The 60,284-nt window shown below is 36.6% G+C and overlaps 1 protein-coding gene across 3 annotated transcripts; it reads right to left on the reverse strand.

The window, feature by feature from the left end:
* Positions 1 to 3,131: 3,131 nt before the first annotated feature.
* On the reverse strand, positions 3,132 to 40,952 carry LOC149840906 (ATPase family AAA domain-containing protein At1g05910-like). Of its 3 annotated transcripts, XM_090004582.1 has the most exons (12): positions 40,875 to 40,952; positions 39,641 to 39,977; positions 39,200 to 39,289; positions 19,712 to 19,810; positions 17,751 to 19,580; positions 17,466 to 17,654; positions 17,207 to 17,349; positions 5,509 to 5,754; positions 4,660 to 4,846; positions 4,521 to 4,586; positions 4,174 to 4,426; positions 3,132 to 3,689 (listed from the first exon to the last, which is right to left on the reverse strand). In XM_090004582.1, exons 2-12 carry the CDS (start codon positions 39,932 to 39,934, stop codon positions 3,247 to 3,249), a joined length of 3,840 nt encoding a protein of 1,279 aa, XP_089860708.1. In that variant the 5' UTR covers positions 39,935 to 39,977; positions 40,875 to 40,952; the 3' UTR covers positions 3,132 to 3,246. The 3 variants fall into 3 exon arrangements, with proteins under 3 accessions (XP_089860708.1, XP_089860709.1, XP_089860710.1); XM_090004583.1 differs by lacking the exon at positions 39,200 to 39,289 and having other exon boundaries at positions 40,875 to 40,950; XM_090004584.1 differs by lacking the exons at positions 39,200 to 39,289; positions 39,641 to 39,977; positions 40,875 to 40,952 and adding an exon at positions 22,171 to 22,237.
* Between the last annotated feature and the right edge of the window lie 19,332 nt (positions 40,953 to 60,284).

Raw genomic sequence — 60,284 nt, forward strand, 5'->3', positions numbered from 1 at the left:
TTATTTTTGGCAAATATTCATAGGAGGCACTTCATCAGTGTTGAATCATCGACAACATGTTTTTTTCGATAAGCACAGTGTTCCCTTTTGTTTAACGGCTAAATCAAACATTTTTTCATTTTGTTTAACGACTAAATCACACAATATTTCCTTTTGTTTAACGGTTGAATCAAACAATGTTTTCTTTTTTTTAATAAATTATTTTTTAAATATTTTCGATAAGCACAATGTTTCCTTTTTTAAATGCTTGTTGAAATACAAATAGTTTGTTTGTTTTTGCAATGCTTGTTCAATATTCCTTGTCTTGTTATTGTAGAAAATTTTGAATCTGTTTATTAATCTAATATGACCAATAAGAAGAAGACAATGAAGGGGACAATACAAACATCATCTTCTATTGTTGTAGCACAATAATAAAAGCCAATGAAAAACTATGAATTGGGTCATCATGGTAATTTGGAAGTACGACTTAGTTTGCAAAAGTGGGTAGAGAGGGAGACACATCCAAAGACAAAAATGTGGGTGTCCAATGTTTTTCATAAAAAATGCAACCTCAATAATCACATACAGTTGTGCTCAAATAGTGTGTTGAAAGAAAATCCTGAATTGTCTTACAATGAACAACTACAAATTTCAAAGTGGCTTGTATCTAAGGCTGCATGTGCAGAAAAAGTTGAGCAGTTTGTAGGCACAATCTTGTCCGGTGGTTGTTGCTAGCACCTTTGTTGTAGGCGCAAATTTTCAAAGTGGCTCGAATATGCTGGCTAGTATTGAGGTTGTTGCTAACCTCAATGCCCGGATAAATGAAGCTGGAGATACGACCACCTATAGTGGCAGGTGAGAGGGGCAGAGGAGGTACCTGACCAAGGGGTTGAGGTTAATATGGACCCTCTTCAATAAGTAGATATAAGTGAGGATCATGTGGTTGGATCAAATGCAAACAACATTCAGGAGTTTGATGTTAAATCTTCATGCGGAGAAGAAAGTGCAAGCTCCGATAAAGAGGTTGCAGCGCGAAAGAAGGTACAGTGCTCGTGGATAGGTATTGCTACTATCCATGAATGCAATTAAAATTAAAATTAAAATTAAAATTAAAATTAAAATTAAAATTAAAATTAAAATTAAAATTAAAATTCCTACTATACATATATACATTCAATAATTGATTAGTTTAATGTTGCTACTATCCATAAATGCAATTGATTAGTTTGTTATATATGTGTGAAACATGTAGAAATTCATTAAAATTGATTGATTTCATTGGTTATATATATATATATATATATATATATATATATATATATATATATATATATATTACTACTACTATCCATGAATGCAATTAATTAGTTTGTCATGTATGCATAAGATATGTAAAAATTCATTGAAATTGACTGATTTCATTGATTAAATTGAGATATATATTACTACTATCCATTAATATAATTGAAATTGAAATTGCTACTATACATATATACATTCAATCATTGATTTGTTTAATATTGCTACAAGCCACCCTATTTAACAAATTTTTATAACATGCCACGAAGAATTACTCCACGGTATTCCTTTCTGAACTTTAAGACTGGTGTGAGGGTGGCGAAGACATCAGCTTGTCCTCTTTGACACATGTCACCAATGATGATTTTGTAGTCGCCTAGCAAGTTGCATATTCTTCAATGAAAAAGTGGGTCTTTAAGGAGGAGAAAAAAGTTGGAGAAAAGCAAAAAAAAACCATATGTGGATCGAAAGGAGAGTTGGCTCTTGCACTTGAAGAAATCTGCATGCCAAAGAATATGATACGTACTCAAGTTGACCTTCTGGAGAACGCAAATATGATCATCGAAGGGCTACGATCGCGACAATCACAGTATCCTCAATTATAGAAATTCATTTGATTATTTTTTATTTTTTTTTATGTATTCGAAGATCAACATTGTAACTTATTGGTTTGTATATAATGTCATTTGAAAGACAATCACAACATCCTGAATTATAGAAATTCATTTTATTATTATTATTATTATTTTGTATATATTCAAAGATCAATATTATAACTCATTGATTTATATATAATGTCATTTACAGATTTATATTAATGATTTTTTATGTAAAGTCATTTGAATGTCATTAATTTGTATATAATGTCATTTGAATGTTTTTATGAATGAGTTTTTATGTAAAGTCATTTGAATGTCATTAAATTATTTAAATATTTACATTAAAAATATTGTTAAATGATTTGAATGTTTAAACTAAAAACATTGTTGAATGATTTGTATATAATGTCATTATTTTTACATTTTCAAATCATTTGAATGTTTAAATATTTTGAATGTCTATTTGTTTATTGACTGTTATTTAGGTTGTTATATGTGAAACTCCACTTAAAAAACTGAAACCGCTAAAATCACAAATACTTCATGAATTCACTTAAACATATGACAACTTAAATTGAAACCTCTGAAATTACATCTATCATACTTTTTCGCATATAATTCACAAATTCACATAAATATATTTGCCAATCCAACTATTTCGCAAAAATTCTATTGTTTCACATCATCTCTAAAACAACTAAAATTACAAATACCCAATTCATTTTTGAAAGAAATTTTTTTGTGAACCAGTAGGATTATCGCAAATATATTTATGCAAAATAGTGAATTATGTCAAAAAACATATGATATGCAATTTTAGTGGTTTTAGTTTAAGTAGAGTTTCGTAAATATATTTTACAAAATATTAAAGTATATGTGAAAGCGAACATTAAAGTATATGCAAAAACATAGAATATTTACGATTTTAGTGGTTTCAGTTTCACCAAAAATTCATAAATAAATTTATGCAAATTCATAGGATCCACATAAAGAAAACTTACAATTATGAATTTAAATGAGTAGCATTTTATCGCAATAAGGTCTCAATTCGCAGTTGTGAAAGGTAAAGGTCCTAACAATGCCAGATATTTGTGATTTTGATCAAGAGAATATCAAAATTATAGGGTTTTTAGGGAATAAAGTCAAATTATCCATTTAATACGATCATTTTTTTATTTAAATATGTTAAAAACACGTAGAAAAGAAATGAAAGCCCTCCTAGTCGTCCACAATCAGTCTACAATCAGCGAGAGGAAAACTGACCAATAAATAGGCCAAAAAATAATTAGAAAGAAAATCACATGGAAAATCAAATTTAAAACTAAAAAGGGAAGGGCAAGGAGTAGAAACATGCATTCAACAAGCTTCAGAAGTTCCCCTCGTCCTCAACAAAATCCAACAAAAATCTCAAGATGGAGTGCTTGTCTAGACCTTGGCACCCTTTGGTTGCTATGGCACCTTGCATGATTCGTGTATAAAGCCTCTCGAGTTGTGGCACACCGTACTCCTGCGTTCGTTCAACCAGCCATTGCTTGATGACTTCAACCTGATTGCTCATTTCCTTCTCCACTGGAGTTCTTCCAGGTTCACAAACATTGTTTTCTGTTGCATGTGGAGCATCACTGCATGTTGCAGCACTTTCCTCTGCTTCAGATGGCTTGTCTGCATCTGGACAACCATCCAAAGCTTTTACAACACCATTTTCTTCAGCTTCTTGCAGCACAATCGCTTGCGTTGAAGCATTGGCCTTTGTAGTTGCAGCCTCTGTTGTTTGAAGCCTATCTTCAGGCACCGCCGTAGGTTGAGCACCTGCAGAATAGACAAAATCATGTAGAGTTAACACAGATTTTGTGATAAAAGAGGATGACTCAAATCAGATCCAGTTCAAGCTTATATTAAGTAGAATGTGTATCATGGATCATCACCAGGCCTCATGCCTGCATACAATCATGATCATCACCAAGCCTCACGGCACAAGTCACACGCACATCCACAAATGTGCACACACAAAAAAAGAGAAAAACTACATCAGATGTAAAACCAATTGACTGGTCACGAACTGTGCACCATGAATTTATGGTCTGAATGATTTTGGTGGACACGGGGAAGGAGAACAATTTCACTACTGGAGAATAGATACACCTATCATTTTCAATAATCATTAAGCCACAACATGCTTGTTGGCAATTATTAGCATCAGAAAAAGTAGGGCGCATGAGATTAAAATGATAGAATAGCTAAGAAAACAAAACTACAAAGAGCCATGGAGCACCTCAGTAGATACTAAGACTACCTGATTGCTCAGTATCATTGTGCTTCTTGGACCTTTTCAGTGCTTCATAACTTTGACACAGATTAACCTCTGGTTGGACATGACGCAGGCGTGCACTTGTTCTCGTTGCATTTGCCAATTGTACAACAGGAGTTGCAGGTAAAGTAGGGCCAGTACACAGCTCCTCTGGTATGAGAGTGGGGCCCCCTTGTGCGGCTATTTTGTCACAAAATGAAACAAGTGCAGGGTCCATCTGTGACAGCATTCCATGCACCTGTAAAAAAATAATGGGTTAAGAAAAACACGTTCATCAAGTTCTCGGGATTTCATCAACCTTCTGCAACAGAAAAGTATGATCAAAAGCATACAGCATCTCGAAGCTCATATGCTTTGCTCACAATCCTAGCTCCATTGTAGTCATCACCATTATAAGCCTGCATGTGAGAAGGAACAAATTAAGATGGCGAAATATGGAGTATGCTACCAACATAATGATTGAACCCATACTTTTGCGTTTGCTACAACAAGGTCGATGTCTAGAAGGAACGATGAACGTGTAAGATATTGCCCACAATCAACACGTTGCAACATCGTAGCCATGTCCATAGGATGTTGGATGATACTGCGGTAGTTGGGTGCATCTTCATCCATCACTGGATAATGAAATGCACTGAACCTTTTATCGTAGAGAATCCTACATCATACATTGAAAGACGGTAGAAAAAACCACCAAATCAGCCATAGTTTGTGCAAGTCCTGGTGAAGAAAATCCTACGTATCTTTCAAAAAGTTTATAGGCTTTACATTCATGAACCCTAAAAATTTCTTTAACATAAAATATGCATCAGTACTGCACAATGATAATATATGCATCTTGCAGTTATCCTGAATACTAGAAGAAAATAGCGTGCCTGTTTTAGGAAGGTTGAATAAAATCAATTGAATTTAATGGACCAAAGTAAGACTGGATTAGCTGCAAGAACCCCCCCATATTCATACTTAAATGACAGCCTTCATTCTAAGACTGCCATGATTTTGATGCAGAAATCTTCAACGTTAAGCATTTTGACAGATCAGCCTCGAGAACTTTCTTCAGCCAAAACACTAGCAAATCAATCACAGGAAGCAAATCTTATTTCTGCAATGTTTTTAAGCATTCATAGTACACATTCAACTTTCCAAAGAAAACTCTTTATTTTGAAGAAGTGATCTGGAGAACTATGAGCAACAAAACCAAGTTTAAAAGCAACTGAAAATATGACAATTTACTTTTCAAATAACCAATTGGGCAAAGTTCAGTCTGCTTAATGACAAGATCAGAAGAAAAATTACTGGCAAAGAGATCCTTCAGCATACCGATTACAAACATCTCGAAGACACATCCGAAGGCGACGAAGAGCATGCTCCTCAGCTTCTGCCTTGGCCTTTAATTCAGAAGCCTTTGGACAACTGACTGTCTTGGGAACCTTAGCAAGCTTTGGAATGGAGTTTGATTCTTGGGAACGAGCCCTTGTTTCTTCAGAAGGGATAGAGAAAACTGCTTCAATTAATTGTCCGAAAAACATAGATCTGTCCTCTGAAGTTGGCTTTTCAACTTGATAACTGGTAGAGAAATCAAAGAAATAATCATGACACTGGAAGAAGCTCAGAGAAAAGGCAGAACATGTGCATTTCCTCAATTTTGTCAACTAGATAAAAAAATTTGAATGGGTAAAGAACAATGCTGTATAACTTGATCAATTAAAACTTACACCCACATGGGAACTGATGTTTAATGGAATCATCCATAATTAATACAATCCTAACAAGTTTTCAAAATCCAACCTGTATCACCTCATCTAGAACAGATATTTTTGGCACCACTGCACCTATATATAGAAGAAGAAATTAAGATTGAACCTGTTGGCATTCTTTGTCGAGCAACCCCAAAACATAAATCAATTTGAAGTTGAGATGAAAGTCAAACACCATTCATACATATGAAATCAACTCTAAGATCTAGCTATATTTTACAAAAGTAAAAAGCATCACAAATGGAGAGTCTAATCAAGTCCCTTATTGTGTTCTATCAGTAAAACCAGATACATGAAGGGCAACAAAGAAGCGTCTTAAAATGGCCACATCAACTTAAAACACAAAAAATCAGGCCGATTTGAACACATGAATTCCCATGGCATAGAAGTGCATAATAACTAACAGGAGATGGCATTCATCTAGCTCTCATTGATTTTGCACATTTTCGATATGTTTTAGTTTTAGTGTCACTCAACGAAATTGAAAATTTCGCGCTAAATGAATGAGTGGACCACAAAGTTCTCTCTTACAGGGCCTGAACCAGTCAACCTAAACATCAAATGGTCACCCATTTTGCCTCTAGGTTCCCATTTTTCCAATGTACTCATCCTACGATCTCATCTGGTGAAGCTCACCTAAAACTAAGGATTGTCTCCTTTGAAAACAATATGTTGGATCCAGATGATGAACCAACCAATATGACATTCAAATTAGCAAGGAAACATATCAAGGACATCAATCATGGTATCAACGGATGCAAAAGCCAGAGCAGGGTTTAAAAAGGGAAGGACCTTTAGATAGTTAAGGCAAAAGAAAACTGTAAACCTCTGACAAGAATAAAAACCTGATGACAGTTCTTGTGGTCATGCAAGCAATGAGCTGCTTCATGTATTTAACAAGTAGGAAATTAAAAATCCAAGAGAAAGATCTGGCAGTGTCAAACATATCCTAAAGACCACATGTAGTCAAAAGCCACCTAGTCGGTCTGGGTGTGGGAAAAATGCCTAGGCCTAGGAGTTCCTAGGTGGTATCTTGAAAAGGTACCAATTTCGCCAACTAGGTGCCTAGCCGATGAGTAAGACTAGGCGCCTAGTCGGACTGGGCAAGCAAAACCAGCTGGGCCTAGGAGTTCCTTGGTGGCATCTTGAAAAGTACTAATTTTGCCGACTAGGGCGCCTAGTCGGTGAGTAACACATACTGTCACTTGTCCTCCCCTTCAAAATCTGTATATTAGATATGTTTTTTGGCAAATCTTATCCTATAGATGTGATCTCCATGGTTGAAGACATATGATTAGACTCTTGGATCAAAGTTTTTTTTATGTAGGTAAGAATTTATAACATAGAAAGTTTCAGAAATTTCAAAACCATTGATTTTTTTTATCCTTGTAAAATCCTATCTACACATCAAAAAGTTTGATCCAAGAGTCTATTCATATGTTTTCAACCATGAAGATCACATCCATGTGGTCAGATTTGCCAAAAAACATATCTAACATACAGATTTTGAAGGGGAGGACAGGGGGTGGACCCTCTCTCTCTCTCTCTCTCTCTCTCTCTCTCTCTCTCTCTCTCTCTCTCTCTCTCTCTCTCTCTCTATATATATATATATATATATATATATATGTGGTTAAGATTTGTTACAGTCAATTCTAGGTGCGAACGACCGAGAAATGGGGCAGAACCCTTTTGTTTGGTTTTTTTCTCACATCTAACACCATAGATGTGATCTACATGTTTTGTTTAGTGAGAACTGGCTTTTGAATCACCGACCGACCTGTATACAGGTTTTTTTGGCGATCCAAAAATAACGGCTATGAAGGCAACAATTTTATCGACTCATAAAAAAATATTTTTTCATCCAAAAAAATGATCCAAGAGTCAATTTCTACTAAATCGAGCATGCTGAACCAATCTATGAGATTAGATTGTTTCAAAACTCGCATCGTGAGATTCAAACTAGATTGTAGGTACAATCAATTGTACCAAATATAAACCCATATATATGTGTGTGTGTGTTCATGTTACTGTGTTTCTATGAATTTTTTTGCGAGGGCTGAAAGTGTGATTTTTATTTTTATAAATAAATATATATACCATATTCTAATTATGTTATGAATATAATATATATATATGTGTGTGTGTGTTGAATATTTGAAAATATACTTATACACACACGTATATATATGTATATGTAGAGAGAGAGAGAGTAGGGCATAACAGTGGACAACATAATTAGCAGACGCGCACCCACTGCTGATCGCACGCGTGATCAGCTGCGTGCTGCGGGCACGTGTTTAACACAAAATGCACTTTTAGCGGCAGTTCTCGACCGCTGCTAAAAGCATATTTTCCGCCCAGGGCTTTAGTGTCGTTCGAGACCATCGCTAAAGCCCCAAAATCACAAAAAAGGAATTGAAATCGGACGTGCCCATCACATCCGACGTTTGTTCGATGGAAGGATGTCCACTGTTACTGTTGAGATGAGTGTCCAGGGTCCTGCACCAATCCAAGAAGCCCAAGACGTCTCTGAGTGTGGCCTCTCCTCTTCCAGAGTCCTACATCAAGGAGTCACCTCTTGGAAGGGACTCCTCCTAATGTTAAGAACTCTTCAGAAAAGACTTCTATTGATTGTAATTCTAATGTAGGAAACCAATCGAATAAGGGCTCCAAAGCTATGTCACATGGGTGCGGGTGCGACACGGGTACGGTGCAATTTCAAAAATTTTGGACACGGGGACTCGGCTATATATATAATTTTTTAAAAATATATATAATTATATATAACAATAAATTAATAAGATAGCACTGGGAACGATCAAAGTAATAAGATAGCACTGGCCATGTGATTGTGCACACAGTTTGTGACTGACTGTGCACACAGTCTGTGACTGTCTGTGCACACTGGCTATATATATTTTAAAATATATATATAAAAAATTGATTTTTTTTAATTTTTTGCCCTAAAAAATGAATGAATATAGACTTGGTCAAAGTTGACCGAGTCTACAAAGTGGACGGACTCGGCCCAGGTGCATTGACCGAGTCTGACACCTGTTGACCGAGTCTGCCCCATGTCCGAAGCCGCACCTGTGTCGGGGCGTGTCGACGCGGGTGTGTCGACCCCCTAGCCGAGTCCGTGTGACATAGCTCCAAAGTGATTGGAAATTATAGAGTCTCACATAATTTTGATTGCACTCTTGTTACCTACATAAATGAAAGAGTCCCCTCATCTCTACGTGAAATAGAGAGAGTGAGGGTTCATCGTGGACGTAGGTCACGTTAGACCGAACCCCGTTATATAGTGTGCATGTGTGTGTTGTTCAAATCAAGTTCATATCATTTTCATGGTTTCAGAGCCTGATGACCATCACGTGCCTCATTGATTGAAGCTCTCTCCCTCCTGGTCGTGTTTCTCATGGCTTCAAGTTCAGCCTCGTCTTCGTCAAATCTCTCATCCTTCATGCCTAATTCGGCCATCCAGTGGAATGCTCTTTCCTCATTGTTGTCGATCAAACTTGATAGACACAACTATCTGTTGTGGAGATCTCATATACAGTGTGTTATGTTTTCTCAATATCTCATTATGTCGATGGATCCTTCCCTGCTCCAAGTCAGTATATTAGAGAAGGAGATAAGATTAAGCTAAATCTAGAATACAAGGTGTGAAAAATGGCTGATCAATTGGCCTTAAGTTGGATTTATGCTACTGTTAGTGAGCTTCTGTTGGGACAGATCATTAGTATTTTGTCTGCCCATGAAGCATGGATCACGTTGGAATGTGCTTACTCGTCTTAATCTAGCATTTGAATCATGCAGTAAAATAAGGACTTTCAGGATGTCAAAAATGAGGAGAAAAGTATGGTAGAGTATCTAAACTAAATAAAATTTCTTGCAGAATCTTTGTGTACCGTTAGTGAACCTGTTTCAGATGAAAATCTGGTTCACTACATGTTGAATGGCCTCTCAAGAGACTATGAAAGCTTTGTTACTTTTATTTTCACTCATGTGGTTGCAAATGATTAATAAGCAACCCCCTCAAGGAAAAACATCTACCACAACCTGCTTTCCCCAAAGAGGGCGTGGGAGAGGTGGTGGACAAGGCAAAGGTAGAGGTCGTTCCAGAAGAGGTGTTGTATGATTTTTTTTAAATTTCCACAATTTTAACAAGGATAAGGTGGTCAATCTCAGTCACGTCCCAATAAAAAAGAGGAACAGGTAATTTGTCAATTTTATGGTTGTCATAATCATATTGTTCGCACATGCTATGATATTCCAAAAGTGCTTGCAGTCATGGCACTCAATAGTATGCAGGATTCAACGTGATACCCGAACACTGGGGCTACACACCATGTCACACCGAAAGACAAGGCATGACCAGCAAAAATGAATATCAAGGTGCCGATAACATCATGGTAGGGAGCGGCTCACAGTTGCCTATATGAAATACAGGTAATCTTTCTTTAAAGCATGAAAATAAGACTTTTATATTGAAAGATATTCTACGTATGCCTTATATTAAGTGCAATCTCCTGTAAGTAGTTAAGTTTACAAGAGATAATCATTGTTCCCTTTAATTCGATGCTATTGGGTTTTGTGCGAAGGATTTGCATGATGGGACTACTCTCCTAAAAGGACCGAGTAAGGGAGAACTTTACACTTGGCTGAATAAATAGTGTGAAAAAGGAAATCAGAGATCCTTGAAGTCAGTTTTGATAAAGTTAGTCATAATCTATGTAATTGGGGCACACCAAAATGGTCAGTGTACCCGTCTCGACATGCATCGACACGGGGGTGGTACCAGACACAGTGCGGATACACCGTGGGTCGGGTCCCGCGTTGCTCCATGTCAAGTCCAACCCTGACCCAAACTTTTTTTTTATTTGACGAGGAAGAAGAAAAAGGAAGAGGAAGAGGACAAAGAAGAAGAAGAAAAAGAAAGAGGAAGAGGAGAAAAGAAGAGAGAGAGAGGGTCTCAATATGGAGAAGAGGGAGAGGGAAGAGAAGGAAGAAGGGTGAGCAACAGAGGAAGAAGAAAAAGAAAGAGAAAGAGGAGAAAAGAAGAGAAAGAGAGGGTCTCGATGTGAAGACGGAGAGGGAAGAGAAGGAAGATGGGGGAGCAACAAAGGAGGAAGAAGAAGAGAGAGAGACCTAAGGGGTTTGGCATATAGTGGGATGGGGCCTAGACCGTCATTCAAATCACATAGGTGCCACCCCCCTGTGCAAGCCGAAGCTTGGCGACTCCCTGGGGTTGAGGGGTAAGCCCTTGGAGTTTGACGCAGACAGGACACCAACCATAAGTATGGCAGAATGAGCCAGCACGGCTAGGTTGCCTGGGGCAGTTTCTCCGAGTAAAGAGAGAGAGAGAGAGAGGGGTACCTTGCTGGAAAGGGTTGTGTGCCTCATCGTGGTGTTGCTGGCTAGTAAGTGAAGTAGGAGGAGATCATGGAGGAAGGAAGAGACTCGAAAGGGGGTGAGGGTTGCAAAAACTTGCCCTAACCCTCTCTTTCTCCTTTTCCTTGGGTCGGGTCTCTCTCTCTCTCTTATTTTCTCCTTTCCAACTTTTAAAATATCTGGCTCAAGAAGCAGCCAGGTATTACTTGAGTCTGATCTAGGTCAGATTTAGATCTGACTCTGATCCAAACCTGGTTCTGATCCAAGTCTAAATCAGGCCTGATCTGACCCACAGATCTGAATGAGGCCTGAGTATAAATGACCTGGATTTGTTTTGACCCAGGACTGATTCAGACTTGGGTCAAAGCAACCCATATTTGGACTAGACATGGATTTGTTTTGGTCCAGGTCTGAGTCAGGCATGGGTCAAACTCAAGACTGACTTTATATATATATATATATATAGAGAGAGAGAGAGAGAGAGTGTGGGGATTGTGCTGCTCCCTATTTCGTTAAGTCACTATCAAACCTGGTTCTGATCAAGATCCAAACTCTTTCCTCTCTCTCTATATATATAGTTGTGTCCTCGTACCCTCATTTTTTAAAATTGTTGTGTGTCGTACCCTATGTACCCGTACTTGCACTTGTACCCAGACAACATAGGTCATAATAAGTTTAGATTTTCTTATGAAGTTTGGCATTGTCAGCTAGGACATCCTGGCCTCAAGGTTTTGAAAAAAAACTAGAGAAAAATAAATTTATTTTATTCATGAATAATGATTTTGAATTATGTTCGTCATGTGTTGTTAGCAAAACTCACAAATTGTCGTTTGCAAAATCAGAGTTATCCACTCAAGCTCCCCTAGAGTTGGTTCATGCGGATCTTTGGGGTCTTGCACCAACGTCATCCCGTGAAGGGTATAGATTTTATATGCTACTTGTTGATGACTTTTCAAAGTTTTCTTGGTTATTTGCATTGGTCAAGAAATCATGTTTTTCCATGTTTCATGAATTTCAAAAATATATTGAAAAGCAAATCGGAAATCAAATTAAGATATTTCATAGTGATGGTGGTGGAGAGTTTGTTAGCAAAGAGTTTTCAGGATTCCTTAATGAACGTGGAATCAAACGCTTGTTGTCTTGTCCTCACACCCCTGAACAAAATAGTGTAGTAGAGTGAAAACATAGACACGTAATTGAAACAAGGTTGACATTATTACTTCATGCGTCATTGGACCATAACTTTTGGGTAGATGCCTTCAGAACCGCCACATATCTAATCAATCGGATTTCTACGTCAAACCTTGGTCAAAGGTCTTCCTACGAGCCCCTGCTCAAACATGCACCTGGTTATGCGCACTTAAAATTTTTTGGGTGCACATGTTACCCCTACTTGGTTCCCTACACCAAGTCCAAACTTGATAAAAAATCTAAGCCCTACGTTTTTATTGGGTATGGATCTAACTACAAGGGATACATATGCTATGACCCAATAAACAAGAAAACCTTTATCTCAAGGCGTATCATTTTTTATGAAAGAAAAATTCTTTATGCTGGAAAGAAAGAGTCCGACATTCCAAGAAGTGTCAAAATGGATCCACAATCAGAAACCTAGTCTACCTGAGAGTCCAAATGTGACCAGCTCTACGGGGAAGAGTTCTCTCATACCCAATTCCACCTACCCAATCCTGTCCTCCTACCTAGTCTTGGGGCCTCACATGAAGTGCCAACCTCTCCAACACTTGATATTGCCTATCAATCTCTCCTTGGACCTGAAAATGAACCCGAAGTCCCAATTCCTACCTAGCCTGGTACATCAAGTGAGTCCAATGAGCCTGACGTGCTGCTTAGATCTCCAGGGTTGAACCTTGTTGTTGATCTTGCTAATCAAACACCCACCAGAACCCATCATATGGTTACAAGGTCCCAAGATAGAAAGTTAAAACCAAGGTTATTTTTTGGCTCCAAATATCCCATTGTTCTCTTGAGCAAAGAAGAACAAGAACCATATTCCTTTACCCAAGCTATCACCGAAACTAAATGGCACCAAGCCATGGGAGAAGAAGTCAAAGCTCTTTATCAAAATTACCCCCAAATAAAGCTACCAATCTTGTTGGATGTAAGTGGATCTATAAAAATAAGAAACACGTTGATGGAACCATAGCCAGATATAAGGTACGCCTAATCGCCAAAGGGTATAGCCAGCAAGAAGGAATTGACAATTTTGAAATGTTAGCCCCGTTATAAAACCAACATCAGTCAGGGTCAGGATGATGTCAATTGCAATCAGTTTGGGTTGGTCGGTGCATCAATTAGAAGTAAATAATGCCTTCCTTTACGATATTCTAAAAGAAGAAGTTTACATAAGTCAACCACCAGGTTTTGAAGACAAGAAACAACCTAATTTTGTGTGCAAGCCCAATCGAGCTCTCTATGGATTAAAACAGGCTCTCCGAAGGTGGTTTTTAAGGCTTTGTGTATATTCAGATAAATTGGGATTTGTTGAGTCCAAGGATGATCCATCACTCTTTGTTTGTCATAACAAGGGTTGTCACATAGTTGTCCTGATATATGTTGATGATATTATTATTACAAGGAATTCATGTGATAATGTTAACTGAATTATTCATGACTTTGCTTTTGAATTTTTCATTAAAGACCTGGGCCCTATTCATTATTTTCTTGGAATTGAAGTGATTCAGGAGGATTCGGAAATTGTGTTGTGCCAGCAAAAATATATCTTGGACCTCTTGCTCAAAACAAGCATGACAGATTGCAAGCTTGTGATCACTCCAGTTGCACCCAATGTTGTCCTGTCTAGACATGGGGGAACACTTCTAGAAGACGTCACTCAATATCGAAGTATTATTGGCGCCCTTCAATATATGATGTTCACCAGGCCTGATATAGCGTAATCAGTCAACAAAGTCTGTCAGCTCATGCATGAACCAAATCAAGATCATTGGGTCCATGTCAAAAGAATCCTGAGATACCTCAAGGGAACTTTAAATTTAGGTCTTCAAATCAAGAAGTCTTGTTCTCTTCGCTTGTCTGCTTATTCTGATGTTGACTGGTAAGGGTGTCAACAGGTCGAGTTTGGTTCGGACCCAGGTGGAACCAGACTTGGACCAGATTTTCGGGTATGCTATCAGGTCCAGACCCAGGTCTAATCGAGATCTACTATAAGAGAGAGAAACCATACTCGGACCCAATAAGAACTACATGAACCATACCCAATAAAATAATATTTTTTATCATTTTTACATTGAAAATTTATGGGTCTTAATAAGAGCTCGGGTCGAGACCGGGTTTGGTATAAAATTTCACAAATTATACCCGGGTCTATGTATTAATCAGACTAGGTTCGGACATGGGTCTTAATCGAGTCTTCTTTTTTGTCACCATACCCAAACCTTATAGGGCTTGGTCCGGGTCGGGTCTGGGTAAACTCGACCCGTTGACACCCCTATTGACTGGGCAGGATGCCCGAACGACCATAAGTCTACAAGTGGGTACTTGACCTTTATAAGACCAAATTTGTTGTCATAGAGCTCAACTAAACAATGTATTGTAGCCAGGTCCAGTACAGAAACAAAATACAAAGCAATTGCAGGAGACGTCTCTGAGCTTTCTTGGCTCAAATAGTTAGTGTCAGAATTGGATGTCGTTCCAGGTGAAGTCCCTACTTTATGGTGCGACAACTTAGGGGCTACATATTTGGTTGTCAATCTCGTATTTCATGCGCCAAGCATATTGAGATTGACTACCACTTCGTTCGAGAAAAGGTTTCTACAGGTGAAATTGAAGTTCAGTTCATCCCATCTCAAAATCAAGTTGTAGATATTCTTATAAAGCCTCTACCTTGTCCTAAATACAACCACTTCAGAGACAAGCTCAACCTCATGGAGGTTGTCTTGAAGGGGCGTGTTGAGATGAGTGTCCAAGGTCCTGTGCCAATCCAAGAAGGATTCAATAAGTCCAAGACATCTCTCAGTGTGGTCTCTCCTCTTCTAGAGTCCTACATCAAGGAGTCACCTCTTGGAAGGACTCCTAATGTTAAGAACTCCTCTTCAAAAAGGACTTCTATTGATTGTAATTCTAACATAGGAAATCAAATAAATAAGGACTCTAAGGTGATTGAAAATTGTAGAGTCCCACATAATTTTGGTTGTACTCTTGTTACCTACATAAATGGAAGAGGCTCCGCCCCTCTCTGCGTGAAATAGAGAGTGAGGGTTCATCGTGGATGTAGGTCAGGTTAGACCGAACCACGTTAAATCATGTGCATGTGTGTGTTGTTCAAGTCAAGTTCATATCGTTTTCAGTTACACCCTTTCATGTGTGTGTGTGTGTGTGTGTGTGTGTGTATGTGTGTGTGTGTGTGTGTGTGTGTGTGTGTGTGTGTTCTGGTTATGTGCATCCTTTGAAAGCATGTGTAATTGTGTACTTATGTGATGAAAAAATTACTAAAAGAATTAAACATACACATTTGTTAAGACTTTAATTTGTGTTTAAATTATCTACCTTTTATTCATATTGACAATTGTGGTTTGTTTATTCAATTGTTCTTATTTTTTTGGAGTAGGTTATGTAATATAACAGTTTATGGTCTACTTTTCTTGATTGATTTTATGCTGCATACATGTTTGTTATTAATTTTAGCAATTCATTTGCAAATTTTGTATATTTTTTTATTTTTTAAATTGGGGTACCGATTAGTCTGACTAGTCTTTTTAGGGGTCCACCGACCAAAGCACCGCCTAGCATCTTTGGCTATAGAGCACAATCCTAAATTAAAAACCCACAAACAATATGGAAGTGTAGGATAGAAAGGAAACCTAGGAGAAAGAAAAACAAATGCATCCATGCCTAGAGAATTAACTAGCCCATTCTAATACAAAACATCTGTGGACTTACAAACCGGTACAGGACAAAAGGAAAAAGTCAGAGGTTGGACAAAGTTTCTTTATTTTCATTTTCTTTTATTTTGGGGGTTTGGGGGTAGAAAAGTTTGGGAACAATCTGTCACAGGGACACGCCATTTTGGTGTTGTCCCCCATGACACGAGCAGACACGCTTGGACACGTGGGCACAGACACCGACACATACGGCTATTATTTTCATACTTTTAATGATTTAAAATATTATTTTCAATAAAAAACTACTTTTTAATCTTAAAATAACAAAATAGTGTTTTATTAAAAAATTAAAAAAATCCATGTCCTTGTGTCCTATTTTAACAAAAAAAACCCAACTTGCATGTTGAATCCACGTCACGCGTCCTCATGTTCACATGTCTTTGTGACATGGGGATCAACCTTCATAAAGTCAAACCCTAAGGCCATTTGGCTAAGAACCATGCTTTTAACAACGCAGCATCCAATATGACCTTAATAAGTGTCTTAGATAAAAATAACCACGCTTGAGCATAAAACATGGCAATATAGCATTGAAATGCAATTCTGGATTTGAATTTTTATGCAGTTTTTCAAATCAATGCAGCAACTTGAATAATACTCAGAAGTATCAAGTAATTTCAAGTGAAAAATAAAGCTTAAGAAGTCCTAGTGTCATATCACTAAGTAATTAACATTACAACTCAAAAGCTCAAAAAAGCACATATCTTAAAAATTTAAAGATGGCCACTGTAATGTAGGCTCCTTATAAGTGGTCCCATTCAACACGCTATCAACTATAGATAATGATTACACAGTTTACACCAAACAATGGATGACACACAAAGGAATCACTAAACTAATTATAGAAATCAAAGGAATTCTTATGAAGATGTACATAATGAACAATGAAGCAAAACTACCAGAAATGTGAACAAGTGATCCAAAAAATAACAAAATGCGTGTGCTTACACATTACGTTGATCAAATACTGAGTATGACGCTTCATCTAGTTCACTAAATGGTACTGAGGATGTTCCGAGTAATAATATGGGGAAATCTGACGGCAAATCTTCTAGAAGAGTGATCAGAACTGCCTTAAGCTGCTCATGTGCCTGCATCATTATCAGCAACAAGTTCAAAAAAGTATTCAAATAATGGACTAAAGTGTAAAACTCAATATACAGATTCAGAATATAAGTATGCACGAGAAAATACTAGCTACACTTACAGTTTCCCACCAAAGCTGAAACTGGGGTAAGTACAATACACTAGGTGTGGTTCTTCTAGCCTCCCCAAAAATATGAACCAATGCCTCCTCTGGGGTTTTTGCACTTGGATCTGACATAAGAGCAGGAAGCCCTAATGAATGCACAGGAAATTTCTCCAGTTCATGTAGAACTGCAGGTCCAATATGATCCTGTAAAACTAAAGCAGTAAGTATATTTTAGATACCATCTAATTAAAATGATGATTAAATGAGATCAGCATCATCAAAAGATATTAGAATTGTTACCAGTCCGCCACCTTCATCACCAGAAAGCAAAAGTCGAGGCCTGTATACAAGAGGAATTGCTGAACCATAAGATAATCCAAACAGCTTGTTGACATCTGAACTTGTAAGTGATGGGAAAATTTCAGATATGTGACCCATCACTTTCTGGAGATGCCTCTTTAAACATGGAGCCACAGCTGAGGATAATGGTCTTGAATCGACAATGGAGCCCCTATGAGCAGCAGGCGTTATTGTAGACATGGCATCAAGAAAATGATAGTTCTCAACCTTAACCGAGTCAACATCAATCAAAAACTTGTCATCGCTAGTGTAAACCTGAGGATATTTTTCCCGGAAAGCATGGATGGCAGCTTCTGTGCACAAAGCTTTTAAATCAGCACCACAGTATCCAACACAACTGGCTGCAAGTTCCTTTTTTAGCTCCTCAGATGGGGGTTCTTTCCACTTTCTTGTATGGATATTTAAGATCTCAGCACGTGCCTGACAGCCAGGCAAAGGAAAATTGAATTCACGATCAAAGCGACCAGGCCGACGTAAAGCTCCATCAATGGCATCGACCCTGTTCGTAGCTCCAATCAGTACAACTTGTCCACGGGAATCAAGACCATCCATCAAAGCAAGTAGAGTAGAAACAATCGAATTATGAATTTGCTCTTGCTTGCTTGATCTAACAGGAGCGAGTCCATCTATTTCATCAAAGAAGATAATTGATGGCTGATTCTTTTGGGCTTCTTCAAATAGCATTTTCAGCTGTCTTTCAGCCTCACCAACCCACTTACTGAGAACATCAGCTCCTTTGCGCATGTAAAAGCTAACCTTCTGCCCAGCTTTTGATGCTGCACAAGCTAATGCCCTTGCAATCAATGTTTTTCCTGTGCCAGGAGGACCGCATAATAAAACTCCTCTTGGAGGAGTAATGTTGTAACTGGCAAAGAAATCAGGATAGAGAAGAGGGAAAAACACCATTTCTTTCAAGGCATCAATGTATTCTGAGAGTCCTCCTATGTCCTCAAAGCTGACACTTTCATCAACCTGCAATGGTTGAATATCTGCTCCTCCTTTAGAACTTGGTCCAGCTGTTTGGATTCCAGAAGTCCCTGGAGCAGAAAAGTCACTCTGGTGACCCCAACCAGAAGCAGCAACATTCAGTCCCCACGAAGTTGCTCCATGAATGTCTAATCCTCCAAAAAGCCAAGGAGCTCCACTTCTATTTCCTGCCCGTGCCCAAGGCACTGCTGGACCTTGATCAAGTTCATCCACAAGAAGGGAGTCATCTGAGTCTTCAGTCATTGTTGGACGAAGCCGTTTATGAACTCGAGAACCACCTTTCCGTACATCTCTGTTGCATTTGTTTCCCAATCCATGGTGTAGGACTCTGCGTGGTGACCGTGACCGCGGCTTTTCTCCTTTCTCAGGAAAGAATCTGCGCACCTCTGCACGGTTGCGAAGATCATATCGCCTCTTACCCCCCTTCTCTTCCTCACCATCTTCATCTTCCTCTCCTTCATCACCCTCATCACCCCCATCCCCTTCATCCAGTCCCTCTTCACCTTCGCCTTCTCCTTCAGCCTCAGCCTCAGCCTCAGCCTCATCCCCATTTTCTGTTTCATCTTGGTCAGCTTGATCTTCTGAAGTATCTTGTTCATCCTCAGACTCTTGATACGATTGCTCTCTTGCAACAGTGGCTGCTGTTGATCTTCGAGGTCTTAACCCTTCACGACAAGGCAAAGATTTGGCCTCCCGGATCTTTTTATGCCTTGGTGGGGTCGACAACTCATCCTGACTAGCAGCAACAATGGCCTTTCTTCTAGAAGAGCGGTACTGTGGTCTCTGTAGCAGATTAATACCCAATTATTACATCATTTGAGTCTAGTCTGCAAAAGCTGCACTCTATCATACTCATAACCAGCTACAACTAACCTCCATACATATTGCATGATTGGGAGAGGATAAAATCTCACCATTAAGTCATCATCCTCTGAGTCAGAATTGTCAGTTTCATAATCTTCAAGATTGATAGAACTCTTCCTTTTTCTAGTAGAGCGACGAAGATTAGCTGTCTGCCAACAAAGAAAGCATGCACCACTTAGCAATTAAATCAGTTTACATATTTGACCAAACACACTGTTTTAGGAATGTAGAAACCAAGCAGTGATTTTCTATATCAAAACTCTAATTTAATTGATGTTCTATCCAGATCATGAAAGTTTTAGACATCCTATTCACATCAATAACAGCAACAACAAAAATACTTCAAACCATGAAAGTAAATAAGGTCAACAAACGCCTTGTCACTAGCTGACAAAGCCTTGCTTTCTATCTAAATCAGACTACGGAAAAGAGCATTTAGTCTCAAGCATAGTGACATAAGTTTAAAACGGCAATTTATAGGCTGTATTTTTCACGTGAGATTTCAAAAAAATTATTTTATTTCGTGTTTTTTCAGGAATATAGCTAAAAATAAATAAATTAAAGTTTAAAACATATGGGAAAAAATATAAATTTTAAGAAATGACATTGGTTCAAGGCCTAGTTTCAAAATTCAAAACTCATAATAAAAGCATTTTAAAGTTTTCAACATTCAAAGAGGGTTTTTGGAAAGTCATCTTTTGTTAAACACTTCCAAAGCTGCTTTTATTGCAACCACTTTATGTTCTTGGTGGATGAGAAAGGCTTTATTAGTAAGCAAATTTGGAGAGAGAGAAGATAATGAATTTAATGATATTTAATAATTGCTATAATGACACTTTAATGCATCTTAATTCCTAAATAACTCTAGTAGTTAACTATCTACCGCTTTTTCGAAATCTCACATTAAAAACGTAAATATCGTGATAAACTCACAATATTTTGAAAATATCACACTATTTTACAATTTAAAATGTTGAGTTAACATCTCACATTTTGATCACGATATTTTCAAAATATCGCTGATATTTGTCACAATGGTCTCAAGAAAACTGAAATAAAATGAAAAAAAGTCCATCTTCATACAGGATAAATACCAAACACTTGCAGTCTTGTTAGTCTTCTAGAACCATAACTCAGTTTGTTCATACATAATCAAGCTGGTGTATACAACACACTTTTAAATGGTAATCTACGACATGCACAATGCAATCACAACCTAGATATGGTACAAATAGCTTTTGTTCATAATTGAATGGCCAGCCATATTTTCTTTTTGGTTTTTTTAGTTTTCGAGCTAGCCAGACACTTTTTGGTCAGCTACCGGCCAGAAAATGGCTGGGCTGGTGCCACCCGACAAGGGTGACACTGGCTCAACCCTAGCAAGAAAACAGCTGGCCTTATTTTTCTCTTTTCTTTAGTTTTTTATGACCAGAAACCTGGTTTCCAGGTTTTTGGTCACCCTAATAGCCTTAAAACTGGATTTGCCAAAATCCAAGTTTTGCCCCATCATCCAAACAGGGCCTATAGTCTGAAAGACTGAAACTGATATAAAGTTCACAGCATTGAAGGGCATGTAGATCTCATAAAAAAAAAACTTCCACTCGATCATTTTTGCTTGGGGGTCATCGCAAAACATATATCAGTAATCATAGGCACAAATTAGGTATCAATCCCACGTCCTAGGCTTGTAAAGCCCTTCCCTCCCCTCCATTTCCTACTAGTCGGTTGGAAACTGCCTAGTGTCACTACTAGTCCTCGCCACCATACCCTTTCCCTTTTGCTGGCATAAGATCTCTAGCTCCTCTTTACTAGGGCCATGACGCTGCCAACCCAGACTCCTTATTAGGGATGGCAGTGGACCGGGGGAAAGCGGGGCCCCGCCTCTCCCCGTTTGGACCGGGGATGGAGGCGGGGATGGACTTACGCCCCGCCCCGCCCCGCCCCGCCCCATCCCCAATCCTTCTAAAGGATGGCAATAGACCGAGGGGAAACGGGGCCCCGCCCCGCCTCATCCCCCTTTAGACCTGGGATGGAGGACATGAAACGGGGATGGAGGTTAAAATCCATCCCCGTGCGGGGATGGAGGCGGGGGTGGAGGTTCGAATTTTGAGACGGGGCGGGGGTGGAGACCTTGTCCCCCGCCCCGGTCCATTGCCATCCCTACTCCTTATGAGGCACCTCTGGCTCTTCCCATGGTTGAGACATATCTTAACTCCTATTTCTGTTGACTCTTTTTGTTTTCTTACTGTCTTTATCTAGTTATCATTCAATAGCTCATTCATCTGCCAGTAGCCTAGAAGTGCACGGGGCCACATTTTGCTTTATTCTAGCCAAATGATGCTTTACTCTTGAAATGCCCCCATAAATCTCCTTATTAGTATTTGCACTGATTAAGCAACCTATTCCCTTCATAAACTGGCACGCAATGGTCCCTTGATGTAGCCATGCCCACAAGTGTAGAAAATATGAAAAAAAAAACATTCAAAAACACCAATAAATAGGAGCTTACTTGCAGTTTGGTGCTTTAAAGCCTTCCACTAGCTTCAAACATGGTAGATGTTGCACCAAGCACCTTCAATCAAACCCCTGGGGCTCACTTTTAAGGGTTAGAGGTAATAAAAAGAATTGTTTAGGATGGAAATGGATAGATTTAGGGTAAGTCAAAGCTCCAATTTTTGGGGTTGATTTCATTTCAAAGATCAATGGGATAGCTTCAGAACGATGTTTGGGGTAGGAAAAAGAAAAAATGGGGTAAAAGTTACCCCTAGAATCTTAAAAATAACCCTTGAAAGTGGCTGATTGCCACTTTTCTAGTGTCGAAAAAGGGGGGAAAACACATGAATTGACTCATACAGTACAATACAATACACTCACGTATCATAAGATACGGTCTGATACAAATCGATAATAATGAATTCGATGAAAGGGGGGTATATTGTATTGGTTCAAGCATCAATACTGTGATACAACACATTGTATCATGTGATATGATAAGATACTGATAACACTGGCTTGTATCTATTGATGTGTTAAAATAGAGCATGTGTATGGATCTGGATCCAGATCCATACGCACATCAATAAAACACACACAATGTTGTTTCATTAATGGCATTTCTGTAATATTGTCCCATTGTAAAATTGTTTTTACTTTATAACGATTAGGGCCTAGAGGTTGTGAGTGCTTGAGCCGCCCCAACCAATGTGCATCTCTCTCTCTCTCTCTCTCTCTCTCTCTCTCTCTATATATATATATATATATATATATATATATATATATATATATTTCCTGTTTTCTGTGCAGCTTGGACTGCGGTAGAGACTTCTCAAGACATCTCATATGGTATCAGAGCATGGTTGCAAAACCCAACCAGAGAAACGTTTAACGAGATCTGAAGAAGGAAGTTTTTTTTTTAATCTTCGTTTCCTGTCATACTGTCTTTTAAATCCCTGTCGGTAAAATTTCTGGTACTCTTTTCCTTAAACCTCTGCCGTAAATCCTCCTTAATTCTTTTTCTTTTGTTGTACATCATTATTGTTCCTCTATTCTGATTTCTTTAACTTAATGCTATCTGTCTTTTGTCCCTAAGTCAATAAGTTATATCAGATAATCCTCACCCAATCTAAGTTGTGATTTTTCTTTTTAATATACAACTTGCACTAGTCTGAATCGTTTCCTTTGTATTCCATATTTTTTTTTATATTGTTGGACGTTCATATTCGTTTTTTTTTATATTGCTGTCGTAGTCCAGCATTCACTATTATATCATTCCCGAACTTGTATTTGTGTGCTTTTCAATCAGCAGTAAAATCAGTTTTGTGCTTCTCTGCGCAACATCTATAGGCAGACTATAACGGTTTACATTCTCAACCCTAAAAAAAAGGTTTCTTTTCAAGTATTGGTTGTGCAAGTACATGTTTTATTGAAGCTCTGTTGATTGATTAAGTGGTCTCAAATCAGTTTGTTTCTTTCCTCCCGCCTTGTTTGCTTATTCGTTGTTTCATCGATATGGATTCCTTCTCGTCTTCCGGTCCATCTGCAAATTTCTTAAATCAGCTCGTTACAGAAAAACTTACTCATTCTAATTTCTTGACGTGGAAGAGACAAATACTTTCGTTTATACGGAGTCAGGATCTCGATAAACATCTGGATGGTTTTGTTCTTGTACCATCACGACTTATTTTGAAGGAAACCAAGGATAAGAAGGGTGACATAATTACCAAATCTGTTAAAAATCCAGAGTATACAGCTTGGAGAAAGCGGGATCAGTCTTTGGTTGCTTATATTACGTCAACACTCTCTCAAGAAGTGTTGGCGACTCTTTCAGATGATTGCACTGCAACAGATCTATAGAGTAAAGCTCTCTCAGACTTACTCTCAGATATCAAAAGCTCGAGTTATGTACTTGAAAAATGAGTTTCAGAGTTTGAAGAAAGGCTCAATGACAGTTATGGAATACATAGGCTGCATGAAGAGTATCACTGACCAATTGGCTGTTATTGAAAGTGTTATTTCAGATAAAGATAAAGTACAACAACTTCTTAATGGATTGGGCCCTGATTTTGACATGTTTACCACAACTTTGTCATGTCTTCCCCACTTGCCCAACTTTGACGATCTTGAGGCGAAACTTCTCCAGCATGAGATGATTATGAAACAAAGGGCAAAAGGAAATGAATCACCTTATTCTCACTCAAATTTGGCCATGGACACTTCGATAGGTTTTGGACGAGGGAATGGAGGCAATCAAGAAGGCAGGGGCCAAGGATGTTTTGGGCAAGGAGGACATGGTATTTTGCTTACACCTAATAGTTCGGGTGTTTTTAATGCAGAGAATCAGAGGAGAGTGCCCACTTGCTTCTTATGTAACAAACGAGGACATGTGAAAGCTGATTGTTGGTTTAATTTGCAAAACAAAGGAAAAATAAACAAAATTGAGAATAAGCCAGCTATTACTGTGGACTCGAAAGCACCATCTGCAGATGTGCTATCAGCATTGTCACAGATGACGATCAAGCAAAATGAACAAGAAGAATGGTATGTTGATTCTGGTGTTGTCACACATGTCACGGGTAATGCAGGTAAGTTATCTCACTTATTGCCTTATCTTGAAAAAGGTAGTATAGTTACGAGAGATGAAACTTATCACTCCATTAGTCATATCGGCAGTGCACATATTTCTATGTCAAAGTCCTCACTTCACTTGTCCAATGTCCTTCTTGCTCCTAATATTAAAAAGAACATTGTTGTTGTGGCTAAACTTGTTGACGATATGAATTTTTCAGTCGAATTTACTCTCTCCTCTGTTTATGTTAAGGATCTTCGAACGAATGAGACGTTCGGTAAGGGGGAGCGACGAGAAAACATGTACATCTTCAAGGAGATTCCCTCAGTTCCAGTTCTCCAGTTGGAGTCGTCCAAGCATTCTTTAGTATATTCGTCTTCAGAGTCTTTGTCTTTCAGTCCATTGGAAATTTTTTATTCATCTCATTGTAATAAGCCAGATATCTGGCACAGTCGCTTGGGACATTGTAGTCAGGGTTTCATTGAAAAACTTATATCTGATGGTCCTCTTTCAAAGTCTAGTTTATGTTCTTTTTTAGAGAATAAAAAATGTTCATCTTGTGCACTTTGCAAAAGTCATGTTCTTCCTTTTCATATTATTAATAAAAGAGCTTCAAAGCCATTTGAGATTGTTTCTTCCGATGTTTGGGGACATGCCCCTATTCCTTCTCTCTCTGGCAGTCGTTACTATGTTATATTTATTGATTCTTATTCCCGCTATACTTGGATATATTTCTTGAAACATAAGCATGAAGTTTTCCAAATATTTCGGGAATTCCAATCCAATGATCAAAACAATGTTTTCCTGTAATATTATGCATTTATAATGTGATGGTGGAGGAGAGTATTCATCGAACGAGTTTATTGCTTTTCTTCGAAATAAAGAAATAAGTCGACAGGTTACTTGCCCCCATACCCCTCAACAAAATGGGGTTGAAGAGAGGAAACACCGGCATATTGTCGAAAGTGCGATGAGCATGCTACATGACAGCAATGTGCCCATTAGTCTCTAGACAGAAGTTTTTCACACATTTGTTCATGTCATAAATCGTCTTCCTATGGCACTTCTGGATCAAAAATCCCCTTATTATACTTTATTTGGGCAACATCCCTTTTATGATGAGCTGCGTGCTTTTGGTTGTGTATGTTATGTACATATTGATTCATCTTTGCGAAATAAGTTCCAGGACAAGGCCGCTAAGTGCAGATTTGTTGGGTATGCGAATGAATACAAAGGCTATCGATGCTATGACTCTACTACAAAACATATTAGGACCTCTCGGAATGTTGTTTTTGATCAACAAAATTTTCAGATTAATGACTGAACCGTTGCCATCTCAAGCAGTAGAGGTATATGATCCATGGATGAGCGCAGACCTTTTTGCCAATACAGGAGAGACATGTCAGGCGATTTGTCCTTCCTTCGACTTGAATAGGGAGTTGAGTGACACACAGATGCATGTTGAGCCGTCTTTCGTTGAGCCACCTCTAGTTGAATGCTTTTCTGGACAGATCTACACTAGAAGGGACAGAAATACAGGGTTGAGGGATGTGGAAATCATCTCTAGTCATCCGGCTCAAAGGCCGTCACACATCAGGCACCCTATTCAGCGATGGGTGAGTTATGAGACATTTTCTCTTGATTTTCAGTTGTTTATGTCTCAACTCACAAAGCAGAATAAACCCACTTGTTTTAATCAAGCTCTCCAATCCCGTCATTGGATTGAGGCTATGAATGAATAAATGAAAGCTCTTCATGAGTGCCAGACTTGGGAAATAGTACATCGGCCAAAAAGAAAGAATGTAGTTGGCTCAAAATGGGTTTATAAGACAAAATATAAGCCTGAAGGAAGTATTGACAGATATAAGGCACGGCTTGTGGCTCGGGGATTCACGCAACAATATGGTGAAGATTACGATGAAACTTTTAGTCCAGTAGTCAAAATGGGCACAATTTGTGTCATCATATCCTTAGCAGTCGACCGAGGATGGAAGCTTAGTCAGATGGATGTTAAAAATGCATTCTTGCATGGGGTTTTAAAGGAGGAAGTATATATGGAACAACCTCCTGGGTATGTCGAGAAGAATCCTACTGCCTAGGTGTGCAAGCTAAGGAAATCTCTATATGGGTTTAAACAGGCGTCTCGCTCTTGGTTTGAAAGTTTCTCCAGCTATGGTTTTAGAAGATGCTCTCTGGACCACTCGTTCAAATAATAATGTGTAAGAAGTGAAGTGATTTTTGATGAAAACTTTCAAGATAAAAGATTTAGGGGAGTTGAGGTACTTCCTTGGTGTAAAGGTTGACAGACAAAAAAACACATTGACACTCATGCAACATAAGTACACTCTTGATCTTCTGGAAAGAGCCGGGATGACGAATTGCAAACCTGTCAACACTTCGAGTGTACTATATCAAAGGTTGAGCTCTAAAGATGGCCACCTTTGTATCAATCCTACAACGTATAGAAGTCTTGTAGGGATGCTGCAGTATTTGACTTTTACCATACCTGATATAGTTTATGCTGTCAATCAGGTATCTCAGTTTATGCATGCTCCAACGGAAGGTCATGTGGAAGTTGTGAAGATTGGGCAAGGGATCCAGATGAGAGACGATCTGTCTCTGGATATTATTTATACATTGGACACAATTTAGTGTCTTGGAGCAGTAGAAAACAAAAGGCAGTGGCACGATCGAGTACAGAGGCAGAATACAAATCGATGGCCGCAGACACGGCAGAAGTTACATGGATTAGACACTTATTGAGTGATCTTGGGGAGACAATTATTCGATCATTTCTTCTATGCGACAATCAAAGCGCAATCAATATTGCATGTAACCCTATTCAGCATAGCAGAATGAAGCATATTGAGATTGATCAACATTTTATACGGCAGAAAGTCGAGATGAAAGAGATAGAACTATGTCATGTTCGAACAGAAGATCAAGTGGCAGACTTGTTTACCAATAGGTTAACAGGACGTCAAATTTGGCTATTGAAGAGCAAGTTGTACATGCTCCAAAATCATGTACAACTTGAGGGAGGGTGCTAAAATAGAGCATGTGTATGGATCTGGATCAAAATTTCAGACGCACGTCAATAAAACACGCACAATGTTGTTTCATTAATGGCATTTCGGTAATATCACCCCATTGTAAAATTGTTTTTACTTTATAGCGATTAGGGCTTGGAGGTTGTGAGTGCTTGAGTCGCCCCAGCCATTCTCTCTCTCTCTCTCTCTCTCTCTCTCTCTCTCTCTCTCTCTCTCTCTCTCTTATGTGCAGCTTGGATTGTGGTAGAGACTTCTCAAGACATCTCATATGATGCTCATGTGTCCTTGTTCTTTTAGCAAGATGAAAGGACTTTACATATCTCCAGACCAAACCAAGAGGAAATTCGGTCAAAACAAACGCAAAGCATGCAGAGAACAAAGAGAAGGCAGCAAACAAAACTAACCACTATAAAACTGGAAAAAAAACACATGAATGTGAGATACTTGCAATGTACCCAAAGCTTGGCACATGCTAACCTATGATAAATCTTTTTTTAGCTGCTAACCTATATTAAATCTTCTTTCAGCTACTGGAAGAGGATAATTTAAAATCAGTAATCACCAGAAAATAAGCAAAACATCAGGTTTGTCTCCTCTCAAGAGGACTCCCAATAGAGTCCTATTCTAGTTGTAGGATCTAAAAGGATCTTGCACTCAAGATGTTATGGCATCTCAACATGACTTAAATTGAACTGAATTTCTTCCCCTTTTCTTTGATTTCCTCCCCAAAATTTAGGAAGACAACTAATGAGATTTACCTGATTTACCTCTCTCATATAGAAAAATGCCTCCAACATGAGTTGACTATTCTTGATCCACAACTACATCCATTCTGTACAGCTTTAGGTATAGATCCATTAAGAACTATTAAATTGGGTATGTGTGTGTATATACATAGAGAGAGAGAGAGAGGAAAAAAAAAGATGCAACTAGCTCTACACGGAGCATCTGCGAGATTGTGACTGAACCACTATACTAGATTCAATCCAACAGCTCATATTTAATTTTAAGATCCAAAGATTCCAAACAATGAGTTATAAATGCATTGGATAAATGGAGTTGCTCATAAGTGAAACTCAATTGAGTAGATACATACCACTATGAATATTTGAAGCTTAAAATTAAATACAAGTTATTGGAATATAATCCAACTATCCACATGATGTCTTAGATGTTCGATGTGATGTTAGTTGCAAGGTATGATATGTATCGTTATTATATAGAAAAACGATATGCACTCGAATCGCAATATGAGTGCATATCGTATCTATATCATATGTATCATACGATACGGGTGTGGCACACTTAAAAAGGGTCAAAAAATAATTTTTTTCCATTTTTAGGTTTTAAAGACCTCTTGAAGGCCGACTCCTTCATTTGTTTAGAGGCCATTACAGAGGTATTCAGGCACCCTAGGACTCATGAGAGCGATTTGGGAGCCGATCCATGCGCAAGGGAGAGGGCTTTTGGGTTTTCATCAAGTAATAGTGTATTTCTACCATTAATTCACTCAAAAAAGTGGGTTAAGGTAAAAAAAATATTATTCTTTACTTATTGAGCTTTTTGGGGTAAAGATGGCATCAAATGATCTGACATGACAATGAGGCACTCGAATAATGAGTGAAAACCGATTGAAAATTGAGTGCAACTATTGTCATATTGTTATTTCAGGTGGTATCTCTCGGTTGAAGCATCATTTAGTTGGGACACATCTAAATGTTGTGACATGAACGTCAAGGACACTATTGGATGCCATGAAATGGCAATGCCATCAATTACTTGTTTGAGAGAAAAAAAACAAGAAAAAGATATGAGGCAGAAATGAGGTATGCGCAGCCCTGAGAGGACGAAGATGAGCTCCCTACTTCTAATCCTACATCCCATAGCATAGCATTAGAAATAGGAAGTTCTACAGCGAAGGGGAAAGGTGTGGTTGGCGCTAGTGATAGTGTTGCGGGAATAAAAAGAAGAGAAGGATGGAGTTCTTCAAGAGGAGGCAGAGCTAGAAGCGTTATTAAGAGTTTTTTCTTTCTTAAGATTGCCCCTGAGGCGCAACCGCACATTTGTACTGCTATGACTCCTCAGCATTTAGTCGAGCAGGCAAATATCGCGGTTGGAAGATGGCTTTATGATGCTTGCATTCCTTTTAATGAAGCAAATTCATTTCATTTTTAGGTCATGGCAAATGCCATAACCAGTATTGGACTTGGATACAAGACGCCCTCGTATCATGCATTGAGAGAAAAGATTTTAGATGCTACTCTGAATGAAGTGAAGGTTTATTGCAATGACATGAGATAGTCATGGAGAGAGACTGGGTATAGCATCATGGCAGATGGGTGGACAGACAGAAAGTCGAGGACTTAAGTAAATTTTTTTGTCTATTATCCCAAACAAACCATGTTTTCAAAATCAATTGATTTGTTTGATATGCCCAAGCCAGCAAATGTATTGTTGAGTGTTTTTTAATAGGTTGTGGAAGAGGTTCAACCTCAAAACATTGTATAATTCATTACTGATAATGCAGTGAATTATAGGGCAACAAGTAAAGAACTGGTAGAAAATTATGGGTCATTATTTTAGACCCAGTGTGTTGCCCATTGCATAGACCTCATGGTTGAGGACATTGACAGCATGGATGAAATACGACAAACACTACCAAGAAATTACAAAATTTATTTATAATCATGCATGGATTTTGAACTTAATGAAAAAGTATACTAATGGTGCTGAGTTGATTTATAGACAAGTTACTATATTTGTTACAAATTTTTTGATAGTGAAGAGTCTTGTAAAGAATAGAAATGCACTTAAAAAGATGTTTTCATCATATGAGTAGAATGCATATCCTCATTCCCAAAAAAGAAACACAAGAGAAATTGTAAATATTGTATTTAGAAGTGAATTATGGGATTCATGCATTAAGTTGTTGATAATCATTATACCTTTAGTGAAGGTCATTAATTGGTTGACAGTGAAGACAGACCAGGTATGGGTTATCTCTATGAGGCCATGGATAAGGCAAAAGAGATCATTAGAGATAGTTTAAATAAAAAAAATTTGTATGTCCATATGGAACATCATTGACCATAGGTGGACTAGGTAACTTCATCAACCTCTTCATGTTGTAACGTATTATTTAAATCCTACATTTAAAAACTCCCCTACATTTAAGATGGATAGGAAAGTCAACAAGGGTCTTTTGGATTACATTGAAATGCTGAACCTTGATTATGGCATTCAAGATCAGATTCATAAGAAAATGAAAATTTAAGACAATGCATTGTATGATATGGGAAGACATCCAGCAATGCAAAACCGTATCACGATGCGCTCAGGTAATTTATTTGTCTATTTCAATTTTAATTTCATATTGTTATTTAGTTGTGATGTAGTTTGTATCAGTTATTGTCTTATTGATTTCTTATTTTTTTCAGACATGTAGTAGACTAGGTTTGGAAGTGATGTTTCAAACCTAAAAGCTTTTGTCATTCGCATCCCAAGTCAAACATGCAGTGCAAGTGAATGCGAAAGAAATTGGAGCATCTTTGAGAAGATTCATATAAAGCGAAGAAACAAATTAGAGTACAAAAGGCTCAATGACCTCGTGTACGTTTGCTACAACCTACGACTAAGGCAAAGGTAATTTTAAAATTATAAAGTTTATTTGTCATATTCATGTGTTATTTAATTTTTTTTATGCATACAAAACTCAACTAATTTTAAATTTTCATGTTATCTTTTTAGGCAAATACAAAAGTTGTCATCAAGGAGGCACAAAGAACAATTTGATCCCATCAGTTAGAAAAGTTTGATGTATTGGATGAATGGGTTTAAGAAGAAGCAGACCTCCTGAATGTAGAGGATATTCACTGAATAAACATGGAGCGAGCTCAGGACGTAGATGACGAAGACCCATATATATTGAAGATGATTCTAATGTTGAAGGAGGAGAAGAAGAAGATGAAGCTGAAGAACAAGAAGATAATGATGATAATGATTATTGATGATATACTTCTTAAAAACTTGGTTGTGCATTGTAATTTGTAATTGTTAAGTATTCATAAACTTGGTTTTTTTTTTGATAAATCTTGTGGCATGTTCTTAATTGAAGATATTACTATTTTGCATTGTTATTGTGAGATTTGATGATTGATGATATGTTATATAGCTCATACAGACAAATGTTTTACATGTGATTTTATTGTTGCATTTTGTGTATTTTATCATTGTTTTGTGTGTTATGATTTTTTAGAATTTTTGCAAAAAAATTATGATTTTTTTTTTCAAAATTTATGATTTTTTACGATACAATACGTATCTTATTTTGGGCCCAAACGATACGGATTATGATACGATACACACAACCTTGGTTAGTTGCATTCCCCTATATAGTTGTGTCCCTGTACCCACATTTTTTGGAATTGTCGTGCCATACCCGTACCCGCACCCAGGTGACAGAGATAAGATGTCACTATGTCAGCTTCATTCTACTAATAGTTGCCATAGACCGAAATTGACAATAACATGCGCAATTCACAAAGACAATCATTGTAGTTTGCACCAATGAAAGCATCTTAAACCCAATGACCAAACAAAAGCCATAAATTCAACCAGCACCATTTCAACATCCAAATAAGCTAGAAACTCGAAGTCTTAGTAGTTAAAATCCTGCCAAGGCCATCTATGCTACCTAGGCACAAGCCCACCCCTTACGAGCACCTAGGTGCCTAGGCAAGTACTTAGGAGGGGGGAAGGGGAGGGGCACAAGGTTGGTATTTTATATTTGTTTTTTTATAATGGTTGCAACATAGTAAACATGTTTACTTGTGTATTTTGAAGCATTCAAAAATTTCAGTTTTCTTCTTATTTCTCTGATTTTTATATTTTTATCTTAAATAATTAATACTCTTTTGTGAGTCTCTAGGCAATGCAGCTAAAGAAATATTTGTTTTGATAGTGTTGAATGTTAGAAATGCAATTATGTTTTATTTGCTTAGCTTCATTCATGAATTATGTTCTTTTTTTAGTTTCAGTTGTTTAGCTTCATAAGTTGTGCTAAATATGTATTTTCTGTTATTTTTAAGAATTTATAGTAATTTTTAATTTTCATGTTTTTTTTTTCTTTTTGGGCCACGGCTAGGCCGACTAGGACTTTTAAGGACTAGTGCCTAGGCGACAACTGACATCTTTCACTATCTAGTGGGATGGACATGACACCAGCAATGATGGTTGGAGCCACCCCACCATTTTCCAAAGGTGGTGCCACCCTATTGGTTTTCAACAAAATTCACATTGGATGATATTGAAAAACACTAGTTTATCATGGCCGTGATTACCTAGTCTTTCATAGATATTAATAAGTTCTGAATTTTTCTTGTTCATACCCAATTTAAAATTACCATGGTGTCTTCATACATTAGTTGTTACTAACACAGTTATTGAAGTATTAGCATAAAAGTAAAAGATACATTCACTAGTCGTAAATTGGGAATGCAAGATATTTTCTCATATCCCCCTTTAATAAATTTATTATATTTCCCTTGGTGAGAATAATTCATGTATGCAACCACCACCCCTCTTCAAATTCACTAGTGATCAAAAAAAGAAATCCAGAAAACTTGTTAACAACCAGTAAAGATGATGGACATTTACAACACCTCTCTCTCTCTCATATTTAGGGTTTATCCAACTGTTTTTGAAGAATAGAGTTTATCTAGCTTTAAACTAGTTATATCAATATTAGCAAACTTCAATTAATTGAAATGATCAGCACGCCCCTTAAAAGCAACAAGATCTTTCAAATTCAAATAACTAAAATACACTTTGTTACTTTTTGAAGAAAGTGTTTGACTTTTTGTTTCATTCTAAAACAAAATACTCATTCTATTCCTTAAAAGTAACTATGTTCTTTCAAATTTTCCATTGCTTTTAACTTGAGCTTTGTCGCGTCAAGCATTAGTTCAGACATGGCATGGCTCAAGTACAACCCCTATATATGGGGGTCAAGATTAGCCTAGTCAAGCTCAACGAGACTAGGCTCTATTTATTGGAATGGAAAAAGTGTATGCATTTTGCCTCAAATCCTCAAGAACAAGTTTGGATCCCACTCAAGCTCATGTATAATACCTAGGTGCATTGTTGGATAGTAAAGAATATTAGGTCCTGACTCACGCTCCACGGATAAACCTTGCGGAGGAAGAACCCTTGGGAATAAGTGCATAGATATACTCCCGACAAAAAAGTGAATATAGGAAGCACTTCTTTTGATATCTATCAATTTCTAAATAGCCTTACAATTCATATTGTAATTTCTCCATTTGCAATGAAACCTGAACCACAAGCAGGGGAGGATTCTTGGGCTATCAAATAATACATAGTGTGATATGGTCCTAACAAAGTAAATAGTGAAAACAAATATAGCGGATACAAGACATCTAATCAACACATCTCTTTTTTCATCCAACTTTTACGTGTTTGGTACAGTTACATGAGATTTTTTGTATCATTTCCAAAAATGTAGGCAAACTAGGCATGAATCAAAAAAATATTGAGACATTTTATTTTTACAGCTTTTGAAAATTGATCATTTTTATATATTGAAGGGGTTGATTCCATGTTGATAATTGAAAAGAGATGGAAGGGATTTTTTAACCCATACGAGCTTTGTTTCATATATCTTATATATCTTGTAAAACAAATCCGCCTACAGCTATATATAAATGTTAATTGATAAGAATACACAAGATTCGAATTGTTGATTCATCAGGCTTAACTAATTCTAATAGTTTATCTAGAAGATCTTTCCATTCTAATACTCTATCCAAGAGCTATCAGTATTTATCAAAATTGTTCCTATCTGGTAACATACCACTATTAGATCAAATGACAAAAATGTAAAGAGAAACAAACAAAATAGGTTTTCTATATATCCATTGTTCAAAGAATCACGATTTTTATAAGTTGTAAAGCAAAAAAAGAACAGACCTCAGAAGCTGACATATGAAGAACTAAGTATGGCCCTATAAGCTAGAATCTATGGATAAAGGATCTAATTGATAGAAGAAGGGTCATAAAGATCAATTATTAAGGTTTTTGGACGATGCAATAAGGCCTGCTAACTGTTACGGACTGTCCCAGATCCGACCCCAAGAAGTTGTTCCAGATCCAAATCCGCCTAAGAGACCCAGTCTGACAGGGACTGAAGGACGTCATTTCCTATTTGGATTCTTATTTCCTTAGACTTTTATTTCTTTTAAGACTCTTTGGTAGACTCTAAATATAAGTGTTATTATTTTTAATTAATTATGAATAAAATTAGTGAATTGATTCTTTTTTTGTTCACCCTGTTCTTGAAACCCTAAGTCTTAGAAGGAACGCTTTTTCTTCCTCTTCTTCCATGTCTTCCTCACTAGCAACCAACCTAGAGGGATCGATATTCTCCCTATGCCCTATCAGACGAAGAGTCGAGCTAGATTGAGAACAAATTTTTCTTTTTCCCGGCTTTCTCCTGCGTCCCTTCCTAAGGCCAGATTTATAGAAACCGTCCCTCCCTAGGGGTCGAAACGTCGGAGAGTCTGAAATTCGTTCAAGCGATAGAGAAGATTAACGAGTTCTTTGACAATCTTAAGAGTTGCATGAATCGTCTCAACAACACTAGAGATGAAAGGTTCGACAGAATAGAACGAGCACTGCAGAGGATCCTACATCCCGTGACTAATCCGATGGGATGTGGAGGCGTCGTCCGCGAGAACCCACTCGTCATTTTTTTGTCGGCTGGACCTAGCCGGCTATCGCCCGCACGGACATCCAGAATTGTCGACTGCGTGGAAACACAACCGACGTCATGTCTTTGCCTGCCAAATGAAGCTTGTTCGACCCTTTCTCGTTCATCTCTCCTCTTCCCACGTCCTTGCACGCCTCGAGCCCAACCGCGGCACAGCCCGCCTACTGGAGGAGTCAAACCGCCGTTGAAGCCCCTACCGACTTTGTAAGAGGCATCCCTGACTATCGTTGTGATCATCCGACAACGATGATCGCCGCCCCAGCTAATTGCGAACTCGCAGCCACCCACTACGGACCGACGGCCGACGGAGGATTAGCCAATGCTCGACTGTCAGCCGGATTCCACAGGCCAACGCCCCTTGCCTAATGGAGGCAACGCCGACGTAAGCAACATGGTGACGATGGGGAAGCCTTTGTTCCCAACATGAGAGGGAGCCACCCCCCGCGATGACCTAACAAGTCGAATAAGCTTTTTGAACTGGTTCGGCATTGTTGCAGTTATTCAACCTAGTCTGAATGAAACTCGGGCCAATTTTCACCAATGTCAAGTTGGTTCGGGGTTGGTTCAGGTCGGTTCTTGGATCCGAAATTTTGTTCTACAACCCTTAGCTCCAAACCAACCCCAATCATGGCCGGATCCCAGTGAGATTGACCTATTTTTTGCCCCAAACCCATCAAATCCGACCCATAATGATCTAAAAAACCCAAAACTCTATTTAAATCAAATGGATCCTTACCCAATCCAGTCGGATCATATCCAAAACCATTCTCCTACCTATTCAAGCTCAAACTCAATCTATGGTCCAAAATTAACTCAAACCTTAACCCCACCCAATCTATATCCAAACCAAGAACGGGCCCATACTTTAGAGGTCCCAAGACTCAATCCCACTAGGGCACGTGAAAAAACCACTTGCCTAGTGTTTGACCCCGAAGACGACAAGGAACGGGGGATGCAGAGTTCTAAGAGAACTCTCTCCTTGAGGACAAGGCGAGTTTAAGAGGGGTGGATTGTTACGGACTGTCCCAGATCCGACCCCAAAAAGCCGTTATAGATTCAGATCCGCCCAAGAGACCTCGTCTAACAAGGACTGAAGGACGCCCTTTACTATTTGGATTCTTATTTTCTTAGTCTTTTATTTCTTTTAAGACTCTTTTGTAGACTCTATAAATAAGTGTTATTATTCTTGATTAATTATGAATGAAATTAGTGTATTGATTCCTTTTTTTGTTCACCTTGTTCTTGAAACCCTAGTCCTAGAGGGAGCTCCTTTCTCCCTCTCTTCTTCTACGTCTTCCACAACAACAGCCCACTCAGAGGGATCAATATTATCCTTCTATCGTGTTGCTGGCCCTATCAAATGCAGAGCCTAGCCAGATCGAGAACGAATTTCTCTCTTTCCTGGCTTTGCCCTACGCCAGTCTTCCCGAGGCCGGATTTGTAGAAACCATCCCTACCTAGGGGTCAGGTTTCTATCACTAACATATGTATGTATGTATATATATGTGTGTGCACACACCCATATGTGCATGTATCTATGTATACGGCAATGAAATGGAAGCACATGAGTATCAAAGGCAAGTAGAATATTTTTCTTTCAAATGCCAACAATTTTTCATCAGCAATGTTACTTGCACACTAGTATGAGTGTCAGTGTAGGACACAGGTATAATGTGTTGAACATGGTAGGCTTCAGAAAACTAGACATGTGTCCATGACTCTCTCTCTCTCTACATATATATAGATATATATGGGCTAATATTTGATGCTATTGAAAGCATGGAACTATTGAGTATAAATCACCTTATTTTCATATTTTGTAGATCAGACTATGAATGAGATCTACAAGGTTTGTTTAGTAGAAAATGAGTTTGAACTTTGAATCATGTGATTGTGACATGTACACAGGTTTTTTAAGGGCTTCAAAAATCAACAGCCCACAATGCACTAAAACTTCACGATAAAAACAAGCATATTTTTATATCGAAATAATGAAGTGTCCAGACTCAATTCTTGGACACTTTAAACTGATAAGCACACCTATGTTACCGGGATCCATGAGTTCGGGACGTTGCTCTTCAATCCATGAATTATCTGATTATGGAGAAGGAAGAAGGATCTGCATGTTTTCCTCCTTCATCCGCTCTAATTCTTTTTCGATATACTCTTGGGCTTCTTCGTTTGAGGTAAGTTGTACCTTTTGTTTCTTGACCCATTCATTGTATTTTTGATGGTTGTATTTAGATAGTCTGTAGGACTGATACTGGCTTCCAGGGAGAATGAATTGGTCCTAAAGGGGAGCCCTTCAGATTCGTCATCACTTGCTCTGAACTATTATCCTTTTTGGATAGACCTATACTATCATCCTTTTTGGATAGACCTATACCCCAAGGGTAAGGTTCTTCTGGGAAGAGGTCATTAATGTCAGCTTCAGATTAACAACTTTAGGCAGTGTACCCGTGATCGGACACACCATTTTGTGTGCCCTATATTATATTATATTATATTATATTATATTATATTTTCAGTATACAATATATATTTTCAGTATATATATTATATTCAGTTTATTTTGTATTTATGCGATATATATATATATAGTTGTGTGCTCATACCCACATTTTTTTTGAATTGCCATGTCGTATCCTCCGTACCAGTACCCAGGTGACACACACACACACACACACGCATATATATATATATATATATATATATATATATATATATATATCAAAGTCACCTGTATGGGATTTTCTCAGAGAAATTTTCAAAAGTTGGTTTTTCTTAGAAAAATTGCGAGTTTAAAAAATTGAAAAATATAAAATAATAATAAAAAAGATAAGAAAATAATAAGTCTGAATTATTTTCTTGCAAAAAATAAAGAAACAAGTTTTAAAAGGTTTTAAAATATAAAAGAAACAAAAAACAGAAAATGTAAGCTTATCGCAATATTTTGAAAATATCACAATATATTGCCAATAATATTGGCTTATCTTAAATCACCAATATTATCACAATATTTTCAAAATAACGGCGATATTGACATGTCTTGGTGTGTTGCCATATCTGACATTGATGCTTTGGGCCTCCAAAAGTGTCTAGGTGACAGCTATCAGGTATGTCCCATATCATGACTAGATGCCTACATGTCTAAGGGCCAGAGAAAAATGGTGAGATTTCCCAATATACGTGTTGTACTCAATGTTTACACAACAAGCACATCAAAGATATGACTTATGCTAATAAATTTTATAGATAAATGTGCATTTCTTAGTTAGTGAAATAGAAGAATCAACCGATTATAACCGAGATGTTTTTGCAGCACAAGAATCAATCAACTTATATAAAAGATAAGGTCCCCAAATGCTTCATGAACTAATGTCATCAGAGGGTTGAAGGCTTGTAGCAAGTTTATCTCTTTTGATATAATTTCTTTTTCAATTTGACTTTAAAATTTCGAGATCATTTAATAACATTTGATGTGATAAATTTACAAACAAAAATGAACAACTAGAAGTCCTTAGACACATAATGAAAACCTAGTTTGGACATATTGATAACTCCAATTTAGCCATGAGGGAAACACATATTTATGTGGTTCATTACTCAATGCCAAAGATAGTAAGTGATAACTTACATTGGAAGTTGGGGACTGCACTGATCTGTTTCCTGTCCGCAACACTTTCGCAATCTGAGAAGCTGCTGTATGCCGCTTAGCCTTACTCTTCTGTTGCATTGGTGGATATAGGGGCAAAACAAAACCAGAAAAAAGAAAAGGAGAATACTTTCATTACAGCCTACTAAAAGATATAATATTTACTAAAAGGCAACTCATAATATGTTTTGAATCACCTGGCATGCACAAGTAATATGATTAATAAAAAAAGGGGGAAATGCTGACATCAGCAGAGATCAAATGAAGAGCTAGTGCAAGTTTCCTCCTCCACTATCAACTAGTACAAACATCACTCATTGGAACGGATCAACAAAATGATAGAATGCCTCAATATTGGGAGAGCCCATTTTAAGATATCGAACACAACAGAAGAAAATTAAAAAGAAAAAAGATCGTGCAGACCTTAGAAGCAGAATGCAATGGATGATTCCCAGGGCGCAACATTTTGGCTATTTGAGAAGCTGCAGTTCGCCGTTTGCTCTTACTCTTCTTTCCTATTGGTGGATTGTAGAAAAAATATGAACGAGTGAATATTTTCGGCCGTGTTCTGAGTCTATCACTCGTGCGCACAGCCTTGACCTCTGAAGCATCTCCCTCACCAGCATCTGGTTTCTTATCCGCCATATCAGAAACCTTGGTGGAGTTTTGTGAGCGTTTGGTAGGAGTACAATCCGAAGAAGAGCGCTTTGAATCCATAGGTTTTTGAACTACTCCATGACACACAATCAATCGTCTAACACTGAAAAATAAGTAGATGACAAAGATCCAATACATGAGAACACGCATCAAGCAAAACGAGGCAAATATTCCTCAAAAAAAAAAAAAACACCAATCAATACCTCTATAAAGCACAAAAAAAGAAAAATAGAATAAGCAATAGCACACAAATAAAACCCACATTACTAAGAAATCAAGCATTCCAATTTAAATACTTGAACATCAAAATCTTAAGAAAAAGGCCAAAAAATTTTAAACGACCTAACATGAAACATATAGAATGCTTATTATTCAGCAACTTCTCCCCACCACCTGAGCCCATACATTACGGAAAAACATTCAAAGATGCACCAGCAACCAGATATCCCCATGTCCCCCCTAAAAAGAAAGGAAGAAGAAGAAAAAACTGAGACATACCCATGATCGATACTACCCACTCATGCAACAGCTAATCTAACAACAATGATAGTAATGAAAATAGCAACACCAACAACAAAACCAAAAACTGTAGCAACAAATCAAGCAAAAAGACATACCAAATAGAAAAGAGGAAACAACAGTAAGACCTCAAAACCCTAGCATTCGATTACCAACACACCACCAAAAAGAAACATATCAATCAGGCACTAAAATAAACGTACAGAAACGCCAAAAAACCAACAATTACAACCATAAACCCCATCACTAGACTATCAGCCGAAGGGTGGAAATCGGAAACTGCGAGTTTTTGGAATTGGGTGATTGCAATCAGCAAATAAAAAGCAAAATACAATTTCTTTCCGTGAACAAACTCCCCAAAACGTAAAGATTATAGAGTGTTCGAACGAACTGAATCATGGCCTTGCAAAATGAATAGGTTATTCAAGTTTTCATAGTGCTCGTCACAGAAGAAGAAGAGCTCCAATCGTAAAAAACTAACCGTTGATTGCCGTGGATTAGCAAGGAAACGGGTGCTTCGTCTCAGAGATTTCTGGGATTGAGAGAGAGGGTCTCGCTCTTTTTGGTCCTTTTTACGCTGTTTTAATCAAAAAAAAAAAACGAAACGAAGAAGGGCGTTTTGGTCATTTTGGTAAAGGAGCTTGCTTTGCTTCTTTGCAAACCATGCGGGTCCCGTTGGTTTGGAGTTTGGAGGTGGGTCCGGATCCGGAATAGGCCTTCTATGGAAAACCTTGGCGACAAATTTTTCATGATAAATTAAATTCCCATTTTTCTAATGAAAATATCGGGAAAACATTGGCAATTTGTCACAATATCAAAATTGAATTTGTTAAAAACATATGTAAAATTATTAAAAACACAAACATAAAATATAACAAAAAGTGTTTTAAGTTGATAAAAGCGTAACATTAAATTAATGTTTATTTTGAAAAATGTAACGTTCTTTTAGGATTATGTCCAAAATTATCAAAATAAAACAGAAATATTTTCAAAGTATGATGTGCGGGTGCCCAGAGGGGGGCTGGACGGGCAGTCAAGGTTCTATTCTCATGGGCGTTGCCAATGCGCACGGGAGCAGGGGCCTGGCCTCTGTGTTTTATGCTACTGGCACGACGAACGATGACCATAGGTGTATGGCAGGCTGCGCCAGTGTGACTTGTGCTATGTATAGTTTTTTCGGGTTATAAACTAAAAAAATGATGTGAGTTCGGGTGCAAGTGGGTTGATTTTTTATGGATCTAAAACTGAAATATTTTCAAAGTTTGACACTTCTTTTGGATATGGATATTTGAAGTAAGGTCTAAAAGGTTATTCGGATCAAATCTGAATTTTCACATTTCGGATTGATTTCTGATTTTGATCAATGCTTTATATTGGAACTATATTCAAAGTCAGATCCAGTAATGTCCTTCTGCACATTTTACACGTAAAAACCTTGATTTCTGTTTTTTTTTTGTGTGTGTGGATCCCATATCACCATACACATTATGTATCAGAATTCATTCTTACATCATTGAATCTAATTCAGATTCAGACTTGGCTTCAGATCAGCTGCACATAATTCGGATTTTCCTGGATTAGGATTCCTAACCAGATTTGGATCTGATTTGCTTTTAGCAAGGGGTGCAAATGGATTGGGATTGGCTGGACCATGAATCCAAATTAGAAACCTTAGTCTAGATTCATCAGATTAGACTTTTTGAATTGGATAAGGCTTGGATTGCAATTTTTTGTTGAATCTGTCTACGGAACGATACTAATGCTGTTCTTTTGTACTTGTTGCACTTTAAAATAATGGGAAAAAATCGTAACCTTTTTCCTCTGGTCTAGTGTTATTGCATATAATTGGATCAGGATTCAATTCTACCTCGCCCGACTTATTTGGATCTGAATTCAAATCTGCTGATAAGATTTGGATTTAAATTTGAATTTGAATTTGAATTTGAATTTGAATTTGAATTTGAATTTGGTTTAACTATGACTAATGACTAACGCGTATCCGGTCTAACTATATCCCTACTTTTAGCACACTAAGACCTGGTCACGCCATCTCAACCAGCGGTCGTCGTGCCAGTAGCATAAAACTCCAAAACTAAGACCCTTGTCCTCAAGGCCTATGCTGGGCGTTGGCTTGCTTAAAGATGGCTATGGAAATCGAACCTTGACAGACAACCTCCGTTTGATACAAGCCCATGAAGTTGAAATTCATAATGGAGTATGGTCATGGTTAATGCCAGTACAGGATCCACGTTTGGTGTGGGATTTGGATCCAATTTTTTTATGACTTTGTCAGCTGAACGATCCACTTGGTGAATCCAGCTGGGTGCAATCTCACCAAATCAGGATCCTTTTTGGGGGCGAAATTACAAAATTGCCATGATGGTGGGGCCAGAGAAACTCCTAACATATAGGAGACCAAGCCTTGTTAGGCACGTGTGGAAGTGGGAAATTTCTGCAGGGAATGTGAAAATAGAAATCTTCCCATGCTAGTCCAATCGAAAGCAAAAAATTCCATAGTTATAGTTTTCCCAACTTTTTTATTATGTTGATAAAAAAAATCCACTTGGGGATCAACCTTTTGCCCTTCACTCTAATGGGCCTCACTGTTCTGAAATTCCTGATACGGGCATCAAGCTTTTCGGAAACGGTCAAATAGGGCTCTCAGCTTAGAGTGCATTTTGCTTGAAAAACATTGATTTTTTTCCCATAATATATTTGGAATTAAAAGATACTCATTCATCCTCATAACAAAGGGTAAATATTTTGAATATTTGATTACGAAGGTTATTACTATAATTTGACTTGTAATTCAATCTGAGTTAGGTCGTTGATTGGCAGTTTTCATTAAAAGAAAGGTCCCTATCAGAAAATTCAGAAATGTGGGGCCTATTTTTAAAATTAGAGGCAAAAGGTTGACCATTAAATGGAATTTTCCTTAAAAAGTATTTTCATAATATACTAAGAAAAAAAAATCTTCAGTATAATATCTCATAAATTTTTCATATTTTTTAAACTAAAAAATATAATTAAAAATTTATATTTGATGTGACAAAATTATAGAAAATATTTAAATATGGGCTAACGTGTCTGGAGCCCACCGACAAGATCTTTATAAGTTAAGAAAAATCTACAAACTTATTTGTTTTTAACCTTTAAATTTAAGCAAAATTTGGATTAAAATCGGGTTAAATTCAAGCGAAATAGATCTAAGAATATAGTTAGATTCGTTTCGGATTCTCGTAGAAGGTCTGTTTTATTGAAATCGGATATGGTTTGGTTCAAAAAATGCATTTTTCTAAATTAACCGGCTTTAATTTTTTTGTCTTTTTTGGTTTGGTTTAGACTCTACCCGTTCTGTTGGACCGATGTTAATATGGATCTAAACCTAGTTTAGGATCTATGTTGACTAAGACTTGGTCTGGGTTGAGATCCAATTGAAATTAGATATGGGTTTGGATCATGGGTCCAACCTGAACCCATAATCCATTCATACCCTTTTTAAAAACTAATATGAATTTAAAGAAAAAGGATGAGGTAGAGGTAGAACTCTACCCCACTTGATTATCTAGAATGGGGCATCCCCCCTTAGTGTAGAATATTCTACAAGATATGGTTTCAACAAAAAACAATAAATAAATAAAATATAGTAGATAATAGTACACTAGGAGGGGTAACAACACACACATATGTTGTTTATACTTGTAATAGCACACACATATGTTGTTCATACATGTAACAACACATGTATATGGTTGTTCACACATGTGACATGACAACAACATGTTGTCAGCATGTTTCTGGCCCTACAAATGCAGACCTACCTTTTTATATATATATATACGAGTTTGTAACGACCCCAACTGACCCTTAAAAAATAGTAAAAATTATTTTTTATTTTTTTAAAATATTTATGGGAAACCTCCCAAGGACCTAGGGTACATCACATCTTTTAATATAACCATATCAAAAACCATTCCATGTATTAAATCAACTAGAAGTAATAAATTGAACTTCATAAAACTATTCAATAAGTCGAAAGGTCTAAAAATATAAAAATTAACTCTCTCAAACATCTTGTGCACAAGTTAGAACCCAAGCACCAAGTCACAAGCCTCGAGTCCTACTCATCATTGAGCATTTGTGCTTGTAAAACAGTTTTAGAAAATAGGTAAAAACAAAAGTCCTAATACAAATTTATCTAAAAATCCAACAGTAAAAGAAATAGCAAAAATTAACTCATGTATAAATTTAAAAGGAATCACAACAATAATTTACCATAATTAACTTACTATTCAAGCATTCAACAAATATCATATCATATCATATCATATCAAATCAAATATATAGAAATGCATAAAACTAATGCTGAACAATAAAAGATGTATAATTAAATGTATATACCTGTATAATTTCTTAAGTTATTTATCATATTTATTTTTGTATGCATGTCCCTATTAAATACATATAAATTTAATTTTTACTTTTCTTTAAACCCGTAGATACTCAAAATGTGTATGATTTTCAAGGTTCAAGTTAGTTCCTAGTTATACCTTAACACACAATTTGTATTTTATTTACTAAGTTGTACATTTGTTTCTCGACCGATATTAGAAATCCTCACATTCCATCAGAACATTAGGAATCATCATCTAATATTTGAAACATCCATAAAAATCCTTAACCATTGATATTACTTTTTTGCTATACCAAAAACTATAGTTAAGTTAACAACACCAACCCCTGGCAAAGTGGCTAAAAGCTTTCTAAAACCGTGGTTGTGAACATGAACCTCACATCGGGTTCTTGGGGACAACAATTACACACAAAATTTTGGTATCCTTATGGTTACCCACGACCATCATCAAAGATTTTCACACTATAAAAGGGTCATCAAGGAAGAACATTGTTATACTGATTGGTCTATTTTACCATTTTAATCAATTAAAAGTTCTTTAGAGAAAAACAGTTATGCAAATTTGAGTGCAATAATAATTTTGAGCCCTTGCCCTAATGATTCTTCAATGTAATTAATTTTGAAAAAATAGTAATTTTTATAAATCATTTTGTGATGCATAAACAAATTCAATAGCACTGGAGCAACACATGCTCTTGGCCTACATAGTCCCACAGTGGTTCACACATAACTACTAACCTATCTCAAAAAATGATTTATGCAAATTGCAAAATTTCTGTAAACATAAAATGCACACAATTTCACAATATGTTCACAATGCACATCTATAACATAAAAAGAATGCACATTAAGCCAAGCACATACACATGTACATAGAAAGCTTGTAGACCACACTATTCATGATTAAACTCATGCATATGATCGCAGTTATGCAAACATCTAATTATAACCAAATCATGCATATGATATGCAAACTATAAATTGATCTGTTTTAGAATCAGATTTATGTACTTAATATTCTGATTAGATTATGTACATGATCAGCTAACTGTAAATATACACACGATCAACTTCATGTATACGAATCGATTGACATTAACTATATATATGTTGATCAGATTCATGTACATGGATCGGCCAATCAACAAATAAACAAGTATTATTCAGATTCATGTACATGATCCACTTCATGTACATAAATTAGCTCACAGAAAATATCTAAGCATGTTAATCAAATTCATGTACATGAATCGACTGCTCAGAAACTTACAAGTGCTTATCAGATTTATGTACATGATCAGTTTCATGTACAAGAATCAACTAACATAAAGATTTATAGGTATTGATCAGATTCATCTACATGATCAGCATCATGTACATGAATCGACAAACTAGAAAATATAAAGTGTGCTGATTAGATTCATGTACATGAATTGACAAATTAGAAAAATATACAGATGATAATGAAATTCATGTACATGATTAGCCTAATGTATATGAATTGACAAAAACAACTATAAAAGAATGCTAAACGATTTATATACATAATCAACTTCATATACATAAATCAACTTATTAGAAATATAAGTTTTGATCATATTCATGTACATGATCAACTTTATGTACATGAATTGACTTATTAGAAAAATAATAAGCATGCTGATCAGATTCATATACATGATCAACTTCATGTACATGAATATGCTAACCAAGCATACATATATATGCTAGTTAGATTCATGTACATAAATCAACTGTATAGAAATATAAGTACTGATCAGATTCATGTACATGAATAGGTTGATCAAAAAAATAATAAGCATGCTGATCATATTCATATACATGATCAGCTTCATGTACATGAATCATCTAACCAAGCATACATATATGTGATAGTCATATTCATATACATGAGTCGATCAACAAAAAATATATAAGATCATATTCAAAAAGAGGAAACACCAAACTCACATATACATATATGTTTCATAACATAAATCTACTGACATGTATGTAAATTTCATAATAGGAATTGACTGACATAAGTATACCAACTTTATATATATATATATATATATATATATATATATATTTATATATATATATATCAGGTTCAAAGCATGACCTGAATTATATGTATAACAGATTAAAACATAGTCAGTAATAAGAATAATCAACATATCTAATCCATGCTCATAAAATCAACAACTATATGGGATCAGATTCATGTGCATGAATCGACAAGCAGAAAGTTAAGTATAGATATAATGCATTCTCATGAAATCGATAAGCTGAAAATAAATTCTCTAGAGTTGGTGTCACCCCCTTCTAGATCTCTCTTTAGGGGTAGAGTTCTACCATGTGTAAAACTCTACACCCTTATCATTCTAAATTTTAGTATTTTTTTATTTCATGTTTTATATCTTTTTATTTCATAGAATATTTTGAGGGGACACCCCCTTCTAAAGGTCCATATGGAATAGAGTTCTACCCCAAGTAGAACTCTATTTTATCCTTAGTCTTATTTAAAAGTTAGTTGTTTTTAAAACTTTAACTTTACCCTAGTTTTAAAATTGACATGGATGAATTATGAATCTAAATTGGATCCATGATCTAAATCCATATCTAATATTTAATTTGATCTCAACTAGGACCAAATTCTAGTCAATATAGATCCTGAACTGGGTCTATATCTATATTAACTTGGGTCCAATTGAGCGGGTCAAGTCCGATCCAAACCAGAAAAGACTAAAAAATAAAGGCTAATCATTTTAGAAAAATGCATTTTTTAGGTCAACCATAATTCAATTTTGAGAAAATACCTCTTACGAGATCTGCTTTTCGAGACGGATCTAACAATGATCTTAACTCAATTTTGCTTCTGAATTTCACTTAAATTTAACCTAAATTTTGCTTGAATTTAATGGTTAAAAACAATAAATTTCTCAAAATTTACTTAACACAATCAGGTTTTATCGATGGGCTCTAGACCAAGACTAGACCCATGTTGACATCACCTTATATTTAACCATTTTTCATGATTTTACCAAATTAAATATAAGTATATACATTAAAAATTATACTTTTAGGCTTATAAATCATGAAAAATTATAAAATATTGCATGCATATTGTATGTATTTTTTATGTTCTTGATGCTTAAGTACATGTTTTTGCATCCATGAATATGTCTAAAAACTTTTGTATATATATTATATGTATTTTGATATTTTTTATGCTTAAATTCATGTTTTTGCATCTTTAATTATGTCTGCACATTTCTTTACGTTTATGATGACTTGATGCATAAAACATATTTTTTTGTATCTTTTGCCATGCCTACATTTCTGGCTAATCATACATGGTGTTGTTTATACTTGTAACAACACACACATATGCTATTTATACATGTAACAACACATGCATATGTTGTTTACACATGTAACAACACACAAATATGATGTTCATACTTGTAAGAGCACACACATATGTTGTTTATACATGTAACATATGCATATGGTTGTTCGCACATGTGACATGATAACAACATATTCCCAACATGTTGCTAGTCATATACAAGTGTTGTTTATGCACATAACAACACATTCACATGGATGTTTGCACATGTTGCTTGCCCTACAAGTGCAGACCTACAATCATATATTTATATATATACCAGTCAACTTGTATATTGATCTGGATATATATATGTATATATATATATATAAGATAGGAATTACCTTGTTGTGGAATCAGATTTCTATTGAAATTATGAAGTTCAATTTTGTTTTTATTTATTCATCTAAGTTAGAGATGAATAAATGTTGAAACTGGTCAATTCTAAAAGTTGAATTTTTGCTTAATGTGATTATGAATTTGAAAAGATTGATAATTCATTTGCCATAAATATATATTGATGATTTTGCATTGTGAAAAAAAAATTATATATAGGTGAGTGTTTTATGTTCACTAAAATTTTGTAATGGCATGAATTAATTTTTATATTGGTTAGTGGTTATGTGTGAACCGCTATGGGGGTTATGTAGGCAAGGAGCATGTGTTGCTCATGTGTTATTGAAATTGTTTTGCATTGCAAAATAAATTTTAAAAATTATTGATTTTTCAAAATTAATTACACTGTTGAATTATTAGGGCAAGGGCTCAAAATTATTATAGCTTGAGAATTTACATAATTGTTCTTATGTAAAAAACTTTTAATTAATTAAAATGATAAAAGAGACCAAATCGTGTAATAATGATTTTACTTGATGTCTCTTTTATAGTGTGAGAATCTTGGATGACGGTTGTGGGGGCGTAAGGATACTAAAACTCTGTGTGCAATTGTTGTCCTCAAGAACTCAATGTGAGGTTCATGTTCTCAGTCATAGTTTTAGAGAACTTTCAGCTACTTTGCCTGAGGGTGTTGTTGTTGACTCAATTGTAGTTATTGATATACCAAAAAAGTGTCATTAATGATTGTAGATTTCCATTGATGTCCCGACATTAAGTGAGGAATTCTAATGTTTTGATGGATGGTGAAGATTCTTGATATCAGTTAGGAAACAAGTGTAAAAACTAGTAATTAAAATACAAATTGTGTGTTAAGCTATAACTGAAAACTACCTTGAATCTCAGAAACTCTGCCTATTTTGATAAAAAAATTTAAAGTAAAAGTTTAATTTGCATACATTTAGTAGAAATGTGCATGTAAAAGCAACTCTGATAAATAACTTAAGAAGTTATTCATGCATATGCATTGATTCATGCATCATTTACTGTTCAACATTTGTTTCATAAATTCCTGAATATTTGATTTAGCATGATATTGTTGAATGCATGAATGATAAATTAGTTCCGATAAATTAGTGCTTGTGATTTTCTCTTATAATTGTGCATGATTTAATTTATGCTATTTCTTTACTATAAATTTTTTATAAGAATTCGTACAAGGACTTCAGTTCTTAACCATTTCAAAAAAAATGTTTTTCAGGCACATAAGCTCAGTGATGAGTGAGACTGGCTGGTTGAAGGACTCCAATCTTTATGACTTGGTGGCTTGGGTTGTGTTTTTAATTGACTCTATGCTTGGAATGGTTGATGAAAAGAATACATTAAATCAGTGATATGCCCCTAGTCCTTGGGATGTTTTTCATAATTATTTAAAAAAAATTATATTTTTTGAGGGTCGGTTTGGGAATATTACAGAGTCAGTATTAGTGCTAGTCGGAACCACCACCATACAGGTCATAAACTCGTACTCTAGAAGCAGTCATTACATCACTGATAATAGTTATCATGTGAAATTTATTTATTTTTATTGTATTTCTACACATCCATCTAAGCATATGCATCTGAGCTACACTCATTTTTTGAATATGATGTCTCTTGGCAGCCCAACATTCCGTACTATATAGTAAAGCGGGCCTAATATTCATCCTATAAAACTTTCCCTTCAACCGCAATGGCAGTCTACGATCGCACAACACTCCAGTTGCACTTTTCCATTTCATCCACCCAACCTTTATCCTATGATTTACATCTCGATCAATTTCTTCATACTTTTGAATGATAGATCCCAAATATTTGAAATAGTCATCCACCAGTATTTCTTGCTCACCAAGCTTCAGTACACTCCCATCACTACTTCGTTGCGTACTAAACCGACATTCCATATATTTTGTCTTACTCATACTCAACTTAAAACCTCTTGCTTCCAATGTCTGTCTCCATAATTCTAACTTAGCATTAACCCTAGCTCTAGACTCATCAATCAAAACAATATCATCAGCAAACAACATACACCATGGCACATTTTCTTGAATTGATCTCGTAAGCTCATCCATCACTATAGCAAATAGGAAAGGGCTTAAAGAAGATCCTTGATGTAACCCAACCGTTATAGGAAAATTGGTTGTCACCCCTCCACAAGTGCAGACATTGGTTACTACTCCTTCATACATATCTTTAATTATACTAATGTACTTGAGAGAAACACCTTTCTTCATCATTGTCCACCAGCGAACGTCCCTAAGTACTCTATCGTATGCCTTCTCCAAATCAATAAAAACCATATGCAAATCTTTGTTCCTCTCTCTATTTCTCTCAATAAGTTGTCTAAGAAGATGTATAGTTTCCACGGTTGATCTTCCAGGCATAAACCCAAATTGATTCTCCGATATCATGACAACCTTCCTCAACCTAGACTCAATCACCCTCTCCCAAAGTTTCATAGTATGACTCATGAGTTTTATACCACGATAGTTTGTGCACTCTTGTATATCACCCTTATTCTTATATAGAGGCACCAAAGTACTCTTCTTCTACTCATTAGGCATCTTATTTATCCGTCAAATCTTGTTAAAAAGATTTGTCAACCATTCTAAACCTTTATCTTCCAAGCATTTACAAGCCTCGATAGGTATACCATCTGGGCCAACTGCCCTTCTTGATTTCATTTTCTTCAAAGCCTCTATAATTTCTTTCTTTTGAATCTTGCGCATGAAGTCACGGTTCATCACATGAAAAGGAATGGACAAGTCTCCAAGATCCTGAGCATGACTTTCATTAAATAACTTATCAAAATAATCTTTTCATCTCTCTTTAATCACCTCGTTATTGACTAAAACCCTTTGCGTTTCATCTTTAATACATCTAACCATACCCAGATCCCTCGATTTCCTATCTCTCATCTTAGCAAGCCTATAAATATCTTTCTCGCCCTCTTTGATATCCAACTTGTCATAAACCTCCTTATATACCTTATCCCTTGCATTTCGAACTATTTTTTTAGCTTCCTTCTTTGCTATCATATATTTCTCCAAATTCTCATTATCACGACTCTTAGATTTCTATAACACTCTCTTTTAACCTTAATAGCTAATTTGACATCCTCATTCCACCATGATGTATTCTTACCTAGCAGTGCATCGCCTTTAGACTCACCCAATACCTCCTTAGCCACCTTTCTCATGCCACTCGCTATCTTATTGTCTTGAAATTTGTTTTTTTATTGTCTTGAAATTTAGAAATTTTTATTTTTTGACTATATGGATAATTATATTTAAATCAATATGTGATGATTTAAATTATATGCTTGATATGATTCTGCTGTTGTACTGAGATCAATCCTAAGGAGACAAACTTGATATAGGAGTGTAAGTTTACTGATAAATTTTGATTGATTTTTTTTATATATGTATACTCATAGTCGTACTAGCACTCTCGCGAACTGGCAAGAGTAGAAAGATTTATTGACGAATGCCCTCAATAGTCTGAGTGAGACTCTGACTACTCACATGCAGGTGCAGATTGCGTAGCCCATGATGTGTGTGCTGCATCAGTTGTGGCAGTGAATACTGGTACAGTGACTTATGAAAAGTTTTTAAAGTTGGATCCACCAACTTTCTATGGGAAGGCCGACCTTGAAGCCGTTGAGAGCTGGGTCATGGAGATTGAGTGCACATTCTATGTCCTACCTGTGCCTGGGGACCGACATATTGATTTTGGCATGTATCGTCTAAAGGGCGATGCCAAGAAGTGGTGAGACACCCTACATAGGATGAAGTATGCAATAGTAGAGACAATTCCCTGAGAGACCTTCTGAGAGGAGTTTCTAGAGACATACTTTCTCTCATTCGCTAGAGAAAGAATGCAATAGTAGTTTCTCGAGTTGTCGTAGGGAAACATGAGTTTGGTGGACTATACCACCCAATTCAAGAGTTTGGAGCAGTACTGCCCCAACCTTTTCGCTGATGATAAGGCTAGGGCAGCCAAGTATGTGTATGGTCTCAAGGATGGGCTACGAGTTCATGTGATGACTAATTGTCCTATGATATTTAACGATGCCATTAAGTCAACTTTCATCCTAAATAAAGAGTGGAAGCAATTTAAGGGAGGGCAGTCAAAGAAGGGTAGCAACGATAATGGTGAAGCTCGAAGGAACCCACCTGCGGGTGGCAAGACGTAGGGAGCGAAAAATAAGACACAGAAGACCCGACAGAGGAACCACCAGAGTCGTCCTCAGTAAGGACAGCAGCAAGGAAAGACACATTCGACCATTCTATCGACCATTATCCTCTCTTCAAGGGAGTTTGCTATCAGTGTCAGCTATCCAGTCATGTCGCAGAGTACTGATAGAACAAGTCAACAACAACAAACACAACAACAACATGCACAGAGGAAGGCTAATGGGCGAGTGTACACTGCCACGACCACAGAGCAAAATGATCAAACCGACCTAATCAAAGGTATCATCATTGTTGCTGAGCATCTTGCATATGTTATGTTTGTTTCAGGGGTAACATATTCTTTTATATTATCTTCTTTTTGCTGGATTGCTTGGCATTGTATCATCTTGCTTAGAGAAGGCACTAGATGTTATGTCTCCAATGGGCGTCTTCACTCGATGTGGGAAGTACCTTCCTACAGTTTAAGTAGTCATTGAGGGACACAAGTTGTCAGACGACCTTGTCATACTCGAAATGAGATTTTATGATGTCATTCTGAGTATGGATTGGTTGTCTCGGTATAATGCGACTCTTCAATGTCGAGGTAAGAAGGTCTACTTAGAGCACCCCGATCTGTTAGCATTGGTGTTTCAGGTGACTAGGCCAGTAGGTGAGGTGAAGATCATATCTATGATGAAGATCTTGAAGTACTGCAAGCAGGGTTGTGCAGTGTTCTTGGCTAGTGTGTCTACTACAAACAATCAAGAGACACCTTTGAAGCAGTTGGATGTGATCCTTAGTTTTTCGATGTGTTTTCATAGGACTTACCGGGTTTGCCACCTCACAAAGAGATCGAGTTTTTGATCGAGCTAGTGCTTGGCATGACATGAGTGTCTCGAGCACCATATCATATGACACCTATTGAGCTTATTGAGTTGAAGAAGCAGCTGCAAAAACTTCTTGGCAAGGGTTTCATCATGTCGAGTGTATCACATTGGGGTGCACCAGTATTATTTATCAAGAAAAAGGTGGATCTATGAGACTCTGCATCAACTACCACATGCTAAATTAGGTCACCGTGAAGAATTAGTATCCTTTGCCCATGATTGATGACCTGTTTGACTATTTGCATACGAAGAAGGTGTTCTCTAAGATCGACCTCCGTTTAGAGTACCATCAGTTGCCAATCAAGGTACATGATATTTTGAAGATGATAATCAAGTCTAGATATAGGCATTATGAGTTCTTGATAATGTCTTTTAGATTCACAAATGTCCCTTCAATATTTATGGACTTGATGAATCAAGTCTTCCAGTTGTTTCTGAATCTGTTTGTCATTGTGTTCATTGATGATATCCTAATATAATCTCAGAATGTGGAGGATCACATAGAGCATTTGAGGATCGTGTTGCAAACACTCAGGGAATATAAGATTTATGCTAAGTTCTGGCTCGATAGGGTGATGTTCCTTGGGCACATCATATTAGAAAAGGGTGTTGATGTAGATCTAACAAAGGTAGAGGCAGTGTAATCTTGGGAGCAGACAAAGACAGTTTCAGAGATCAGAAGCTTTTTGAGGTTGTCAGAGTATTATCGTCAATTAATCCGGGACTTCTCATATATAGTTGCTTTGATGACGAAGCTACTGCAAAATGGGGTGAAGTTTGTTTGGTCACCTCGATGCGAGAAGAGCTTTCAAGAGCTAAAGAAGAGGCTGACCTCAACTCCAGTTTTGACCTTGCCTTCTGGGTCACGAGGGTTCGTGGTATATAGCGATGCCTCGGGGGGTCGACCTAGGTTGTGTCTTGATGCAGCACGAGAAGCTCATCACTTATGCTTCTCAACAGCCGAAGGTTCACAATAACTACCCTATACACGACTTAGAGTTAGCAGTCGTTGTCTTCACATTGAAGATTTGGCTCCACTACTTATATGGGGAGCCATTTAAGGTTCTGTCTGACCACAAGAGCCTCAAGTATATTTTCACATAGAGGGATTTAAACTTGAAGTAATGTAGGTGGTTATAGTTCCTTAAGGACTACAAGTTCACTATCGCTTACCACTCTGGTAAAGCAAACATAGTGGCAAATGCGGTGAGAAGGAAGACATCGGTTACGACAACCAGCTTGATTGGTCAGAGTTGAAACTTGCTTGAGGAGTTTATTAAGTGGAAGCCATTTGCAGAAGAAGTTAGACACATCCAATGTGCAAGGATGAGGTTGCAACCCAAGATCATCGATCGTATTAAGGAGCTTTAGTCAGTCGATCTAGACTTTAGAAAGATGTGCGAGAGTGCCTAGAAGTCGAATGCGCAGTTCCATCGTGAAGAATACAGGACTATCATGTTCAAATAAAGATGGTGGGTTTCAAAGGTGCTTTGGGAGGAGATGATGAGTGAGGCCACAGGTCAAAGTATTCCATTCATCCGGATTCTAACAAGATATTCAAGAACCTTCAGATGACATATTGGTGGAATGAGATGAAACAGGACATCGTAGAGTTTGTCTCGATATCTTACTTGCCAACAAGTCAAGATCGAGCACCGAAGACCTGGTAGACTACTGCAGTCTTTGGACATCCTTGAGTGGAAGTAGGACAACATATCGATGAGCTTCATCATGGGTTTGCCGAGGACTCGCATGATGCCATCTAGGTCATAGTAGACAAATTAATGAAGAGTGTCAATTTTCTGTTAATCAAGGTGAGTCAGAGTTTAGAGGGCCTCACAGACTTGTATATTGATGACATTGCCTGACATCATGGGGTACCACGTTCTATCATGGCAGACCGAGATTCTCGCTTCATATCTTAATTTTGGTGCTAATTAAAAAAGGCCTTGGGTACCACATTAAAGTTTAGTATGACTTTTCACCCTCATTCTGACGAACAAACAAAGCACACGATCCAGACTCTTGAGGACATGCTTAAAGCATGCACGTTGGATTGTATAGGAGATTGAGATAGGCATGTGAAACTCGCAACGTTTTTATACAACAATAGTTACCATGCCATTATTAGTATGGCCTCATATGGAGCTCTGTAAAATAGACCATACAGATCTCAAGTGTGTTGAGACAAGGTTTGAGTGAGAGAAATGAAGTCTCCAAAGGCGATCCAACACTACTCAGACCAAGTGCGGCTAATTCATCAACATTTAGTTGCAGCATAAAGCAAACAGAAGAACTACGTCGAACAACAATGTAGGAAGCTTAGCTTTGTTGTGGGCAATCACGTGTTTGTTCGGATATCGCCTATGAAGAGTATTTTCAAGTTTGAGAAGAAGGAGAAACTTAATCCTCGGTACGTTGGACCTTTTGAGATCCTCGAGCGAGTTGGCGAGTCAGCATACCGAGTAGCACTTCCACCTCAGTTTTTTCAAATCTATAATGTTTTCCATGTTTTGATGTTAAGAAAGTATGTACCCAACCCCTCACATGTTATTCAGTATAAGGCGATAGAAGTACAACCTGATATGATGACGAAGGAGAGACCGGTTAAGATTGTGGATCACCAAGAGAAGATACTTCAGAGTAGGATGATTTCATTCATAAAAGTGTGTTGGCAACATCACGAGTTGGACGTGTGCACCAAGTAGCCTGAGACCGATATGCATGAATACTACCCACATTTATTCGATACTTTATAATTTCATCGACAAAATTCTTTTAAGGGAGTAGTGATGTAATATCTCCTATTTTTTCATAAATTTTAAGCTCAAAAATATAATTTTAAATTAAATATTTATATTTAATATGACAAATTTATAAAAAATATTTAAATATTGGCTTATGTTAACATGGGTATGGACATGGTCCATAGCCCACTGACAAGATCTGTATATGTTAAAAAAAATTGTGAATTTATTTATTTTTAACCTTTAAATTCAAGCAAAATTCAAGTTAAAATTAGGCAAAATTTAGGAGCGAAATAGATCTAAGACCATAGTTAGATCCGTTTTGGAACGTAGATCTCGTAGGAGATCTGTTTTATCAAAATCAGATATCAGTTGGTTCAAAAAATAATTTTTTCTAAATTAACTGGTCTCTATTTTTTGGTCTTTTTTGGTTTGGATCATATTCGACTTGCTCCATTGGATCGATGTTAATATGGATCTGGACTCAGTTTAAGATCCAACTCAGACCCATAATCCTTTCGTACTCTTTTTTAAAACCAATATGAATTTAAAACTTTAAAAACATGAATTTAAAGAGAAAGGATGAGGTAGAGTTCTACATGGGGTAGAACTCTACCCCCACTTGATCATCAGGGGGCATCCCCTTAGTATGGAATATTCTACATGATATGGTTAAAAAAATTAATAAATAAATAAAATATAGTAGATAATAGTAGAGATAGAGTTCTATCAGGGTTAGAACTCTACCCCTCATTATCTAGAAGGGGGCGTCACCCCCTATAGAGACCCTTATTAATTATAAAAAGTGCAAAAGAGTCTCTCTCTAGAAACTTTCCCCTAGAAAGAGAGAAAGAGAGAAAAAGAGAAAAAAATGAGAATAGAGAAAAATGTGAGTTGAGGGAGAGCGAAGAAAAGAGAAAAAGAGAAGAAGAAGAAGAAAAAATGTCACCTCTTTCTCCAAATTTATTTTTGCTAAATTTTGAATCAAGCTTCGAGTTTCTCTCTTTTTTCGATAAAATAAGGGTTTAGGATATCTTAAATCATGTGAGTTTAAGGGCTAATCATGCATGAATATTTTTGCATGCATATTTCATGTATTTTTAATGTTCTTGATGCTTAAATCTATGTTTTCGCATCTATGAACATGTCTAATTTTTTTTATGCATATTATATGTATTTTTTATGCTTAAATCCATGCTTTCACATCCATGAACACGTCTGAAAATTTTTACATGCATAATGTATGTATTTTTGATGTTCTTGATGCTTAAGTCTATGTTTTCACATCCATGAATATGTCTTCAAATTTTTGTATACATATTATATGTATTTTTGATGTTCTTGATGCTTAAGTCCATGTTTTCGCATCCATGAATATGTCTACAAATTTTTTCTTGCATATTATATGTATTTTTGATGTTCTTTATGCTTAAGTCCATGTTTTTACATCTATGAACATGTCTAATTTTTTTTGCATACATATTTCATGTATGTTAGATATTTTTTATGCTTAAATTCATGTTTTTGCATCTCTAATTATGTCTGCAAATTTTCAGCATGTATGTTGTTTACGTTTAGGATGACTTGATGCATAAAACATATTTTTATGTGTCTTTAGCCATGCTTGCATTATGAGCTAATCATACATGGTGTTGTTTGTACTTATAACAACACACACATATGTTGTTTATACATGTAACAACACATGCATGTGGCTGTTCGCACACGTGACATGATAGCAACATGTTGCCAGCATGTTGCTGGCCATATACAAGTGTTGTTCATGCACATAGCGGTACACACACATGGCCGTTTTTACATGTTGCTAGTGCATGCCTACAATTACACACACACACACACACATATATATATATATATATATGCATATATAATGCTGCAATTAACATATGGAAAAAATTGTTTAATGTATGGTTCTTTATTCAATGAAGTTGTTATGCATGTTATGTTTGACTTTTTATTTTAGTCGAGTCATGCATAAATTCAGTTATGGGAATTACCTTGTTGTGGAATCGAATTTCTATTGAAATTATGAAGTCTGATTTTATTTTTGTTTATTCATCTAAGTCTGAGATGAATACATGATGAAACTGATCAATTTTAAAAGTTGAGTTTTTGGTTAATGTGATGAATTTGAAAAGATTGCATTTATTCATTTGCCATAAATATACATTGATGATTGTGCATTGTGAACATAAATTTGTGTATTTGTGTATTTTATGTTCATTGAAATTTTGCAATGGCATAAATTATTTTTGAGATTGGTTAATGCTTATGTATGAACCACTATGGGGCCTATGTTGGCTAGGAGCATGTGTTGTTCATGTATTACTGAACTGTTTATGCATTGCAAAATGATCTCTGGAGATTATTGATTTTTCAAAATTAATTACATTGTTGAATTTTTCGGGCAATGGCCCAAAATTATTATTGCATGTGAATTTGCATAATTATTTTTTTGTAAAGAACTTTTAATTAATTAAAATTGCAAAAAAAACCAAATAGTGTAATAATATTTTTTCTTGATGTCATTTTTATAGTATTAAAATCTTGGATGACGGTTGTGGGGGATTGTGAGGATGCTACTCCATGTGTAATTGTTGTCCCCAAGAACTCGATGTGAGGTTCATGTTCCTAGCCACAGTTTTAGAGAGCTTTTAGATAATTTGCTTGGGGATGGGGTTGTTGACTTAACTATAGTTATTGGTATATCAAGAAAGTATCGTCAATGGTTATGGATTTTTATTGATGTCTCAATATTATGTGAGATTTTCTAATATTTCGATGGATGGTGATAATTTCTGATATCGGTAGGGGAACAAGTGTAGAACCACCCAGTAATTAAAATATAAATTATGTGTTAAGCTATAACTAGAAACTACCTTAAACCTCGAGAACTTTGCTCGTTTTGAGTGTTTGCGAGTTTGTAAGTAAAAATAAAAATTTAATTTTTGTGCATTTAATAGGAACATGCATGCAAAAATAACCCTGATAAATAACTTAAGAAATTATTTATGCATCTGCATTGATTCATGCATCATTTACTATTTAGAATTAGTCTCATACATTCTTGAATATTTGATTTAGCATGATATTAGTCCACCATTTATCATATTATTTTGCACATAAGTATCTTTGAAATTGATGTTCATTGATTGAGAATTTTCTGATTGTAATTCATAACAAAAGCGTTGTGCCCAAGATGAAACTTTTGACTAGTAGCAAAACAACAATTTTTTTAATGGAGAATTGGTTATGGTTATCAATTAAATAGGTACTCTATGGAGGTTTTTTAATACTATGTTCCGTTAAATACAAGGTCTCGATAACTTATACGAGGACACATTTACAACACCTCATAGAAATTAGATTTTTTCAAGATCCTACGATTACAATATTCCCTCAATACAAATGTGTGAATATAAAGTAGTGGATTGTGATTTCTCACTTGAAAACACTTCTCTTTAGGAACTTGAAAAAAGTTGGTTATAGGACTATGCTAGGCTAGTAGGTGGCTTGTGAATGTCACTATGCTACAAGTTTGAGACCCATGGGTGACATCCCTTGCTTCAAGGTTGAAGCTAGATGTACAATGTACTCCTTAATGGGCAGATAGAAACCATCCAAAGGCTAGCCAATGTACGGTCAATGGGGAATGGAAAGAAGGGGTGGGAAGGTCCCTTGGATTAAGTTTCGCAAGCTTGAACAACTTTCTCTTGAAAAAAATGGATTGACCTCTTGAACATCTTTCTCAAGCTTGATTTTTCTAAAATGTGATGGCTCATCTCAACTATGATCAAATCAAACATGCCATAAGTTTTTTTTATATATATATTTTTTTGTGCAAAGACGAATAGAAAATTTTGTCAAGGAAAAATTTT

The sequence above is a fragment of the Nuphar pumila genome, chromosome 4 (genome assembly GCF_984573655.1).
Source record: "Nuphar pumila chromosome 4, dmNupPumi1.hap1.1, whole genome shotgun sequence".
Classification (NCBI taxonomy): domain Eukaryota; kingdom Viridiplantae; phylum Streptophyta; class Magnoliopsida; order Nymphaeales; family Nymphaeaceae; genus Nuphar; species Nuphar pumila.

Coding starts and splice junctions, on each gene's coding strand:
- LOC149840906 (XM_090004582.1), bottom strand. CDS start 39,934: ATGGATTCAAAGCGCTCTTCTTCGGATTGTACTCCTACCAAACGCTCA. Junction 39,290..39,640: donor CATTGCATTCTGCTTCTAAG/GTCTGCACGATC, acceptor CCAATGCAACAG/AAGAGTAAGGCTAAGCGGCA. Junction 4,847..5,508: donor CTTCGAGATGTTTGTAATCG/GTATGCTGAAGG, acceptor TGTATGATGTAG/GATTCTCTACGATAAAAGGT.